The sequence below is a fragment of the Nyctibius grandis genome, chromosome 31 (genome assembly GCF_013368605.1).
Source record: "Nyctibius grandis isolate bNycGra1 chromosome 31, bNycGra1.pri, whole genome shotgun sequence".
Lineage (NCBI taxonomy): Eukaryota > Metazoa > Chordata > Aves > Nyctibiiformes > Nyctibiidae > Nyctibius > Nyctibius grandis.
The window spans coordinates 3,693,604-3,750,924 of NC_090688.1; the positions used below are offsets into that span (position 1 = coordinate 3,693,604).

At 40.8% G+C, this 57,321-nt stretch overlaps 1 protein-coding gene across 1 annotated transcript; it reads right to left on the reverse strand.

Moving 5' to 3' along the window:
• Positions 1–249: 249 nt before the first annotated feature.
• CPAMD8 (C3 and PZP like alpha-2-macroglobulin domain containing 8) lies at positions 250–57,008 on the reverse strand. The gene is made up of 43 exons (XM_068420707.1): positions 56,949–57,008; positions 48,071–48,222; positions 46,781–46,803; positions 44,868–45,033; positions 44,682–44,734; positions 44,179–44,196; positions 43,151–43,205; positions 42,904–43,017; positions 41,994–42,078; positions 41,591–41,699; positions 40,885–41,112; positions 40,560–40,730; positions 40,050–40,178; positions 37,617–37,806; positions 36,272–36,444; positions 36,013–36,162; positions 35,739–35,900; positions 34,194–34,336; positions 33,494–33,556; positions 30,292–30,523; positions 29,526–29,679; positions 28,774–28,916; positions 28,277–28,328; positions 27,297–27,595; positions 26,648–26,873; positions 25,917–26,093; positions 23,182–23,263; positions 21,475–21,631; positions 20,929–21,003; positions 18,793–18,958; positions 18,156–18,242; positions 17,082–17,218; positions 16,557–16,712; positions 16,092–16,154; positions 15,482–15,720; positions 12,980–13,067; positions 8,240–8,314; positions 7,425–7,530; positions 7,225–7,335; positions 6,331–6,543; positions 5,790–5,864; positions 924–1,092; positions 250–594 (listed from the first exon to the last, which is right to left on the reverse strand). Coding segments are annotated over exons 1-43 (5,469 nt in total). The 5' UTR covers positions 56,951–57,008; the 3' UTR covers positions 250–593.
• Between the last annotated feature and the right edge of the window lie 313 nt (positions 57,009–57,321).

A 57,321-nucleotide genomic window follows, 5' to 3' on the forward strand; every position in this document is an offset into this window, starting at 1 on the left:
AATGTCCCTCCCAACGACCTTCCTGAATGTGGAGTAAACTAGAGAAGTTTTTCCTCTTGTGGGACATTGTTGTGGGTGCAGTGGACTTATGGGCTCGGGAAGATGATTAGCCTCTTGCTATGTCATGATTAGCAAAACACACTGATTTTTATTGTTATAATTTGAAAGAAAACTTCTCAGCCATCTTTCCTCAAACAGCAGTTCAGCTAAGCACAAGGCCTGGACTTAGCTCCTAAATGTAGCTAGGAAATGGCATTTGCAGTATTCTGAGAGTAGAGAAAACACTTTGAAATGGTCTATAGGTTTGAACTCCAGCCCCTATTTTTCTCACCTAGAGGGCACAGCATATTGGTCTCCCATCCTTGGAAGTACTCCAAAGAGGATGCACAAAAGGCAGGAAAATTGACAGAAAAATAACGCTGAGTGTCCCCCTTAGCGCTCCAGATCCCCCCCACGGGGAAGCAAAGCCTACAGTTCTGAGTGCATCAGGAAGTAGTCATCGTTCAGTTTCTGGTCTGCAGCAGGTCGTCTGTAGGAACAAACTCATACAGGAGTTGATTCTGAGCCTCTTCTCTTTATTTAAATTATATATTTCTGTTGAAAAGAGAACATAATGAAGAAAAGTCACTTTCCCATTACCTGTCTTTCTGAAATATCACTGTGGCTGGGCAGAGAAAAGCTTAAAAGGTCACTTTTCATTGTGCTAGGGATAGAGACATTCAGCTCACAAAGACTTTTATATGCTGCCCTAGCAAGGTCTTGTTCCTGGGGATCCCTTGGTAAAAAGGTTAGCAAGTCAGTTGTAAGAATGCCCCTTTTGAGGAATTGAATACATTTGACCCAACTGTGACACCCAACACATGAGTTAGTACATTATGTGGTGACTCTCAAACCAGGTTTACGATCCCAGGCTCCCAGCTCACCATTCTACTGTGGTCACTACTTCCTGAATCTTGTCCACTTCTTTTAACGTGCTTGCTGTTGTCAGTTCTGCCACAATCTCAAAAACATCAGTTTCCGACACATACGGGTCTGGGTCGTATTCATAGGAGTAGTACGACAGATCTGTCTGTAGTGGAGGGCCTTCCTCTGCTGGAAAGGAAACCACAGAGCCTCAGGTTGTGCTTTAGCCAAAGAAACTGCAATTTCAGCATCATACGTTGCATCGCAGAGAAGGGGGATGACATGAAAGGAAAGGAATGTTAATCAGGGAGGCAAATCAGGGGCCAAATGAGTGCCTTACGTGAGTAAAGGAGGCTACACATGTCAATGGACCTGCACATGCCTGCTTAGATTCACATGCAAGGAGAAAAGCTGCTGTAAATCAGAATTTTCAATTTCCCAGTTTGACTTGGGCACTGGAAAAAAATGAAAGAAATCATAGGGAAGAGAAAAAGGCCACGTGATGTGAAAAAATCTCAAAGTTTCATTTTAAAATATCTAATTTTAGGCGTTAACTGAGGTGCTTAACTTAGGAACCGGTTGACACCAAGAGCTCTATACAGTAAGAAAAGAGTAAGAGGTATCTTTGGGAACACGGGATGTCACAGATGAGTTACTCTGCACCCTGAAAATACATCTCTCTCCTTTGACTAGGTCCAAGCCAAGTACCTCAGCTAAGGAGGGACCAATCCATACGAAGATGTGTAATGTGTGCCCTCTTTTAAGCACCGTTTTATAAAAACCAGTTACAAAGCTAAAGGGCAGGCTGTGTTAGAGCAGTTTACCTGGTGCATGTCATGAAAAAGATCAGTTTAAGCAGCTACATTTCTTTTCAGCCCAACCAGAATGAAGATTTTGGCACAACAGGCCAGGACCCTACATCAAAGCCATTTTCTTCTCCCTCAGCCTGAACTAGCAGGAGCTGAGATACATCTGCTTCAGCACAGTCACATACCACTGAGAAACTTCCATCGTTTGAGATAGGAACAAACACATCACAGGCAGAAACAGATATTTATCCTCCTTGCATTCATTCCACTCTACACTAAGACACTGGCAGGTCACTCACACAGTACATATCCCACCCAAAACAGGCTGTGCCCCTCTGTGGTGGATGATTGCTCACTGGCCAGAGGGTAAGACTGCAAGATAAAACTTCTAGGAATATCAGTAGGTCTCTGTTTTCTAAACCCTTCCTCGAGCCAGCTCAGCTGTCCATCTTTCCCCTTTGCTTTCTGTATACACTGCTCTAATCCAAACCAAAGCGATCACTGAAACATCGCTGTTGTAAGGAGGAAAAGTCCCCCCTTCTCCCCCCCTCGCAAAGTTGGCTTTTATTTAAGGAGAACACTCATCAAGGCCTTTGAAAACATTTGCTCTCTAGAAATAAAAGGCGGCTCTTCCCTGATGCCTCCCACATCCTCCCAGCAACAGGCTCAGCCCTGGGCAAGGGAACACTCGCCTGAAAGCAGAGTCAGCCTCTGTGTTCACTTCTTCTTGGCCTTCTCCATGTGAGAACCTGCCAGATCATGAGCTCGTTCTATGAATGGATGATTGCTGTCCACCAGGGACAGAATTAACATCACAGACCTCACTCTTCCCAGGAATGCAGCATTGGAGTCGAAGCAAAGACGAAAGGCCGACGTTTCCTGTTGCATACAAACCACTCCCCCATCTCCAAATGTTTGTGCCTAAGCCAATGTTTGCTGAACACCGATGGGGTGAAAGGAAAAATGGCCCATTGCCAGTTCCATCAATCCTAGAAGAACAGCGGTCCTGTGAATAACGTGCCTGCCAGGGAGTGTTGCGAGATGACTCCACCTGGAAGCAGAGTTCACTCCGATGTTCCTGTTAGGAGCTAGTGATGGGTGACGGCATTTAATTCTTTAAAAACCACCATCACCAAATAAAAGCATCATAATTCCACCTAGAACTTTCTTCCAGCTACTGGCCCTTCCAAATCCACCCATTATTTGTAGCCTAGTGTGACAATGATGTTAGGAAAGCCACAGACAGAGAAGCACTCAAGATACTGATACTCCAGATAGTATCTGACAAAAATCCTGCTCCAGGAGCTTTCAGTCCAAACAAATATGACTGGAACAGGCTGTGAAAGCAGACTAGAGCAGAGCTGCAATGCTTAGAGGCAGAGGTAGGTCCATGCTACTCATCAAAAAACTGTTCCATCCCTCCGAGTCTCAGTAATTCATCCATGAGAAAGAACAGCTGATGAAGAGGAGTCAGACGTGAGTTGTTTCAGTTGAGTCCTGTCACCCTGCACACTTCCCTCTCAATGAAGAGAATATTTCTAAAGATGCAAAGAGATCTACCCATCTGTACAAAAACAGGCTACAGTTTTAAGATCAAACCTCAGCCATTCTGCCTCACTTGCTGCAACATCTGCTGCGGACTTTTGAAAGGCATTTTAAAATGCTTTGACAATAGCCAGATGCTGCAAGAAGCGCTGCGTCCTGGTTTATCAGGACCATCTCTATATAGCTGCTTATCTTGATTAGCATAACTCAAAAGCTGTTGTTTATTCTAGCAAATTCAGTGGTGTATATGGAACTACACCGCAAGTCTGTGTTTGCCAGTGAGCCCCAACATGTTATGAAGTTCCCCACCGTTTGCTGGAAGGAAGCTGGCGCTCATTGTTTCCAGTGCTGGGGTAACAGAGACAAGAGCTGACAATGAAAGCATCAGTCAGGCCAAGCTGAGCCTGCACAAGTCATATGGCAAATACAGAAGGATTTCAGACAACATAAACACCACGCGGTTCTCCAACAAAATGGTATTTCCTGAAGATTAACACACTGAGGCAGTTTCACCAACCTGCCCTAAGCTTCATTTGGCTCCTGGAGTTTGGCATCCTTTTAGGAAATCTCAGATTTAGACATGGCTCATCAGAACTTTCACTAGAAACCCAGAGCACCTGAGCCAACTTAAACCAATCACATGCTTCAATGCTAACAAACCAGTGAGCCCAAATGAAACCCATGTAGAAGGAGGGATTCATTCATTTGTTAAACTTTGATTCATGTACCGTGTGGTTGACCTGAGAGGAGCCCAGAGGATTAAGGAAAATCACATGCTGGGCGCTTTTCCTGATGCAGGATTTAGTCAGTTTTATTTCTGAATGCTCACTCTGCCATGGCTGCTCAGACTGCTCAGGTCACAAGAGTATCTGCCTTCCAGGAGACTCTCAACCTGAACACCCACAGATCCTAGAACAAAGCCAGCTCTAAATGCTTGTGCTTTGACAAACATATCCTTATGGCATACAGGTTTGTTAATCTAACATTGTATAAAAATGCCACACACACAGACACAAAAAATCAGAATTTCCACTTTTGCTCTTGTTGGTAGCCTACTGAGCCAACATTGCTTTTGTCTGCTTAGAACAGAAACCAGAGGGTTATTTTTCTTAGATAAATACTTTAATAGAGATTATTTTAGAAACACTGTTCTGAAAATTTTTGGATTGTGGACTACCGTCAAGTTCCACAATTTTTTTCCCCAGGTAACCATATTTTTACGATCAAATTTTTATTTGAAAATAATGTAATTGCAGTCCCATTTTTGTAACACTTGGTGTGGCCTTGCATATCAGCAGTGCCCTACAGAGCAGTTTGGGAATGCTGAAAGGGTTCAGATCTCAAACAGAATTTCCATGCTGAGTACGTAGCATTTGCACAAAATAAAAAGCACCAAGCATTCATCTCATTTATTCTGACAGCAATCTTTTATATATATATATATTCACACAGTCCAGAAACAGAGGGAGGGAACAGGAGAGACATTAAACACTAAGATTGAATCACCTATAGAAAGAATCATAATGGAATATTCACTGTGCTGTTACACCTTAATAAGAAAACTGCCCATCACCTTCTGTAGAGCAGAGGAAGGGCAAAGAACAGGATGGTGTCTCTCATGTTGGACACATGCTAGTCTGAACTCGGGTACACAAGAAGGACATGAGAAGGCAGAGTCTTCTCTTGAAGAATTAACTTGTTTTACCAATTTGTTAGGAGAGTTAGAGGCTGGGGAAAATTAATGAGTGGAAAGCAGCCAGGAAAAATCTAGTCCAGTTTATTTACTAGAAACAGCATGAAACAAACCTATTGACCCTCCACTGCTTCTTGGTGAGATTTATTGTGAGCCATGAGCAAGTTCGACATGAGTCTTGGAAAAAAAGTGTATGAATATAAGCACCAAATAAAATGAGCAGCCAATTCCTGGCTACTCCATCTACTGACCTTAACATTTTTGCTCACTAAGGCCCTTTATTCCAAACAGCAGCTCTGAGAGAATCAAGACTGCCAGCTCAATTTTTGCACAGAATTGCTAGAGACAAAGTTAATCCACCTGGATTCTAGTTCTTGCAGTGGTTTGGTCTGTTGTCATGTCCTGTTCATTTTTTTGATGAAACACGTTACATCAGCCTGGTTTTAAATGTGATATTTCCAGCTTAATATTGAAGAAAAGATCACGGTGTGTGTGCTGTTCAAACATACCAAGGCTGAGAAAATAGGAGGGTCACTTGTCCACTCCTATGAGCAATTAGCTAAATCTTGCATGTGCACTGAATAGAGCAGGTATCATGCAAGATTTCCTGAAAAGGACTAGAACAGCTAGTCTGTTGTTGAATAGTTATCATCCTAAGTTTCCTTGACCTCTTCATTCTTTCTTATTTCTGAATGTTCTGTCTTTTCTAAAAGATGAAGAAATTCAGCATCTTTACTTAAATGTGCTTAAGAGCCATATATACTTTTATACAGCGATAGGATAAGCTTTAACCTTGCTAAAGAAAAAGGCCTTGGATAAATGCAAAGGTATGATACTACCTGCTGGAGTTTGTTGAACACTGGGTTGCTCAGCTGTGTGGGAGTGTGTCTCCCTTTCCTCTGGCAAATTCTTGGCTGTAAATAAAAAAAAAAAAAAAATGCATTGGTCATAAAATTTGTTAATGAATCTCTAGAAAACGTTTGCCTTTTTGGGGTGGCATATTCAGTTCACTGAGCTACTACACTGCACATCTTGAAAGCTCACACAGAACATCCAAAGAATGTTACATTTCACGGATGTCATTTTGATCTTGGATTATTCACTTCAGATAAAACAGTATCTCTAATTTTCTCTGAAGTTCATTCTGATTTGTAAAACACGTATTTGTGGTAACAGAGAACTACTTACTCTGAGCTAAGCAGGAAGGCAGCTGCTCTTAGAATTTAATCCCCTGTAGTATGAGTAGCAAAATAATACATAAGAGGTTTTGAATTCTCCTGTTTTCCCTACCACACATATGCAATTATAATTTGCTTAGAGGAGGATTCATAGTCTTCTGCAACTAAATCATAACAGAAAAGGGAATTGAAAGAAACCTACAAGCAGAACACTGAGACATGGGCATCTGTTCTATCCTTGTATTATTCCTGCATGACGCTACTTCCATCTGGCAATGGTTGGGGTAAATCTGTCCGTCTGATCCACACACAGGCTCCCCATCATAGCCACAGTCTCGCGAACACATGCACTGCTCAAAATACTCATCCTCCAAGCAGCCAAAAACGTTATTGCACGGTCCAGAGTGAACAAAGCCTGAAAAGTAGACAAAAACATCCAAAGCAATATTTTTTGCATAGCATGGGGAAGGGGAAGATGGAGTGGCAATTTTCTTCTGTTTCTCTGATGTAAGTTTTCCTGCTGAATTCCCTAAGATTTCTCATACGAATTTACAAACTTGGTAGAATAAAAAGCTCTGGGAATAAAGCTGTCTTTCTGAAAGAACCATATTGCAGCAGATTCCAGATACAGGATAAAGCAGCTATTTTGTATGATAGAGGACAGAAAGGAACATGTAGTTTCTAGGGAAAGTTATTCCTTTCACTGACATATTAAATTGTTCAATCTTCCTACAGTTAATTGTGGAACTCTATTGCAAGGTACTTTAGAGAGAGAAAAACAAATTGCATTTTAAAGAATTTTTACCTTTATGTTTATTAACACATCTCACCTTGCACAAGTTCTTCCAGAATTAGACATTATATCTTGCCTCTAAGCAAATAATAGTCACTTCGGCGACTGAAGAGCAGACTACGTTGATCTGTTTAGCTGTTGTAAGTTTAATCCTGCTATCCCATAAACCTTTGTAAAACCTCCACTAACATATAGAGTGAAATAGAGCATTTTTCTAAACGTAATTTTGAGTTCTGAACTCCTGGAAAGTATGTCTGTGGGCTCCATTTTCCAAAAAATCTGCTTGGTTTTGGTGCAACTTACCAACCCACTGGCTAGCTGAGCTTTCCACCTCATTGCATGTTGGCCCATCGCAGAGCTCCCGAGCCAAGGGACTGTTTTCACTCACGTTGTAGAAACGAGTTGCTTCAAAAGCTGCAGGCCAGCAAGAATGAGAAATCACAACCGAGCCTTATGCCTCGAGCTCTAATGCTGGCAAAAATCAAAGGAAAGCACGCACATACCTGGCTCGTAGTAATCATACACTTTGATAGGAACAGGAGCTGTTTTCCCAACTATATGCTCTCTGAAAGCTTGAAACTTTACACAGGTCATGCACTGGCTAGGAATCTGTATGAAATGATGGAAAAGACTCATTGTAACAAAACCTGCGCTTTATGTGAAGAGAGAGACAAATAAATGTAGCATGTAAGCCTGTGCTGGACACTTGGGGAAAATGAAGACACCTCCAATACTAGGGATAGAGACAAAGATAATGAATAAAAGCCAAACAGGATGAATTAAAATACATGATACTTTGCCAGCCTTTAAGGCACATACTTGCCATACAACAATGGCAAACCTGAAATTCAAGCTGTATTCTCTGGCTCACCTAACACCACTCCTGTCATCAGTCAGCTTGCTAATGCATCTATAGCTAACAATTTACTGCTGATGACCAAGCCAAGAGAGATCTCATCTTCCACACTCGGGTATGTGCTGTGAGATCTAAATTAGACTGTGTTTTTGCTCCGTCCTTTTAGCAACGCTAATTGTACCTGAAGGTGAGATTATTTTGAGGCAAAAAATAAGTGATATCTGCACAGAAATTCTACATGGGCTGAAGCTGATCACCTGCCTCTATTATGCTTTAGTTTCCAACCAAAACCACAACACCTACCTGCCTCAAAACAGACTCAAGCAACTGGCCAGTTAAAGCTACATGGTCATTCTCACCTGGGAGGGACCATCAACATCAATACACTGTACCTATGCCTGATCCACTGGTCATTTGCCTTTCATTGAAAAGCAACAGAATTATAAGAAACAAAGTCATTACCTCATCAAAATAAAAAAGGACTTTTCTTCCATCCACTTCATATCTTTTTAATCCAATTTGTTTGTTCATCAATAACTGGGAAAAAAAAAAATCAACAGGTTTAGTTTCTTCTCATTTTCTACAAAACAGGTTGAAATTTAAGAAGAAGAAAGATTTTAAACTGCTTAGAAAACTGATCAGACACTAAACCCCAGGGATTTCTTCTGCTGGAAACGGATGTTTTAGTAAGAGACAGGGGAGACGCAAAGAGGATTGCAGTTGCTGTCATACAACTGAGGAAAAAGCCATCTGTGTTCTTTTCCGTGCCCTGATGAGGAGTGCTCGCAAGGTGCCCAATGCTGAGTGTTCTTCCTGGTCCCTGGTGCGTTTATCTCCCTCAAACTATGCCTGACATATCATCCATAATCTAATTGAATAGTTCCCAGATTGTTTTCAGTACACCAAGGCTCAAGCAAGACCTCAGAGACCTCCAAACACTTGATAAAGTCTCTTATTTACACTCCAGACTGCCAGGGAATTACGCTGCTGGATCAACACTGGGTATTAAAGGTCCCCTTCTCCCACCAGCTGAAAGATCCCAAATATTCTTCTGCCAGGAAAATTAATCCTTACATTTGAAAAGAGCAGCCATTTGAAAGAGCCTTAGGCATCCTTCCTCTTGACGAATAGGGTCAGGCCAGGCCCCTGCTACTCATCTTCTCTCCCTCTGAGGCCCAGGGATTGTCATTTGCATCGTACCAGTCAGGCCCACAGACTACTTCTTCTTACGCTTTTTATTTATTGGGATATTCTGCATATCTAAGGAGTATCAGAGCACAATCTAAGAGTACTTCCCACATCTGGGGTGCTGCTGCCCCTAACTTACCCCAGCCATTTGTTCCTAAGTAATTTTGAGATCTTAGAATGAAAACTCTGTGGAAAGGAGACCAAAGCATTACTATTATTATTATGTGTTAAAAAGGATGACATGAAGCAAAAAGCATCTCTACTGAAATTTGCCCAAACCTGCTACCAACAGCTTTAACTGTGAATTTCTTCAGCGCAGTGCTTCTAGTTGTAAAACCCTGCACACAGCTTCCTGCTATTACTGTAACAAGCAAAGGAACATGTGTTTAAGTCCCACACAATATGGAAAGGGCCAATTTAATTTGTCCTTATAATTTTAGGGGCCTGATGGTGGCTGTTATTACTCAGCAGTAGATGGCTGCAGACAGTCCTTTTATGAGGGCTTGGAGAGGCTGGCGCCACCGGGAAATGCTCAGCTCAGCTAAAGTTGCATTTTTCTGGTGAAGCTTGATATATACCAGCCTGTGGTGACCTCCTGCCCTTGTCGACACCCAGCATTATTAGAAGGATTTGTGGCTGCACAGCCAGGGGGGCTGCCCTCAACGTGCAACAGAGCATTCATTAACCATCGCTGCCCCGGAGCTGCACGTGGGTCCGCTCTGCGCACACTGCTCCCTTGTGATGGCAAACAACAAACCAGGAAATCTGATTTACAGCCCTGCCCCTCCTCACCAGGAGGAGAGGCAAATGGCATGGGTAACAAGAAAACGCAGCAGTGAGAATGACAGGACTTGCCTCTGCTGAAGGTGGTGTCCAAAATACATAACAAAACTAGTGCTGGGTCTATTTCATTTTTGTCAGCATCATTTGGATACACATTTGATAGCCATGAATAAATCATAGGGGTGGTATCTGCATCTTCACTATATATATATCTGCTTGAGCTTTGTCCCTACATTTCATTTTTACAGATGCAAAGGGTTTCTGCAATAAGAAAGATGGAATTCAGCCCTTCAAGGGGAACATTCCCCCTTGAAGATGCAATATCCTTCCCAGTTTAGCAAAATCTCCTACTGCCCAAAGGAAGTAATTCCATTCTAGTTATGGAAATAACTGCCCACTAATGAATCCCAAGCACAGGATCCTCTCTCCAAATCGAGGCACCAACTACATAGTCTTTTCCCAAAGAACTTTAAAAACGGTGAGTCTTTAACCATCTTTTTTGTATCTTACAGGCACTGAAGAAGTATGCACTGCATGAATTACCTGACATACTTTGAGATCTGCAAGGACTTTACTCGGATCAGCTCTGTGCTGCAGGAGCTCAGCCTTACCAGTTAAGAAAGAGAATCATCTCCTTTTCTGGTTAAGACAAGGGCAGAAAGGAAAACAAACCACCTGCTATTCTATGCCCAGAGATCCCAACAGGTGGGGTTACACACTGGGACTCTGTTGCTTCTCTACCCGTAGAAGCAGGAACATGAGATTCAGACAGGCAACAAGATGCCACAAGGGAAAGCACAACCAACTGATCCGCTCAGTGCTAGAGAAAGCCTCATGTGCTGGAGAGCTCATTCAGCTTTGAGAAAATAACTCTTGTGCAGTAGCAGGGCAGCTTGCTTTTACTCTCTCACTGCTTCCATCCAGGCCAGCCTTGGGGATATGACAGAAGGGAGGAAGGGTATGAAGTGACACGTGATGTTTCCCAGACACTGATGGATCTATCTGACACACAAGCAGTGTGGGTAAGTCTCCCCGTTTCTCTGCTCCAGTTGCAATATGCCCAGTGTTGGTTTCTGATTTAGGAGTGCTGATCAGCACCTGCTCAAGGAACTAGCAGTGCTGAGGCACCAGCAAGATGGCACTGAATGTGACACGGATCTCTGAAGCCATGAGAAGCCAAACATCGGAGGAAGGCTGGTGTCGCAGAGCACAAGGAGACGAGAGAGAATAAGAGGTACTGCAAACAGAAGTGTTTTGAAACATTATACAGCTAGCTCATTTAGTAGTAACTAAATACAAAATAAGCATGTTTGGTTTACACGTCTTTATCTGGGACCAGCGTCTGGCCCAGCCACGTAAACAAGCCTCAGAGAGCACAGCTGCCTTGGCAAAAAGGACAAAACCTTCAGGGACTGCAGTGACAGGACCTATGCAGTCCCTTGTAACATGTGAGCGTATGGGACCTTCTCAGGACTCTCAGCCTGGAAACTCTTAACTCTGTCCCCTGCTGAAACCATTAAAGAAGATATTCACTCCGTACAGCCTGGACAATGGGAGCTCCTAGTTATGTAATTTCTTCTTAGCCTGTTACAGGAAAAATAAGGAGTACAGGGACTTGTTACTTAACCGAACAATTTTTCTGTTCTTCTGTAATGAAAACCCCTTTGCACTCTTTGTTTCAACTCTTTCACTCTGCTGATAAAACATTCCATGGTTTTAACACCATAAAGATAACCTGTTGTTCTCCTCCTGTCCTGTTTTGAGTTCTCTGGTCCTAAGCCAGGTTTCCATTCATATTTTTTCTGCCATTATTTATGTAAATTACTATGAAAGAGAACTTATTTGAAAGCAGTACAAATGCCTGTCACTCTACCACCTTCAGCAGGAGGAGATAAAACAGTAACCAAACCCACTACAGGCCCCTCACCTAATTTGCCTCCCTTCTCTTACCTACTGGTGCTCTTGCCTCATCTGAATAGCCATATTCAGTTTGCTGCACCATTTGTTGCATGTGAGAGAGAATATCAGGCTCAAAAGGTCAACAGACAAATAAAATTTGATACATTTTACATGCATGCATTTGAAAACAGGATTCTCGACACGCAGCTTGTGAACAGATATAAAATAGCTTTGATATTTCTCTTTACAGGAATAATTTCATACCTGATCAACATACATCTCTCTAAAAGTATTCCAGCATAGCTCCCTAATATTGTAAGGATGCAATTCTCTGCTCAGGGATTAACACACAAGTTTCTCTGGCTTCAGTGACAGCCCAGGAGACTATCTGACAGAAGATTTTGACATGGATTGTAAGCCCCTGAAGAGGAACATATTGGTCTCATTTTCTCCAATGAAATGCAAGGGTGTTTATATTATAAATCAGCCAAATCAAGTGAAAACCTGGAGAAGACAAAGCCACGTGCACTTTTCCTTGAATTAGGCTGTCAAATTAAACTGCCTGGTCTTTGCTACGATTCTACTTTAAAATTCTTTCCCCAAATCCTCCCTGTATAATGAAGATAAAGTTATTAATGGAAGAGATCTTTTGGAAGCAAAAGACTTTTTAGCTCTTTACCAGTTCTCAAGGATGCAAGGATTTGACACCTCTTTAGTTACATAGTCCTTAAAAACTCTCTTTGCAGCATAAAAACCACCAGTGAATACACTGTCATGCTTCCACGAAATATAAAGTAAAGCTAAAGATTACAGTTCATCTCCCCTAGAGGGCTGGCTGGGTAAGAGGCACATTCTGTCCACCTCACTTTGGCTTGCAATAAACATGATGTTCTCCCAGAATTAAAAAAAAAAAAAAAAAAAAGGCAAAAAATTCCAAGACACAGAGCCTCCAAAGAAATGAAATCCAGATGTTGGAGATAACACAGCCCACTAAGAAGCCATAAACAGCTCCTGTTAGAGCACATTTTCACTTCAGCATTTCCAAATGGGTCTCATTTAATTACCGTGCACTGTGCTCAGTAATAAACCTTCATTTGGCCATGTTCAGTACATTTGTTAATCTTGCTCAGAACATCTGTTTACTCATTTCACATATATATTTTTTGACAAGTGAAATCTCCTGCCCCCCCAATTTTAAGTGCGTCTTTTCAGACAGTGCTCCCACATTCAATGGCATTTGTTTCCTATTGCTCCCCAAAGGGAATCCCTGCCAATTAGAGAGCCAGGTCCTGGCCCAAGATCATGCCTTGCACCCTCATTGCAGCACCTTACCTGCTCTAGGCTCTCAATATCTGCACGAAACCCTGAGAACAATGGCACCTCCAAGACAGCCATGTTAGAAGATCCAGAGTGCAGCCATCTTCCCATGGGAACAAAAAGAGAGAAAGAATGAAAACAAACTCAGGATCCAATATCACAAATGGTACATGGACAACTCAGGATGGAGAACAACTGAAACAAACTTCAGAGGAAAAAAAAATTAAAAGGATCTACTTGTCTTTGAAGGACTTGTTGAAAGCCCCAGTCTACTTAGCTTTACAAAATCCTCTTTTCTGCTTTTATTCAACAAAAATTAAGCTCAACTCACAGAGGGCAGAGATGTAGGAGATGGCCAGACAAATGGAGGCAGAAAAGCAGAAGGAAGGATGTAGTCTGCCTGTGGGGCTGCTTGTCTCATTTTTTAATTAATCATTGAGAAAATGCACTTGGTAATAGGGAATAACCCCTTGGAGTAGAATAAACTTCTGTTCTTTCCTAAGTGGAGGGCTGTAAATGGGTTGTGGTGTAAGAGGAATGTCACTTCCCAATACCAGGCAGAGTCATTCAACCCTGGGGTTTTCTAAATGGTCATTTCCCCCAGCATCTAATTGACACAGAGAAAAGTATCTTTGCTAATGAGCTAGCAAACTCACTCTCTAGTTACTAGTGTTAAAGAATTCACTGCCTATATCATCCTCTATAACACCAACGAAGACTCCCAAAACCCAGTGAAATTCAGAGTTGTTACTGCTGAAATGTGCATTAAAAAAAAAAAATGTAAGGAGGAGTGGAGAGAAGTTTATTTGGGCCATTGCAAAAGCTTTCAATTTCTTGCAGCGTGGCAGAAGAGTCGACATCGTAACAAAGCAGCTCCTGCTAATTACAGAACAATACTCCTTTTCTCTGCATTCACATATAGTCAGCTCTAAACTATCCCTCCTTGGCAGCTTACCTGTTTGTTGTTTAGTTGCACCACAAAGACAATGAGCTTGGACCCAGGAGGGCTTATTAGCTCATGCCCAGCACTGGGAAAACACAGTACAGAGCTTCCAGGACCAAATCTGCCAGATCTGAACTGGTTCCTGCAGAGCTACTTGGAGGCCTCTCTATGGAGACCTGCACAGCCAGGGTGGGTGGGTGAGTTTGCTGAAGCACTGCACAGAGCCAGGCTGGGTGTAATGCCACAGCGCCAGGCTGGGTGTAATGCCACACCCAAGCTCACACGCCCACAGTAGCATGGGACAGTCCGAGGACAGATCCAGCTGCCTCTGTGTAAGACAGCTCAGGGCTGCCAGTCTCCCAGAGACATTAAGCCTCGTTAATCCCAATCTAACTCCTTAAAAAATCCTATAATATCCCTTTACACGTATTTTTCCCCGGTCTCTGTCATATATCACAGCCCTCTATTTCCCATACTGTTTTCTCCCTAACTCCTCAAAAGTGCCCCAAGGACCGCACTGAGCATGACAACACCTAAAACAATTACATTCTGAAGAACACTCCCAACTCAAAATATTTCAGTTGTCATCCTTAGATCACTCCTCTATTCGCATTGCCTAAATAAGATGATGAAGGAGTTAAAAGAGCATCATTACAGGAAGAAGGGGAGGAAAAGGAAGATTTCATTTGCTTTTCTTTTCTTTCCAAGCAATCAATCTCGTTGGACTGGGCTTCCTCTCAAGTTTCTGTCTTTGCTCCAGCAATTCCCAGGGCAGAAGTTTCAGAAATAACAACAGAAAGGTTGTGGTGATGCAGGGCAGCCTCCTTAGTTACACGCACCTTCAATGGACTGACAAGACTTTACAAGCCTACCTGCCCAGTACAAGCTGCAGTGCTTAGGCAGGGGGTTGAGAAAGTGGTATGGTGTTATATACAGCCAGACCAACCCCAGCAAACATTTGGGTGATGAGTTTGAGTTGCTCGTCACTGGCTGCTGTTTCTGGAGGGAGGAAGAACTCAAGGAGGCTGAAAAATGCCTGGCCCAGGATTTCACAGGCCAAGTCAATAATATTTCTAAAACTATCGACACATTTAAGATACTAGTTAACCAGTTGAAATTACCTAGCTCTTTATGCTTTTCAGGAAAGACCTAGAAAATAATGCAGAACTTTTTCTTTTCCTCCTGATGCAAGCAAATGACATTCAATTTGTCTTCTTCAGGGTTTGGAGAGGCAATAATGAAACTTAATGATAAAAACTCAAGGCGTTGCCCTCTTTGTAAATTTTGTTCTTGTTTCTCTACCTTTGACATATACTTAGCACTAAAATTATTAATGCCAGCAGACAATGCTCGTGTACGTCCATGCAATAACTCTGTCCTACAACCTACAATTAAGGTTGAAATTCTGCCTGTGAGGTGTTCTGTCTTACACTGTTTGAGATATGGACAGTGCAGCAAGAAAGATTTTGGTATTTTTCCTGTATCAGCGAACATATCAGTATAGATGTGCTGATCAGCAACCTAGATGGTCTCCAAGAAACAGGCAGGACATGATGCAGATTGGCATTTCCTACCTCGTGCATGTCTCCAGTATGACTTTGTATTCCCGATGGTCCTGATCTGAAGCTGGGTCATCATCATCCACCAGTGCCCTCTCTCTGTGCAAGGCTTCAGAGCGATTGTCATCTGGAGAGACAGACCGCAGGAGGTTTGGAGCCTGAAGATGCTGCTCTGACTTTGGCTCCTTCAGGTTAACCAGGAGCTGGAAAGCTGGTTTGGCAATAGGATCAGGTACATTGTAAGTGACATCAATCTGCAGCAGAAAGGGGGGAAAAACAAAACAAATCAGGGCAGTTTATTAGACCCCAACGTTTCGTGGCATCTATGAATGTTCCTGAAAGACCAGCATGAACACCAGATCTCTTCAGAGAGAGGTAATGGTGGGCACAGAGGCTTACACCACAGTTACATATAGGTAAAGTTGTACCAGGGCAGATTCACCCTGGTACAATCACATTTACTTCTATGAATTAAAGCAACACCACGTTATATAATTCCTTTGAGAGAAATTCAAAGTGTAACTCCTTCCTCATAGCAAACTGGGATTAAAAAAAGTAGCAAATAGACCACGAGTTTAGAGATCACCTGCTCACATACTTATCTCCAGCCCCATGGCAACTTTACCTGCATCAGACAGCAGCCTTCACCTTTGGCACTCACAAACAGCCCCGTTGGAATACTGGGGATCTGGGGAGAATCCACAGTTAAGACACAGACAAATCATGGCCCTCAGAAGGGAAATGAATATCAATTTTAGCATTATTCTGTACAAAATATCTTGCTGGTTATAAAGGATGCTGCAGAAGTGACATGAGCGTGACTTACTCTTTTTAGCCACCTGCATTTAACAATGGTAGAAACAAGCAGCAGCACAAAATAAGCATCAAGCATTAGTTACGTGAAAAATGCCTTTAACTTTGAGTGCTGCATCCTTCACATCAGAATCCAGCCATAAAACCCAAGAAAGTCCCAAGATCTCACTGTTCAACTTGTGCTTTTACCATTACCGATCTTATCTCAGTTATCCTTCAGAACCCAGCTCACATGGATTCTTTAAAAATTTGGCTACATGAACACAAAACTACCTACCACCGCAGTTTGGAGGACTTTTTTATTCATCTTGTTAAGCTCAAATGTCTCCTGGTAGTCTAGATTAGTAGAAGCCAAGGAAATGGTAAGGTTGACTCCTCCAACATAAGAAAGGATGGCATATTCAGCCAGAGCCTGCAGAGCTACACAGGTGTCCTAGGGATCAGAAGAGGTAGAGATCAGAATAGCGAAGAATACAGCAGCACAGTAAACTTACAAACAAGCACTGTACAGTCATCAGCTTCTGGTAGCAGAATCTTCCTTATTAATTCAGATGGCTAAAGAAATATCAGGTTTTGTTCACTTTTGCTGTCAAAGGCATCTGTAAGGACAAAGTCTAGGTTCCCTTCAAATTATCAGTCTGAGAAGGAAGCAGTAAAGAGCATTGGGAAGTTTTTCTTCTTACCAGGACACAGTTTCTGTCTAGACTCTAGACAAAAACTCTGCATTGACCATTCCTGAATCAATTGATTTCTACAATTGATTATGCACACATTGAAGCTACCTTCTTCAGAGGCAGCCCACCTGAGTAGATGAGAATCCTCCAAGTGCATTCCTTTGCTGTGAAAGCCATTTTACTACTGGGAGTGCAGAGGCCACATCTCCTAGGAGTGTGTATGTCAAAAGTGCATAAGATGTCATTTCCACTTCTGCAGAGACAACTGAAAGAGAAGAGGGGAAAAAAAAAAAAAAAAAAATCAAAGTACCATCTAGAAGTGAGAATCTGGGCAGGTCTAGAGATAGTTCTTTGAATATTCATTAACTGAAAGATATAAAAAAAGTTAAGAGTCTGTAGAAGTAAACACAGGAAGAGAAAAATGAAGTTAAAAGGTGTCCACACCCCAGATGCATCACCTTCCAAAGATATCTCTGCTTCCAACATAAGCTCTTTCCTTCACACAATAGATAACCTTCTTTCTACTTGATTGTATCCCATAAGTAATTTCTCTCCCACTCCAGTTCTACTTTGCTGCTGCCCATACTGTATTCCTGCCCTAGAGATTTTCCTACAATATCCAGTTAGATCCCCCTGAACACTGGTGCACCTACGTCATATTAGAAGAGTCAATGGCTTTAAGTGACTTGAAAATTACAGCATCATTCACTGTTGTTGTGGCTTTGATAGGTAAAGTCTAGGAAATCAGCTGAAATGCCAGTGACTGCCAGTAAAAGCTGGGTACACAATCCCTGGGTCCATTTGAAAATACAAAGCTAAACAGCTCTAAAATTAAATGCATTTGACTGCTCTCAGATTTCCATTTCAAATGATCCTCCCTGATGTATTCTCATATGGCTCTCACTCTTCTGTATCACTCACTGCCTTTATAAAACTGGACTGAAAAACGTTGAGATAGTTGGGGCTGAAGAGACAGGCCTGTCTTGAACACATCTAGCTCTGTTTCTCATTTGCTCTTAACCAGCTCTTTCAGCATAACACTGCCTGCCTTTTATGAACTCTCATTTCACCCAGACCCTGCCATTTTCAGATTGCCATTTTCAGATTACCTTGTATTATATAAACAATTCACTAAGATACATGCAGTCAGTGGCTTGCTGTTGCAGCCCATTCCCTTATCTCTGTCTTTGCAGTACAAGTACCTGACTGAGAGAGACCATCATTAAATCCCATGAAGGTATCTTCATCAGTAACAAGAGTTCCCGTCAAGCTCCAGTGTGTGAAGCCATCTAGAAAAACAGGGCAGTGGAATACGGATGTTATTACAGCAGGACTGCAGCTCAGCCTCTGTATATGGGAAGAATCAAATTCTACTTTTGTATTGACTCAAAGAACAGATTCATGCCCTGAACTGCACTGTCCCGCCTTTTAGACAAGCATCCCGTGGGCAAGAGGCTCCCTTTGAGATTACAAAGACGGCTCAACGTGACAAATTAGGTAATTCTTGGAGTTTGGATTAAAATACACCACCAGGGAATGTGACATTACAAGGCAAACTGTCATATTGACAGGAAAGGCACTGCAGAGCCTCTGGTACATTTACCTTCCTTCAGCCTCAGCTGCACACGTGGAACTAAGATACTCAGCCCTCTCTACAGAGAATCAGGAAAACTCTTGCTTTACAAAGTCAAGTTGTGCCATGAAGACGACCTCATCTCACAGGCTGTATCCTCTCCAGTAACTCAAATATATCACTCAAGTCACAAGGGCTATTTGCTTGTTCCTATAAGAGGATTGCCAGCTCAGGGACTCGCCAGGTTGCACCCAGGAGCACGGTACCTTGTGTAATAGCCATGCTGTTCATCTTCCGCAGCGTCACAGCAGCAGAGGGGCTGTGGAGCAGTGTCAGGGCGTACGCAATCAAGGCAGTAGTGTAGGGGTCTTCTGCTGAATACAAGTTGGACTCTAAGAAGTGTTTTGCTTTGTCAACAGCTGTTCTTTCTTCCTATATTCAAGGGAAAGAGCCAAGATATATTACCAGCCTCTATCTCAGAAGTTAGAATCACTTTATTTCTAATTACTTTGTGTTCATTTAAAAAAAACCAAAAACCTAGGAAAGATGCATTTTGTTCACTGCAGAATGACACTAACACTTTCCCTAAGAAAAGCCATGCATCACAAATTCAAAAAAAGGAGAAAATAGCATAGCAAGAGTGATCTAGACTAACACAGACATACTTATTCCCCCCTAAAGCTGAAGAAATTTCATACCCCTGCAAGGCAGCAGATGAACAGAGCAGAAGCGAGCTCTCTACTGTATGTTTGATTGTGTTCCTGACACTCTGGAGCGTCTAGCAGACGCCAGAGGATAATAAAGGCCAAGGTTCCCAGGGGTCCCTGCAGCCAACAAACATGTTTTATTAACTCCCTCAATGACCTCACCATGTAGGAACGTGGCTCTGATAATTTATAGAAACAATTTAATTGGACTTGATGTAATTTGGTTTCCTTTGATTTCCCTGTGGCACTAACCTTCCCCTTCCTCATTTCCTAACTAAGATCATTAGTAACACTTGCAAATCTCGTCTAGGAAAACCATTAGATCCACATAAACTGCACTTCTAGCAAATAAAAATGCTAGGGCTGTCTTGACACACAGCAGCCCCGAGGGAGCATCACATCACTTCTCAGAGGGAGGACACTGCTGACAGGGAGGCAGAAAGTTACTCTCTGAGCATTGGAGGATTTTCTAAATTTGTTTTTTTTTAAATTTTTAATAAGGTTGAGGGCCTTCCACTCCAACAAGAACTGAGGGCTAGAGGGTATCTGCTTACAACAGCAGCATGGCCTCACTCTTCAAGCTCTACAGAGATGCCATCAGAAGTGCTAAGTTTATCACAGCATTTCTGAACAGATCCTGCTCTTTGCACTGGCTGTTTCGAAGTCTCCATAAACTCACTGGGTTTTGCCTGAATGGGCAATCCTTTTGTCTGAGTACATATCAGCAAGACATGCTGCACCATGCACTACACCTCCTGGTTTAATCTTCCAGTTCTACCTGTACAGACCTACTCGCCCACCACCACTCTTTCCCTTGGCTGTTGAAGAGCAAGTGAAGAACTTCCTGACTTGCTCAGCACATCCTTGCAAGTGGACATTGTCATAGTTAGTGGGATTGTTTAATTACGATGTTATCTGAGCATCTCCATTCTAGTGAAATTGCGTGCAGGCAAAAATACAACAGAGGAGAGGAGCAGTGTTTTTACCATGAGTTTTAAGAAGAAATCTCTAAACTGCCAGTTGTACTGGAAGTGATTTTTTTTTTTCTGCTTCAAAAATTATGCAGCATAACTGCACGCTACTATGTAGCTATTCTTCTTTTTCTGTAGTGTTCCTGTTCTGTCTCATTACAAAGAGTCCTCAATCCAGCACATTACAGGAGTGCAGCTCTCCAAAGACACTGTAATCTAATAGCAGTAGCGTTTTGGCCACTGGAGCAAAGGCAGACTGCGAAAGTTTTCTGGATCACCAAAGCCTGTGTGGCCCTAGTTAAACTGCTGTTAGCCCTAAGGTGGCTAGTTAAAAGGTTTTTTAAGTATATATAGGCAAGGTACCAGTACCTGCATAGGCTGCAATCACACCTTGAAATTACAAGGCAGAAAACATTTTTTGCAGCCATTTCTGGGAGAGTTTGGGAGATGGGATTGCAGGGAAGAGTTTTGCTCTGGTAGAATAAACCTTGAGCTGATGGTTGAAAGATGGGAGATCACCTTGAATAACTTCAGAAGAGGTTCCTTACTTTAGAATAATCTCAAGGCTTTCAAACAGTCCTTGTTACCTGGATGCTATCATTCTAGTGAGCACAGAACCTTTGAAAGTGAACAGCAGTAAAATCAAGTTTAAAAAAAAAAATAAAAAGAGAGAATTTTTAGAATATGTAGAACACGAGAGCTATTTTAACTAAGTTTTTGTTACCTCAGAAGTTACACCTGTTTCCAGAAGGGATGCAACCACATAAGCTGTCAGGGAGATCTTACCATGGATTCCACCCTGGAGGGCAACAAACACAAACCACTGGATGAAAACTAGCCAAAAGGGCACTGGATAAAAAGACCCTTGAAGCAAGACAAAGAATATGTTATAACTAAAAGAAGCTGTGGCATTACAGAACTTCTCCTTTGCACATAAGGAGTACAGAATTTAGGAACCCAGCCCAACATTGTAGCTTCCTTCCCTAGCAATAGCCTGAGAACACACTCAACGCACATCACTTCATATTCCTAGACATGATTCTGAAGTGTTTAGCAAGACCTGACACCTTGCTTTCCTTTCTTATGGGACAGCACACAGATACATTCCAACAGACCTTTTTTTGACTGAAATTCTCCTGGTTCTTCATATACTATTCCAGCCTTTCAAGTGCAATATTCATATTAGGCATAAGGAAACTGCATCGCTTCATGCTTTGATAATAACTTTAAAAATGGACCTATTGCATCATTTTGAGTCTATAGTTTTTACCTGAATGTCCTTATTTAGTATCCTGCCCATAGCAGGAAAAGAACCATCTTCTTTCTGATGCTGGATGATCCAGTCTTTGGCAGCTGTTAGTTCTTTCGGGTCAATGAAAATAAACCCACGAGACTGTGCAAAGGACTTCAGGACAAAAGCCGTTAGCCTGTAAATATGAATTTATCATCTTTACTGAGAAAACAAATTCAGAATAATGTATCAGTAAAGGTAAAACAACATTCTTAGAAAGCACAAATTTTAAAAATCTTGTTTGGGAAACACTAAATATTGTTAAAAAAAATAATGGCACATAAAAGCACCTGAACATTGTCCAATCTTGTGGATAAGAGCAGAATTAAGGGTCAACAAATTAAATTGAAAAGTAAAACTGGAAGATATATTTGTCTTAGTTATGACACACTCTGAAATTCAGTACCCTTTTATAGGTGTTCATCTGCTACCCAAATTATTAAAGCTTTTAAATTAACAATCAATATCCTTATAAATAGGGAATTATTTGAAAGAGAGGAGTAAATTTTCCAACTGCGTTACTGTCTTAACTAAAAAAAAAAGAGAAGAAATCCAGACCCATTGCTAAAGTCTGAAGCTGTGTTAGACTTTATGCAGAATTAAGACTTAAGAAAAGCAACAGAAGTGTTTTTGGAATTCTAAACCTCTGACATGCAACAAGTGTGAACTCTGGCCAGCTTTGGGAGATTGAATCATTCATTTTACAAGCCTCTGAGGAATGGGAGGGTAGAAAGCATGCTGCCTGGCAGGGGATTTTTCAAGTGTTAAGTAATTCTGTGTCACCATATTTTACATCTAGGGACTGGGAGATGCCGGATCTGAGATAAAAGTTTACTATCTCAGAAACAGTGAGGCAGCAGCATCATAGAAGTGGTACTTCCCCTCAGATGAGTTCATGAAGAAAAAAGCAGTTTAAAGCAAAATACAGAGCAGATGGAGAAGCCAAATGACAGCACAAGCAGATGAATGAACACAAGAATCTACTACATCTGAGACACCATAGTCAGCTAACACGCTAACGTAACGTAACGTGCAACCTTAAAGGCCACAGTTTCCTAAGGGGGACGTTAGTGAGATGAGCTGATTTCTCAGTTTCATAATTTCTAGTTCTCGTATTATTCGACTCTGAAAGGTCCTGCACTTCAGTTCTCAGGGCATGAATCCATACCGCTCCATTTATATCCCCCTGAGTGGACATAAAATAAAGCACTTGGGAGAAAAACTTCTTTGGGTTTTTTTGAGTTGGTTTTGGTGTTTGTTTTTTTTTTTTTTCTACCCTGGTAGAAGCCTCTGCCACTTCTAGACACAGCAAGTTCCTCTGCTTCAGGTGAAGCTCCATTCCCTAGTGGAATTAGGTGCTTAAATGCCCCATACATTGCTACTCCAGTTCCAGTAGACCAAATATGATCCTTAACTATAGCTTCTATGCCTAAAGTCTGGACATGTTAGTAGATGTGACTATCTTAACTGCCCGAGTCTTGAAACGACTACAACACACCTACTAGTGCAGCATGAACACTCAGTAGCATTGAAACAGTAAGTCTGTAGTCAGTATTATTTCTGTTCTCCACTGTGTGTGATACCATGATGGAAGCTGGAAAATTACTTCTCTTTCCTCGCCAATTGTGTATTTTTCTCATTTAGTGATCACTGAATTTTCTAACTCTGTTTTAAATAGCAACTCACCACATACTCCCCGAGGAATCCCTCTCGCCAAAAGCACTGTATGAACCATCTTGTCTCTTGTAGGTCAGCTGGCGCTGGTAGCCTGGAAGTCACAAAAGAATTAGGGGAGTCCAAAATCCTCACACACAAGTATGTAAAGTGAATGAAGACTCAGCCCATCTGGCACTAGTGTAAAGGATTCTGCTGCCCGAGGCAACCTCTTATTTTGCTGTGAGTGATAGAGCCAGCTCTGTGTACGTATGCTGTACTTATTCAGAAATCCAGTCAGGCTAACATCTGTAAGACTACAACTCCTGCATTTTGGCCAGTAGAAACATTAAAAATTTGATACTCCTCTGAAAAGATGCAGTGTTAAAAGAAAGATTTTTACTTAAGCATACAGCCATTCTTCTTCCATTTTACTGAAAGCATCACGCAGATGAAATTTTTTTTTCCTTTAATCACAGAACTGGATTCAGACTTTTCTCCAAAGCTGTTGCTGGGGACAACTTAATATAACATGACAATAACAGCTGTGATCTTAACATATACGAACAATCCCCAGCTCCTAGGGCTGTCTCATAAGGCTTGTTTTAGACAACAGTTATTAACAAGCTGAATGCTGAAGATAAGAGCTCTCTACCAGAATGTCTTTGGAGATTGAAGACAGTGAAAATGCTTTTCCTGTTAGGAAAAGAATTTGCTTCTCAAACCTGTTTGTCTTATAACTGTGAACTGCTCATCCTAACAGAGCACTCTAATCCTCTGCACTGAGGAATACGACATGCACACTTTGACAAAGCCCCTTGGGATCAAACCCTTCAGAACAGGTATTTCTGAAACAGAGATATGCCAAACCTTCAAGAAGATCAGGTCAAAAACATTTAGTGCCTGCCTAATTCTCTGATACATGAATAAGGCGTTTTATTCCACACATTTTAATGGGAATGGATTACTTTTTCATTTCCAGAGGTGAAGTTTCTTTGTTGACCTCTCCAGATGCAGGCAGCTCCACAATCCCTGAGCAAGGGCTGCTCTTGTAGTAAAAACATCTTTGTCTGGGGGTTGTGGGATATATACAAGTACGTGGCAGAAAGCATAAGTAACAGTATTTTTTTTTCCTCCAAACAATAGGTGTTACATTAAATCGGATTGCTTTTCTTCTGCATAGGCCTCGGATACAATTTACTACTGAGTACTTTCTCCTTAAATTGTTCCTAAGCGTTCATTTCTGGTGTGTTAGATGGACAAATTCAGTACTCATCTATTTAGATCAGTCTTATAATTTTCTCTGTTCTTTTATTCAAATGTTCATTTTGAGTTGACTTATGCTTCATTGCTCTTATTTATTTTTCTTTGCTTGCCAGGTTGATAGTGGCACAGACTTTATGTCTTGCTTGCTCTTCTGAAATCTTCTGTTTTCTAAACACTCCTCTAGATGCTTGGACTCCCTGGAGAGCGTCAACCTTTCTAGTTTCCATCTGTTCATCTGCTTTTCTAGAACTGCATTGTGGGAAACTAGAAAAATTACTGACTAGTTTAGCTCAGGCCACTTCTAAAGATTAGGGAATATACAGCAATTGTTGGGTATCAGCACTTTCTGTGACGGATGAGTAAGGGATGAAAAAGTTTTCTGACTTGGTAAGTCACAAAAGCCTTCTAGAGCGAGCAAACAGACTTTCCCATCTAAACCTTCTGCTTGGCAGGGTTCCAATAAACACAGAAAAGCTTAAAACTCTTGAGGATTTCTTCTGTAAGGGTTAATTAGCAGGCAGAGTTTGGAGCCAAAAACCTGGAAGGTTTGCAGATTCATAAAAAGAAACAAAAGCAAACGATATTGCAAAGGAAACACTGAGCTGGACTATTAAAAAATTCCCTTTGTCTTACTGCTATCAGCAAGCACAAAAAATTACAAGTGAAACAACTATAGCCGGGCAAAGGAAGCAGCACTGGGCTTCTGCTGCTGAATACAAGAAATATATTACATACTACATTTTATATTTATATTTTCAGAGGAGAACCGCCTAATCCTGTCACCTCTGACTTCATGACATGACTATTGTCTTACTCATACACAAGACAGCTTTGTCCCTTTGGGTCATTCTTGTTTCTAATGACTCCAAATTCTTACTTGTCCTGAGAATTGTATTTAGGTATAAACTATTTTGCATGTGGCTCTTCCCAAACAAATGCTGAGAAAAACAATGCATAAAAAGATGGATTGCTTTAAGCTGTTTAGTGAGATAGGACAGGACAGTGAACAGAGAGATAAAAGCCTTCGTTATATGGCCCTAGGTTAAATACTTTGGATAGTAACTTTTGATTTTGGGTATACTGTTACCAAGAAAATACTGTTAAAAAAGAGAAAGTTCAGAGAAGAGCCATGTAGTGACTAAAGGACTGGAAAAACAATTTACAAATAATGCAAAAACCCTAAATATACAGATTTTATTAAATTTAATTTTCTTTGACTTTCTGAAATGTTTAAACATAGAAATAAGCTGCCTAAGGAAAAAAAAAGATTAAAGAATATAAATCAATAAGCATGTAAACTAGGAGTTACTGAAGGGAAACACAGGCTACGTATCAAGGAAAAACATCTCACCATCAAAATCTTAACCTGTGAGATTATCCTACAAGAAATGATGAATCCTCATCACTTGGGATACTCTTAATTAGAAAGTACAATGTGATACTAGTAAAACTCTCTTCTAACTTACAAGCCTTTTCTCCTATAAATTGTAAGTATGAGTTACCTTGAACAAGGTAATCAGTCGCTTCACTCTCCACCTCATGACTGAGTTGTTTGGTTTTCTGCAGGTATTTCAGGACAAAAACATTAGGAGCAAAATGGATCATGTTCTGCTCCCCACATCCAAACGGTAATCGCAAAAGATTGTCCAAGTTGTTCAATGTGGGACCCATCACATCTCCTGTTTGAAAAAGAGGCGGTATGTTCAGTATCAAGGAATTATGCTTTACCTCCTTTTCACACCTTATGATTAAAACCCACCTTACTACACTAATTTCTACTAGCTACACAGAGTCAGCTTAAATAAACTGTATCGTAAGTTGGAAGTCCTTCAAATGGTAAGTTTTAGCCCTTCAAGCTCTTGCTGGAATGAAGAAATTTCATGTTTCAGAGTTCAATCATCCACGACTCCCCAATTTAGACTACTAGTTTAGAACACAGCCCAATTTGTGATTATGATGATTATGAAGTGAATACTATGAATTCTAACAGACAGTGCCTCTGCAAAGCCCTCAGATGGTATCGACTTTAAGTCACTGTCAACTCAAAGAGGGTTCAAACAAGTGATGAAAAAAAAAAGTTGTCCCAGAATTAAGCAGCATATACTTTTCTAACTATCTGTGACTATCTTATCTGGTCTGTATTACTCAAATGCTGGTCAGAAGCAAGTAACAGCTGGAGTATCTCTTCATATTTGATAACTGGTACCTAGTGATACCTCCTCATAATTGATACCTATTATTGAAGCCGTAGCTCTTTCTGATCCTGGAATTATGTTGTGGGGAACTCCAAGAGTAAATGCTTCATTGTGATTTTCATCAGTCTCTTCTTTTCTCCAAATTTTAAACTCTCCCATTGACCCCCAGCCTGTGGAAAAGCCAATGTACTTCACCTCAAGCTGTTTGGGGACTGTCCACTCCACAATAATAGACTCATTTAGCACCCGAGTACCATGGCCAACCTGAAATGAACAAAAAACCATGCAGTTCCAAGAAGCCACACCTATGAAGTCAGTCTGCTATGCATACTTGGACCTAGTAACTTCTGTGTGCATCAGAGGACATTGTAGATGGACCAGTACCTTTCTCTTTCCCACCCACAAAACAATCCAAGGAAGTTTAATGAGAATTCCAGAGCCTTGACCTCCAAGGCTTGCAGCACACTTAGCAGTAAAAACATCAAAGTCTGAGGTCCTGAGAACATAATGTGGCAAGCAGATTTGTTCTGATTAAAACAGCCTGATCAAGGCTTAATATAGAAAAAGCAACAGGAACAAAGCTTTCGTCTTCTACAACAAGCCTACTGAAAATCTGCCTTACGTGTGTTCAAACTCTATTGAAGCAAGCAAGAGAATTCCAGAGCATTACATAGTTAAATTCACTACCTGGATAATTCCATTTTTCCAGCTGATCCAGAAGCTGCGGAATTCATCCCAGGAAAGGATACCAGCCGTGTCCCTGCTGACCACCGGCTCACCCATTTTGCTTATGGAAATCCATGTTTTAGTATTTTGATGTCCACCAATAACAATCTCAGTCATCTCTGCCATGTCATGTGGACCAGAGGACAAGGCCAGGTGAGCATCGTTGTGCGCTTTCACAGCAATGTCAAAGTGTGTCATCTGGGCAGGTTTCTGCATGTATTGGTACTCATATTTGTTAGGTGTAGAAATGTGTATTTTCTCTAGTCAGAAAAATAATGGAATGTTGTAAGAATCAGAGCCTAGCTCACATACTTCAAAAATAACCCATAGCTAACTACTAAAATTTAAACAAACAGACCTTTCCTAAGTACATGTTCTTTTTTCCAGCTTCTGTTAAACAAACTATAAAAATATGTGGATCTTTCTTCCCATCTTCTGTTTACACCCCCTTCCAGTATAGAAGATCCTTCAATTCAAACTGCTCAGCTGGATTCCTTATGAAGTCTGTCAGTGATTTTTCAGTTCTAATCTAGTGGTCAAAAGCATCTCTGTTTAGCTACTGGAGCCAACTTTGAGCTATCCAAATCTCAGGCAGAAAGGACATACTGATTCCAGAACTGAATTTTAAAACATCAGCTGAAAATATAGTACAGTCACAGTTACTGTCCACAGTGCTGAATACTTAAACTGTTTCATAAAGTAAAGGAATTTAATTGCCATTTCCAGAAATCACTTGGGCAGCTAGAGCAAATTCATAATTAGCCAGCCCAGGAAGAAAGGCTCTTTATCCAGAAGTTCCTCCTACACACCATAACTCATCAATCATAGACAAATGGAAACAAAAGGGGTTTTAATTTTTTTTTTCATGGGATGAAGCCACATGTTGCTATTTATAACTAAATTCAAACAAACTTAATATCTCATTCAAATCATAAGCTTACCATTTGGGCAGAAGAACACACTGTAGGTATATTCTCTGGACAGTCCCTCTGGCTGTATAAAGACAGAAATCCATACATGAAAATACAGTGCTTGGATTAGCAGTAACAACTATTCGGTTTTACTTAAAAAATACAGAAATAATATTCTGCTGCTGTACAGTGTTTTATATCCTTTATAGAAAAGTTATTACACTGTATTCTGTTAGCTATTCTGTTATTTCTTAGATGAACAGAGCAGGCTTATCCGATAACATTTCTCTCTCTTTTTCTTCTGAGCAGTACTGAAGATTCACTAGCATGAGCTCAGAACCAAATGGGCCCTTTCTGTACATGTACCACAAAAATGGATTATTTCCAATCATGTAAACATACAATAAATCAAATTGAAGATTCTTATAAACCTATTCATGTTTGATTAACTACCTAAAAACATTCATGATTTGCCCAAGCATTTATAATTATTTTTTCTGAATTATTACAAAGTTGTATTTTCTTACCTCGATAATAACACTACTGCGAACATAATCCACTCCCACTGGGGTCCTTTTGTCCATATAATTGTCCTCTGAGTGCTTGCCATTCTTTAAAGGCTGCATCCCATCCTGACAGCAATTAGTTCCACCATAAGCAAAAGCTTTTGCTAAGAAACAGATGGGAAAAGAAGCAGAGATTTTGCGATAGGAAGATCTTCGGGAGTTCAAGTGAAGATCTAAACTAACTAGATACAGTTGATTAACAATACATCAAGTGTTTTGTAATTACAGCTCTCACGTTGCCTTTATTCCATAAGTATTTGAACAGTTACATCTAAAGTTGGACAATATCTGGACAGTCCCAGGGCAACAGAGAAACTCTTTCCTAGTCTCCAGTGTGGCACAATTTTTACTGGGATTATTTACTTGAAAGATGTACAGAATTTGTTGTTATTCTCTATTTAAAAATTTCCACTGATCTCTTCAGGGAGATGTGACAGGTCCAAACCTTACATGACCACATATCACACAACAAGAAAACTGATGACCAGGGAACCTCCTGAAGTTTGTTCCTATAGACTCCCCAGTGCATTACAGATCTAGAATCTGTTGTTTCCAAGAAAAAAATGAGGTTGAAAAGCTAAGCTGGCAGCAAGTGGAATGAATGATTCCACTTTGGAGTACTAGGGAAATAAGAAATTCCTTCTGAAAAATGAATTAAAATAAACACTTGTAAAACTCCTTCAAGCAGCAAGCTAGTTTTATTTCTATACTACCAGTGATGTTGCTCAGTCCAAGCTCATTGAAGGACAAAACGATAGAGGTGGGTTTAGCTTCCCCAGGGGCAACACACTTCTTTCTTGTCAGATGGTGTTTCCCAGGATGCCCAACAAACTTTATGCCTTTTGGAACAGAAATCTTCACATGGACCTGTGAAAATTTTTGAATGCCATTTATTGCAAATTTCAGCTGCAAAACCAACTGATATACGTGAAAAATCTGAAAACCACAAAATGCTTAATAAAATCATAGTACAGATTATTCATTCTTCAAACCTTCTAGTAATGTATTTGACTGACAGCATTACATTCAGCTCAGCAATTCTACAAGCAGTTCAGAATGATACTACTGGAGCTAGACAGATAATGGGTTTGAGAAAAAACATCTAGGGAGACAGGATTTCTTGAAAAAAAATATTCTTTCAAGAAAAACTACTTTCAGCAGCTTTCTGATTACGAAGGAAATTCTTCTCTGTGGTTCAGCATAAGCTTCCTAATTGTCTTCCCTACATTTTTCAATCTGTTTCTGAAGTATTGCAAGACACTTCAGACTACTACAGTCGTTTCAAGCTACAAGTAAATAAAGAAATGACATTTATTCATATTGAAAAGCAATATTTTTATCTTGTTCAAAGTATTTATGCTGAGCTTATCACTACGTTATCACTACACCTTATCTACCATAACTCGTAGATCACTTAGGAAATTTTGATGATAAAACATAATTTAGTGACTTCACAACAGGAATAAAGAGGGTTGTTACCTCTACACAGACAGCTAAGTAATTGTAGACAGTCAACGGGATTTTGGTCTGTTCTCCCCGGATGACATGGTATGGCAAGGTGAAATCAATGAAGAAAGGTTTAAATGTCTTCATTTCTGTTTGACTGGCAATGCCCAAGCCCGTCTCTTCAGACAGACCCACGGCTTCAGTTATCCAGGTAGTGATGGAGTCTGGCACTTCCACATGAAGCTGTGCTTCTCCTGATATGTTACTACCAAAGAGAACAGGGAATAACTTGGGTTGATCACGTTAATGAAATGCTTTTGAATGAAGCTAAAGCACACAGGGGAATTCCCTCCCGATCCAGACTTACAACACAGCATCAGTGTCTGCTTTGAACAACAGCTTATAAAAGGCTCAATGTTTCCTATCAGGTTTTTTGAGACCTATGCACATTTAAAAGGAACAAGCAGTTGCTTTTGCAAAATACAGTCTAACATACAAATTCTTACTGGATTAAAAGCTTTACATGCATTTGCAGCCTCATTATAGAGTCACTTTTCTCAGAGGCAAATGTCTGCACTAACTCAAAAAAAATAAAAGAAAAGAAAGAATCCTAGGCTGAGGTCCTGGATAAAAACAGTTCAGCAATAATTTATTTCACAGCTAGTGAAATAAAAGTAATTTTTGTTGGAGCCTATCGTCCTTGTATACGTTGCCACATTGCAGACTCTGCTTGAACATAAGGGCAAGTGAGAAATTTTCCAGACACCAAGTTCAGCAACTGCTTGTCCAGGGCAGTGTATTTTGATTCAGAAACACTTTGGTTGGTTGGTTTTTGGAATGCCTGACTCAGAAAACTTCCAAAACTATAATTTTCTTCCAATAAGGATTGAAACTAATTATTAAAAATCAAATTTCTATTCTGAGTATTTAGCTTTACTGTGCATACCACAACGGGATATTATAAACCTAGTATCCTCTTCCATGCTTTATAATAATAAAAATTCAATTTTGTTCTGCAGACTTTGCTATTTCCCTCCTGCAAAGAAGCTTTGGCCTTGCCTGGAACAGAAAACATTTCCTCTAAAGCAAGAACAAAAGCTATTTCATGGCTCAACTGGCAGGATGATTGGTGCAGTTATGAGTACACCCTAAGGTTGTTTTCTCTCAAGTTCTTATTTATTCCCCAGAGCTTGATACACATGCTCTGTAATCTTTCGAGAGCAACGTGCATCTTAGTTGGCATGGAAAAGGAGAAAGCAAGAGCTTCAGAATAAGCTCTGCAAGTCTACAGCATAACACACTGTCTTTCAACGCTGCAACACCTGATTCGTATCCAGGACAAACTGAAGAACTGCGCTCTCACTGCTTTTCAGCTGAAGGTTATTCATATTTTAGGCACCAAAGAAGCACCTTTACTTTCATTGTCTAAAATCAACTGCTTGTAATTTGCAATGAGACTAAGCTATTGTAACTGTCACTGACTAGACAGCACATTATGTACTGGTCTGTGTAGGAAATATTACAGTAGGAAAAGGATTAAAACAAATAGATTGATAAAAAACTAGAGATCATGATGCCTTTGAACAGGCACGCCAGGTTCAGTCAGGCTCCGAGCGCTCTGGCCACTGAACGTGGTTCCCCAGCTCAAAGTACAGAGGGGAGAGCCTGGGAACGCACTTGGCTTGACCACACCAAGTTATTTTAACTTCTTTTAAGCACACGAGTTTCTTAGTATTTAGGTCTTCATCCTAACTGTAGTTAGGTAGCTGGTACCAGCAATAAACTTCAGCCCTGAAGAGTGAGCAGAAGGGTGTCCTAGCTCCAGAACTGGCAGTATTCCAGTCTGTTTAACCGGACAATTTGTTGCAGCTGATGTTCTTTCCACTGGGATTTCAGCCCATAACCAGCATTAACATTATTTTCACACATGAGGGCACTTACTCTTCTGGGCAGGGGGCCAAAGTACACACACATTTCCAGCCATTAGACCCTCCGGCCAGGCTCTAGGAATTTTTAGAACTGGTTTGGGAAGTTGACATTAAGGCTTTTGTTTCTTTTTTTTTGAGGATTGTATACTATAATTATAAATGGGAGAAGAAAAAAAAATTCTTCCTGTTCAAGAGAGTGGAAATCAAGGAATGCTCAATTCGGTTGTCTCTAATGAAATGAAGTGGAGAAAATGCAATCTGCAACTTTTTATTCCATGCTCTCCCACTTATAATTAACTGCCCCAGCTTGCTGAGGCCCAAACAGGCACTTCTGGAATTCTTTGTGTATTTCTACAAAGCATATTTCACGCTCAATTGAACAGATTTGAATACACTTGCTGCAAGTTCCTGTCAAATTTAATTTATAATCATTTATTGAGAATGAAGTTTACTTGCAAATCTGGAGAAGCCTTTTAATAATTGCTTCAGGTTATCCTAGATGTGCTGTTTCTGGGACAGATTAGTTATCTGTTTATTCATTTTTTTAGTTCCAGTTGTACCAGGTGAAAACCATGACTTATTGAGCAGTAAATTAAGGTTTGGGGAAGATGCTCTTGAATCAGATGAAAGAGAAAGAAGGGCTCTGTGCAATTTAAAAAGCGATCAATATAGAATACTCATTAGGGCATGGCTGGGCTATACCAGCATTTACAGAAGCAGCCATTCTGCCTCCATCTCCTCACACATGTTACTCTGGGATCATTTTCCCACTAAAGCAAACACAGCGATTGATGCTCGAATAGAGGTGGAAAGGAAAAGCACCAGCGCTTGCTGAAGCTGACCCAATTCATCCCCCACTGCAAAGGGAAACTGGCACTTCTGAGCGGCAGGACTTGCTTCTTGAGCGTGAACTCAGCAAGATTTCCCAACACCCTTCGCTCTCTTAAGTGGTATATAGAATTCTGGTTCATGCAAAGATTTTAGCATAGAGCTAGAAGTGCATCATCACTTTGTATCTTACAGTCCCTTTTTTATTGCAGGAGCAGTCTGACTTGCATTTATTGTGAGGCAGGTAGTTCCTCACAGAGGCTCATCACTGCAAACCGATGTCCTCACTTGCTTTTCAACAACAGATGAAATGTTACAGAGTATTGATTAAAGCAGAAATGAAGAAAAGCAACAACAACCAACAAAAAAAACCAGAGAATGCCCGTGTAACTCCAGATGGTTTTAAAGAGCTTTGTTTTCTGCAGTTGAAGAGGATACAACCCTCTGGATAGAATTATAAGGGAATTCCCTGTCAATACCTGACATTGAGGCAGTGCCAAATCCATGTTTCGGGAAAGAAGGTTCTTTTTCTCTTCTCTGCTCTGCTAGAACAAGAAATAAGTCCTTGGCAATTAATTCTTTTAATAAGACAGTTTTAACACTGTTTTATCAGTTACTGTTATCACCTGAATGCAGCTCCCACAACCAAACCAACCTCTAGCTAGCACAGAATCATGAAAAAGTGAATGGGTGTATCATTCATAACACAAATAACACAGTCATCCCATTGTGCACACACACATCAAACAATCTGGAGACATAAATAAGAATCTAAAAAAAATAGTATAAATAAGATAATCTTAAAAACTAGCATAAATAGTATAATCTAAAAAAAAATAAAGGTTCTATGATCCAAATTCTTTCACCAAATGAAATCAAAGGGAGCATGTAGAGCATGTGACTTCCCATGATATCATGATACGGCCTTACTAATAGCAGTTACTACAGTCACTACTTTATCTTCTCCTCTGTTTCTTCTCTTGGAATTGTCTTGATCTCTAATATTTTCATAATTTGTTCCATTTTTCTACACCTGTGATGCTTCATTATCTTTTTCCCCACCACCACCTTGTCTAAACCAAGCAATTTCCTGGGGGCGTGAAGGTGGAAAACAGCTGAGAACATAGGAAAAATAGCAAGAAGTATCACAGACAATATACATTACAACAAAAATGTTACCTCGGTGCTACTTTTGAGTGCATTGTAGCCACCAATGTCCCAGTATGTGGTTGAAAAGCTGGGACAGCCTCATCTGTGTACATGCCTCCATTCTGTCTGTGGTTTAAGCTGACTATATCAGTCATTACAACCAAGCCAGTTTCCTAGACAATAAAAACAAAGACCACAAAACAAAAACCAGCAAGAAAAAAAAAAAAAAGAATTAAACATGTACCAATAAAACTTTTCTGAATAGAATCCCCCAATCCTATTCCAACATTTATGGGGTAAATTTCAATTGAGGATTCTTTAAAACTTTTATATAAAAATAACTGTTAATGTGAAAATATGTAGGCACTTTACAGGCAGAGGTTTTACGAGAAAGCACTTGTTTGCTTGGAAAATGCATTTAAACCAATATCTAACATTACTGGGCATGTGTAACTGTCAGGCAGCTACAGGTGAAAAATTATTACACATTTTTTCCCCTAGAATATTACATTACAGCTTTTTACCCTTCCTAAAAGTTTCCAGTGTGTTCTGCTGCAGTTAGCAGGCAGCTCTCACATCAGACATCACCAGTTCTGCGCTACCAGGAATGCCAAGCAAAATGGAAAGTGTCCACACAGCTTCACAGTAGAAATACAGAGCTCACAAGAAAGCTGTCTGCCAGCTCTGTCCCCTAAATGCGCTTATTCATAAGAGATGGCTGTTGCCAGACACCAAAGGGAGTGTGAGCTTTGTTCTCTTTATATATACATCCAGCTATTACAGATCAGGTATACAGCAATGCATCCATACCAGCTATTAACATATGTATCTTTTCCCAAGGGTTTACACCTCTCAGTAAGAAAAAAAAGCATCAGAACAAAAACCCCAACAGACCACAGGGAGAGAAGAAGCAGCAACTCCTGCAGCAGTGGATAGTAATGAGGATTAGAGTTTATGATCAAGAGATTGAGGCATTAGGGGAATATGGGGAAGCCTATGGGGTTTAAGACAACACAATAGAACAACTTAGCTAAAACTGCAGAAAGGACGAAGAGTGAAGAGACAGAGGTTCAGGGTAACCTGATCAAGGATACAAAGAAAACATTACTGATCTTTCACAGAGATGGCCACAGAAGCTGGCAGAACCAGGGCAGGAAAGAAGTTTAAAGGATTTCCAAAGGGTAGTCTAAAAGGGCAAAGGCTATAAAGGAAAGACCTTATACAAAGTTCCACCTTCCTTCCCTGTCAAAGTAACTGCAGAAGAGATCTGCACGCTCACCCGTGCCTGGAGGAACCTTCTGGTCCCCTCTCTGATTCTCCAGAGCATCAGCATGAATTCCTTCACCCAATAAGATATCTGGCCCTCTCATCAACATTGGCCAAAATCAAAGCACGTTTCTCCAATACCTCTGCAGGAACAGTGTACTCTCTGTTCTTGGAAATTACTTTTCAGCCTACACCCTGGAGAAACAGCTCTGACGTGAAAAAAATAATGGCTTATGGAGCTGAAAATTATCCTGCAAACATGAAAGTAAAAAAGACACTCCATAGAGAAGTGAGGCTGATTCTTCCTACTGTAAACGCGAAGCGAGCATCCTTGGTGATGTCCCAGTGCCAGGGAAAGACAGAAGATCTACGGCGTCTACGTGAGGACATGCCTGGCCACCAGAAGTGCCCTTCTTCCTTTGGAGCTCCAAAGGCATCAGATACATCATATTCTGCAAGCTCTTGAAAAACCTGCAGGGAAAGGAAAGAGACTGCTGTCCTAAGTATAAAGGCTACTTACTAAAGGTAAAGTGCAGACAGCAGTATTAAGAAAAAGACATCAGTGCCTTAAGCTTCCTTTTACCTCACTGGCTGTCAGCTGAAAACCTGTCTTCAGCAAGTAGACACTCTTATCCACAGTGGCAATGCAGACACAGCTTGACTTTGCAGCTCTGACCTTGATGTTCACAACATCACCAGGTCTGGTCTCATTTGCTGAGAGTGCCACTGCAACCTAGGAATTTAACATGAAATCCCATTATCTCGACTCATAATCAGCAGACAAAACTACAAAGAGTAACAAGACGCCACCCCTTCCTCTCCACTAGCTACATTGCCAATACCTGATTTTCAAAGGAGGACTTCACAGTGAACTGCAGGCTGTCGGTGACCCCTTCTCCATTCTCCCTGACATAATACACCAGAAGCCGGCCCAAGGGAGCCATGTTGTGAACTACTGAGAAACGGAGGAATGTCATGCAGACTTCAACCTCTGCCGCAGGGGTAGTGGTAGGTGCTAAAAAGTAAATTGTAAAAAGGACAGTGTTATTTATCAAAATCACTCTTCCTGCCCCATCCAAATGCTGCGAGGCACAGAACTCTCCGCCCAGGACTTGCACCCTTCCCTTGTTCCTGTTGCACACATTCTTGAACTCAGAATATTTTCCCTTCCTTTTTTCTTTTCCTTATGTAAGCTGATAAGCAATTAGCACCCCTAACATAATGAGCAGCATGGAGAAGGAGGATAGAGAATGACTACCCAGTGTTTTTCCTGACATAAAATCAAGGAAATATATAATTAAGTTAGCAAGCCATTTAAAATAAACAAAAGAGGGTATTCTATTGCTGCAGAACACTGCTGAGAGAAAAAGTATAAATGGATTTGAAAAAGCACTATGCAGTTTATAGAGCATCATTTCACTAGCAGCAATTAAATACAATCATAGAATGGTTTGGGTTGGAAAGAACCTTTAAGGATCTTCTAGTTTCAACCCCCCTGCTGTGGGCAGGGACATCTTTCACTATATCAGGTTGCTCAAAGCCCCATTCAACCTGACCATGAGCACTTCCAACAGAGCAACCACAATGTCTCTGGGCAACCTGTAAATACAACAGCTCAGAACCAACCTTCAGTGCAGAAAGTTATTACAAATTCTTAAACCACTGATTACCAGAAGCTGGGTGGGTACATCTAGGGAAGTTCCCTGAATTCACCAGATTTGTACCTTTCTGTTATTTGTTGTACAAACGAGGAGTCCATACTTCACTTCCCTTCCCCATGCTAACTGCATGATCTTCTCCTTTAGCCTGATCCATGCTATCAGTCCATCTAATGTCCTCTTCCTAGTTCAAGCTCAACCAGCTTGGTAAATTCTCCCAGCCCCATCATGCACTTCCCCACCAGTCAGCTGATCCCAAGCCAAGCACATTAAGAAAAAACAGAGTTTTCTGAACAGAGAAAGACTACAGAAAGTCTAGAGGAAACTCTCCAAGAGTTTTCCCTCTTGAAGAAATTTATCTTTTTTCTACTTGACTATGTGTGTATTGGATATCACTATTTTTCTTGCATAAAATCTTTCTATGCCCTTTAAGGAGCATCAGATTCAAAAGAGAGGATACTACTTAGGTTTGCAGAAACATACTTTTCCCTGAAAACAGGTGCAAGTTTGCATTTCTGATGCTAACTACCTGTTGCTGGGAAGTGGGTGATATCAATGTTCTTCTCAAAGGGAAAGGTGGCTCTTTTGCTCCTCTGCTGGGTGATGTTACTGGGCTGCAGCCCTGACAGGACAATGTTGCCTCGCGATGCCACTTCATAATGTAGAGTGAAGTTGCAAGGACACGTGGACTTCACTGCAATCCAAGCCTCCTCTCCTACCTGCACCCAGAGACAGAAAAGCAAAAGGTCTGGTCTGTTACAATGCATGCTTTCTATTTATAAAGCACAGAAATCTGTTTGGGTTTCAGTCCACAAGAGATGTGACCCCTCTCCTCAGAAACATATGCATTGAAAAGTATATTCCATTAGCACTGTTTTCATGGACTTCCTTCACAATAAAAAGGGGCCTGTGTTCAGCTCTTCACTCCCTGCAAATCTAACAGGAGAATGGGCTGGGGGGTTGTATGCATTAATGAAAACAATAAAGGAATCTCTGGAATCCTGAAAGTTAAGCCTTTTGGCACAGAGCAGCTGTCAGAATTGGTTGAATTTTAGACACCCCTTCAGCAGTCCAGCCCCAAAAAGAAAGAGATGGGTTGGGGGTGGGAAGAGATGTGTGTTTGATAGTCTTTGCAGTTTAATTGAGGTTATACATGGTGATTACTTTCATATGGCAAATACTAATTCAAACATAACCAGTGTGGCATGAAATTACTGGGAATAGATTTGAGGGAAAATGCTTTCAAATTACACAAGTCTTGGTATTAATTTGCAAATCTGGCACTCAAAGAGCTGTCAAACACACAAATAAACGAGAAGAGAACTTCTTTTTTCTGGGTAAACTCATCCAACGCCTGCAATAGTCTTCAGAGCAGCATACCGACTTCCTGCACTTTTTGTGCAGTCCTATACCCAGAGGTACTCGCTAAGTACTGAATACCCCAGAGACAAAATCCCCCAAATACTGCCAATCCCAACAGAACAGGACTGGGTCATGTCTGGCTGAGTAACAAGCCTTCTGTGGAGCAGCCAACTTTCCTGGGAACACAAACTTCTTGATGCTGGGATATGAGGAGCAGCTAACCCTTCTGTTAAGTAGGATTTCTTCAGCCACGTCCACTCCTGATCCTCCTGCCATTTAAAGCATAGCAATGCCCAACTATGACTGTTAAGGCTGAATAGCAATGTTATATCCCAGTGAAATCTTTTGAAAAACCTTTCTTCACCCCTAACAGTGTTACCTTGCCAGAACATACCATTTTGGTTTGTACCATGTGTAAGGACTTGAATACAAGGAGCTGCTAATGGTTAAATACATCGAGAATGCCACAGAGTCCAAGAAGTGCCTCGTGACATTAAATATTTGAAGTATTAAGAATTCCCTAGTGCAAATGATGAAACAATTCATTAAAAAATGAATGTAGCTAATTGGAACACCCAGTAAGAGCTGGCAAAGCAGGGAAACAGTTCCCACATCAGCTGGTCATCCAACTCCTAGCTTTCCCACAGAAGAATTAGTTCTAATCAGGTTATAATAAGAACAATGTGTTCAGATTAGCAGTGTATAATCCCCTTTCCATACCTCAGGAAACTTGTAAAAGATTAATTAGCCATTAAACTACCACGAAATGCAATGATAAAAAAAATGCTCTTATTTGGATACAAAGAATCTGAAACCAACCTGACGGATCTGCTGATAATAGAAATCTAAGTGTGTATATTACCAAAACCCACATTTTTTTTCATAAAGCAATAGGCAGACCCTAGAGCATCTTCTTGGGTAGAGGACAAACCCTAAACAACTCTCAGTAAAGCAATATGCAACAGAAATCATGGTTAAATCAGATCTTTCCTTTAAGAGAGAGATCATGACAACTTTTATATGGAAGGACGACATTTTTAGAGAGGCTCCTACAAAAACTACAAAAGAAAACAAGATAAGATGTTCATAGTTTGATAACTGAAGACTAAACAGATCCAGCTGAGATTTAAACTGGAAGTTCTAGGGAGACTGCATAGCCCTAATTTAGATCTTTACTAATTAAGCCACTCCCACCAACTTTACTTCCAATCTTTCAGCATTTGTTGCCCTGCACTAAAGTATGTAATTTTTACCACACAATTCGTATGTGAACGTTACTGAAGGTGCACAGAACACACAGTCAAATATGAAAAACTTAAACGTTGTCAGTGCCTATATCCACCCTCTCTCCTCTGCCCTCACAACACAAAGGAGAATGAGATGCTGCGCAAAGCATCAAAGGCACTTTGCTTAGAAGCGTGTGCAGCCCACATCAAACAATTATTTGGTGGCTGAAGTGTAGCTACTTCAGCCTTTGTAGAGGAAACAATAACAGTCCAGGATCCCAGAAAAAGAAATGGCTAGAAATATTTAATTAGAATAAAATACTTTAAGCCAAGAAATGCAGTTGTTGCCATGATGGAAGATGAAGCCAACATACCTGGAAAGGTTTATCTGGTGCCTGGAGCTGGATGTGACACTTGCTGGGCGAGTACCAGCTACTGATGGACAGGTAGTTTGGCAGATATTGATCCCCAGACGGTTTCCCATCAATCGCTGTCACTTTGGTCTTAACAAAAGTTACATCTGAATGTTATGCATGCACAGAAAGCCTGATTTGTACTCTCTTCTCACCCTGTATCCCCATCTCCCATTTTATACTTCGTAGCTGTTCATCTCTCATCATCGTTACATACCAACAGTACTCGCCAAATGTTGGACCCTTACTACTATATGAAGCTGTATTTGAAGAAGCATCTTTTCATGATGGTTATCAACATCAGTTCTATTGGCAGCAAGAAACAAAGCAAGTGCTTCTTGCTGCCTTTAAATCAAGAAGTTGAAGCTAAAAGGTGCTGATTTCCTGTTTGTAGCACTGATTTATAAAGTGCAGGTTTGACAAGATTAGTTACATTAAAGCCCGCTAATCCCATAAAGAGCTTTCACCCACCTCCAGCCAGACATATTGGGCAGCTGTAGGGATGGAGGGGATTTCAAACTCCACCAGGCCATTTCTTGAGATCAGTTCACTTGTATAAACGTTGTCCTTTGGTGTGAGTTCAGCTTTAATTCGGATAGTGACTCCGTCAGCTGGACTTCCATCAGGGTAAGTGACTTCTACCTACACAGTGTTTCATTTATAGAACAATGGGTTTTACATTATAGGCAATTCCAGTCAATGACAGAAACAGCAGGTGGGAAAAACACACCCAAACATCCAAGGTCAGTATAACCTTACATCAGCCACATGTCAGTGTCTCTACTTTTAATCTTACCTTTCCTTTGTAAGGTAGTCCAGGTTTGAACTGTTTTCTGGTATCCTTGGAGTACTTGATATCAATCAGCTGTTTCTGAACCGGTGTTGAGTCGTCAAATGTAACCTGCTTGCTCCCATCAGAGCTGATCACTGTAGCCCAGATATTGACTGTGCCTCGAAAATGCTCCGGGACATCAGCTGGCATCATGTCTTTCACACACACATCAAAAACAGCAGAGCCATCAATCTACGAAGAGTGTTGGGGAATGGAAACGTAAGTTTGCATTCACATTCAGAAAAGGTCTAGAAGCCAAATCTAAAGTGTAGGCACTTGGTAGGAGTTTGTTGCAGTACTTTTAAAGGATGTGGAGAGGAGGGAATTAATTTAGGCGTGGGGGAAGGAAGGAGGAAAGAAAGCAAGTTTTCATTTCCCTCCCTCATCCGTAGTCTGGACTAGCTCTGTCACAGTCCCTCATTCTCAAGTTCTCCCTCAGCCTCATGTGCTCTAAAAAGAGATTAATACTATGCCAACAAATTCTCATCCCCCCAAATCATAAACATACCATGTAAAAATATGTGATATTTTTATTATGCTGGATGCAATTATCCTATTTATTCATTTATTTTCTGATCTCCCATCAGTAACACAAAACAGAGCTGTGGTATTAACTTCACAGAGTACAGATCAGGCATTTTATCCCAGCTGACTCAATGGCCTCCCTCACCTGGGTGGTCTTGAGGACAGGGTGTCCCACTTCATGCCTGTAGTACCCTACACCATTTATAGTCATATTGACAATTAACTTTCCTGTCACTGGTTTTCCAAATGTATATCTGAAATGGAAAGAAGATAATGAATAACTTTCAGCTTTTTTCTGTTTTCCTGATTATATCAAGGCTAATACCATGTGACCTGCACATCTAGAAAACAAACAAATCAGAGAAGGTTTTCCACCTTGTTATTGTCAACATGTTTTATGAAGGCTCTTACATAGGAAAGCTTCTGATGATGACCAGAAATCATCTGAAACGTCTGCAGCAGATGAGATCCAAGCTCCAGTGACTGCACCATCCTGTGGCTATACTACAATCTATAGTAATGAAAGGTTATTTGGGACATGTTCCTACCTGGCATGGACAGTTCCTTTTTCACACAGTGAAAGGTCACGAATGTAGCGAGGGGGGTCAATCAGCAGCTCAAACTTCGGTAATACTACAATGAGAAGAAATAAACCAGAATTTTTTCAAGGACATCTTAGTGTCCAGATTATAGCAAAAGCATACACAGCTCTGACAAGATCACTGCTCCCTGTCGGATGAGGGCAGTGTAGCTAACATTAGGCAGGACAGCACTCAGCAGAGAATGAATCAACTAAAGCAGCAAACCAAGACCATCTTGGCAAGATGACCTCAGCAACACACCCTTAGATTTTTCCTTCTTTTCAGAGGGATCCGTGTTCCAGAATTTGAGCCCAAGCTTTTTGTCTTAGATACACAGCAAAGAGGACAACTTGCTACTGACTCCTCTACAACGTGTTGGGAATACAGCTGAGACATCAGCAGTTGTCAGGGTCTATAAAAGCTCATGTGATCAGGTCAGATGTGATAGATGGGGTGCTGGGTGTAACGGTGCCCACCTTTCAACAACCAGAGGGACTCTGAGACTAAAAAGGGGGGATAGCAAAACATTAATTCAGAATTCCGAGGAGAGCTTTGGGAAAGGAAGGAAAGCCCTGACAGACTGAAAGCATCTTTAAAAGTTTTCCAAAGCAAAATTAAATCTTTGTTAGATGAATAGATCGTGTAATATGACACTCCATTTCAGGTCCTTTATGAAGTGTGGGGACAGGAACAAAGGGCTTGGTTAAGCTGCAAGTGTCTATATCCCTGAAGTACATAGCCTCTAAAGAATTTTTCCTGGTGACATTTTAAATGCATTATTTCTCAGGTGTTTCATCTTTGGTAAAAACATTTCATAATGTTTTGTTCTTCCAAATGTGCTTGGGTTATATTCAAAGCTGATTTGGATACAACTCACCGTATTTCTGGACTTCAAAGGATTTGTTGTATGTGTGCCCCTGCATTTCAGCAAAGATGAGCCATTCTCCAAACACTGGCTGATCAGACAAAGGAAAACTCATATTTACAATACCTGAAAAAGGAAACAACATACTGTGAACTCTGTGTCACTCATCAGCCTTGTCAAGGCTTATTCAACACAACTCAGTATAAGCAGAAGCAAAGGCAAATAACAATACACTGAGAAAAAAAAATCTGAAACTTACCACAACAAAATGGCTTCAAATTGCTCCACTCTATCATACGAGAGCCCCGAGGATCCTGCATAGTGGTTTAGGAATGAGAAACATCACAGTGAAAATGAATATCACTAATACTTTTAACTCAGTTTGCAACAAAGAACTTCATTTTGTAATACATACAATTCACTAACAGCTTAAATGTAACTAACATCTGTTGAAAATCTTCTGAAGATACTTTACCAGGGGTTATTTCTTTTCTAAAATTCAATACTCATTTAAGGACACTGCTTCTATAGCCAACGCACACAAGCACTGTCAAGTGGCAGATCTTCCACCTATCTTAAGACACCTATTTTGGATGGGATGGACAGGCCTCCGAAGATGCTTTCTTTCTATTCACACAGGGAGCTGTACAACTAGCAAGACAATTTTTAGATGACAAAGTCAGATGAAATTAATCCCACTGTTTTTGTCAGCATTAAATCTGTGACTGAATGCAAACAAGAGAAGAGGGTGAATTCTTCTGCTTGCTGACAGCTAAAGAAAACACATGGTTAAAAAAAAAAAAAAGACTAGACACAGAAGGAACCTCTCATTCACCTCATAAGGAAGAAGACAGGAGCACCCTTTCCTTGCCATGAATTTCTATTGTCCACTATCATAATGTTTGGGTGCAGAGATGAGATTGGCCCTGCTATATCAGCCCAGCCAGATGAAGGATAGGAGTGTGTCTGCATTGAAAAGAAGGGAGAAATTGAGTGGGACTGTTACATTTATAAACCCCAGTGAAACTAGCCAATTCTTAGGCAGAAAAATGGGAATGGATTTCTGAAACTGAAGTAGGAAACAAATATATTTGTTGGTGATAACAAAAAAAGCAAGACACAAAGATCAGTTAAGACACCGGGACAGAGATAATCGCATAGGTTACAGTTGGGAATGGCCATAATGGACTTAAAAAGGTACAGACATGTGACTTGTTCCTCTTAAGGCTACAAGAATCTTGTGCCTCTACGGGATACATGCTAGATGATTGGCAGGCAGATACTCACCACCACATAAGCTTCAATCTGAAAGAAAAAAAAAAAAGAATAAAAGGCTTTATGAAAGAAAGCTACTTTTCTGCTTCTTGTGATGAGCTGCTGAGTCGACATAAGCAAGGTATGATGCACAAAGTGACAAAGTTTAAAAACATCTTCTTTGGTAAGAGTAGCCTGAGAAACATACATTCAGTCACACATCTAACTGGAAAAGGACTTCTTTGCTTATCTGTGCATTACCTAAATACAGCGCAAGTCTCTGAAAAATTATTCTAACTGCTTTGGCGGAGTTACCATTGTATTTGCTAGCACTACAAAAGTGTGTATTCTCCTTTGACAGTAATGAGACCTAATAAAAAACCCTAAATTGTAAATAACAACAAGCAATGACAAGATTTGCTTAAATAGGTTAAAAAATCCAATTATATTTCTGCGTAAATGTACATTAGAATAAAATACAGGATGCCAAGTATTTGATCATATTTTACAGCGTGAAAGAAAACAGTTTTCTTTACCCTGTCATTGACTGGTCTCAAGTCAGAAGTCACCATAAAGAGGTTTATCAACACTAAAAAAAGGAAAAGAGGAAATTTATTAGTCATCACAGCTGACGCTGAACAGTGTGTCTCATCCTAGAATCTACCCTTGAAAAAAAGTTTTGCTTGACAGCAACTCTGGCAAGTTCTCCAAGGTCACTTTACCTTTCTGCTTGGGTTTATAGACAGGTTTATCAGTCTGGATGAACACTGATGATCCCTTACTATCAATGGTTACTGTGGTATAGTTGTGAAAAATGTAGCCTTCCTCTGCTAGATGCCGGTTTCCCCAGACTTTTAGATGTGCTTGTCCACGAAGTCCTGAAGGCACCTAGAAAACAGACCATGAGGTGAGGAAGACACAGAAAAGCCTTTGAGCTTTCTGAGGAATATAATTGACATTGAAGTGAGCAAAGAGCAGCCACCTGCTGCATTTCAGTGTAACTATGTGTTAGTAATAAAAAGAAAATGAAGAACATACTACATCTTTTACAATGCATAAACTTCAAAGGAGGCAAAGTCATGCTAAAAACATGGCAGGAAATTCTCTTCTACCCTTTCTTTATCACTCAAGCAAAGTGATATTTGATCTACATGTGCAGCTTCCACTAAAGAAGGTGTGTGACATGGGGAAATCAACCATGCTATGGGAGACACAGCTCTACCGACAGGGAAAAAGCACACACACAAAAAACCCCAAACCAAAACATGCATGCTTGCACCTTTTCAACCAGTTGCTCAGAGAAATAAGACTTTAAACATGATGTTAGAGTAAAAACTACAAAGTTAAAAAATCTGATAATACAGAAATACTATAATTTGAGAGTGAAAAAAAAAAAATAAAACCAAAATCAGCAAAGACGCTGCAGATTTTATTCAACAGTGAGTTAGTCCTCGGATAAAGAAAGGTATAGTATTTGGTATAAATGCTGATGTTTCCTGTTACATATACAAATATGTATATATTGTATATATTATCAACATCAGCCACATAGTAATTGCAGAGAAGGCCAAGAAAACTCTTGGGTATGCCACCAAGGCAGAGGAGATCCATTCAGTCATGACAGACCATCACCAAGTTAGTTAGACTTCTGTAAATCAAAGGCTTTAATGGTCCTGTACTACCATGGAAGCACAGCCAAATTATCTCACAGAAACCATGAAAACAGCTTCATTTTCCTCTGTATGGTATCACTTAGTCCTACATACAGCATAAACTGAATTACTTCTTTCAACGAACAGTGAACTCTGAACTGGCAGCATTTAGCTCACTCCTCGGCATGAGGAAGGACAACTCACACAAGGTGCAAAGCAGGGGAGATCTTTCACAGGATGTCTTTCTGCTGTAAGAATGACTACCTTTCACTGCACCCCAGATCTCCAGTATCCTAGGGATTCAAATAAAGCCAGATATTGCTTTAAAAAGTGTGATTTCCTAAGGTAAGCATATGTAATTTCTTGTTAATGGCTACTGGCACTCTCTGCCAGAATTGCATTTAAATTCCTCCTCATTTCACTCCACTACAAACCCTCTTTGGAAATAAAAAGTTGTTCTCGTTCCCTCAATCTCTTTATTATGGGTAAGCTTCGTTTTATCAACTATGCTGATGGCAAAAATATTACTAATGTCAAAGGCTAAAACGTAGACAAAACTGGGGAAAGCCCGTGGTTTTTATATAACACAGTAGTACCAGAATAACTAGCAGAGACACCACGTTCAATAATCTGCCATTTCTATGGACTTCTGTGGTCTGTCCAATGCTCCGTGTCACTTACATAGCAGCATGTACTGCCATTCTTATAAAATAATCACAGCATAGAACTTTGTGTTGAGCAATGAGCCACAGATTCAGCCATCAGTTTTCTTCAGTGGTGTAAGGGCCTGACAGATGAGCTGGGATGGATTAAGCTCTGTTCTTTTCACTCTCCACTGTTCCTCTTGCAAAGGTTGCTTCCTCCGTAGTGTATGCACCAGAATGTGACTTGTATTGTGCTGCAGCTGCTCAGAGAGCAATGCCTGCTGTTGTTGAAGTCCCTCATGTTTTCACCAAAAACATCTTAAAATAATTGACACTCACCTTCAGTTTAATCGTTCCTTTATCTAAAACGAGAGAGACAAAGTGTTATTCTTCTCAAACTAAGGTACTAATGTTTTAGACGTTTGAGGTTGCATGAAAGGAGACTTCATGTCACAGAGCTACTAACTGCAATACTCCTTCACCATGATTTTACCTGAAGTAATTTTCCTGCATCAAGTAAAACAACCTGCAGGGTGAGCAAGTCGGACCTAGCAGAGTTCTCCAAAATACACTTGGTCCACATTTATTTGCAGTTTACCTTGGGCAAAAATTGTAAAGTGCTCTACGGTTAGAGATTACCACCAAGGCTGAGGTTTCAGCACAGGACATCCTGTGCTTACAGAAGTATTTTGCTGTAAAAAGGACCTGGCCTCTTTTGGGACTTGAATAATTCTCAAAACAAACAGTCATAGAATCTATTTTGATTGCTGGATACAGCCATACCTAAGATTTGTCTTTAGCATATGTTGTCCACATGTGTAAGCATCACTCTCTTTGAATTACTTAGCAATTGTCAGCCAATTTCAAAGACTACAAGGGAAGGATAAAACCAGAGACAATCTGTTCCAAGAAAGGAAACGGCTTTTATATAACTCCCAGTTTTTACATACAGAAGGGTTAAAACACGATGGTTAAAGAGCCTGATTGCCTGAGCCTTGTCTACATTACAGCTTACACCACTACTGGCAGTGGTAGAACAGTGCTACTGGACTTCATTTTCACTAATGTAAGTTCATTCAGTATTAAGTTGGACATAATCAAAACACTTTTTGTCTTTACACACAGGACAGAGGTATCTGTCTTGGATTTTAAAGACTTATTCAATTGCACAAATATTACCACCCCTCTCAGCAATACTCAGTCCTGAAGAGGAGATTGCATTTCCAGCACTCATTTTAAAATAAGCACAGAAAATGATGATGATGTTGTAGATTTTACATTTTTCTTTAAAGTCAACTTGTCTTATTCCTTATACAGCTCCCAAGTGTCAAACATTCAGGTTTCAAATGGAAAGATATTCACTATAAAACTCTTGAATATCAATTATCCAGGTTGTCTGTATGTCTTGGTGTCGCAAAATTATCAGCCTTGGATGTTTGAAATCATATACATCAAAACCACATCAGCACAATCAACTGAGAAAGTTCAGCAGTAGTCAATGAATGAAATAGTAGCTTGGTTCCAGTTCTGTTATCGTTTGAAGCAATTCTCTGAGAGATATTGATGTGCTCCCACAGCACCTCAACTTACAAACTAGTTCTTCTCAAGTTCAGAACAACAGGAACTTACCCAGAACTGTTCCATGGCCTCGTGACACAGGTTCTCCTTTGACCACTAACTGAATCTGGACTGTTGTCTCCTTGACAGAGTTAAAGATGGTTACGCTTATAGCTTCCTCGACACCAGAGCGGAAAACAGAAGGTGCCGCAATCAAATAGCCCCTGAGGAGCAAAATTGGAAGTGGATGGTCAAGAACAGCAACAAGAGTGTGATCTTTATTTGTAAGCCACTTTATGTACAACAAAAGGAAAATAACAGATGACTACGTAACTTATTTGCCCCTGTAGGGTCACATTTGTGACCACCAACACTCTAGGCCTATATCTAAAATGCATAAAATGAACACAGAATGTACACAGAAATGAACAGAGCCTAAATAGCTTACAAATCCTCAGTATTTAAATAAAGACAGTAATATTGATGTTTATTGCATATATATTATATATAAATGTATTGATATATTATATATAAACAAACAAAATACACAGCTAGCTAATCACCAAAAAGCTGAAGTTCCTGAAAGAATAAGGAGGTACCTGAACCTTTAGTAGAGTTTTGTAGATAATGCTTTGTTTTGAAACAAGTTAGATACTTCTGATGTTTTTTTTGCCTCAATTATTTTTCATGGCTCCACTTTCATAGTTCAACTTGATATATAAAAAAAGAAGTGACTCTCAGTGCTGATAGTCAGCCCTTTCTGAACGGCAGACTCGCACACATGTAATGAGTCTAAGCTTCCAATTTGTACAGAAGCAGCCCAAAAACTGCAGTTTAAAGACTGGGCTCAAATTCTCAGTTCTGCTACCACTTTTTTGCTTGAGCAATTTTACCCTGCAAGTTTAAAAACCCCAACAAAAAGGAATTACTTTAGCAGGCACACACACAATTTTACAGCCACCCTAGACGACCTCCCGTACGTCCTACAGTCCTTGTGTTTCCGAATGCAATCTGTACCATTCCTCTGTGCTGAATGGCACCATGCCATGAACTTGTCAGCTAAAAGCATTACAGGCTCTGAGCTCTTTGATGCGTTGGGCTGTAAGCAACACATTTATGTTCTTTTCATGACACACCTTTCTGGGTTTTTTTCTACCCAAAAGGATTTTTTTAAATGAGGCAATTCCTCACATGACTCTTTAAGCCCAATTTCTCAGCCCGTGCCTTTCTACAGTTCCATGAGCCAATTTGCTTTAGTTCATGATTAATTATCACTTTGGGATGAGGATGATGGTGTTTTACAGCCCCCAAGTCATCTTTTATCAAATTCCAACCCCATGTTTCTCTCTCAGCAGGCCTCATTGCCATGGAGATCCCATTACCCCCAAAGGAAGTTCAGATCTCTGTGGCATTTGAGTTAAATTGCACGGGATGCTTGCAGATTCAAAACCTTATGGTTGCCAGGTTTGAAAATTCATCAGAGCAATAATAAATAACAATAAAAAGTTACTACTTAGCCTGCAAATTCTTGGTAAGAAAGATAGAGCCGATCTAGCTGCAGAGGGAGAAAGAGTACCATCTGCATCCAGTATGAAATGATTAGATTCAAACTGTCACATAAGCGCAGTGCTACAGTGCCATATGTGAAGCACATGTATCCACATTGTTCTAAACTGCTGCAACGCTCTCTGAAGTATCAGTTCATTGAAACAGCTATTGAAATCACTTAATAAGTGGCATTTGAATATTAAATATTTAACTTGGCAATTAAACAGTTAATTTGACAGTGACTGGACAGATCCTTGAAGCACATTTGACTAACAGCTCTGTCAGGTTACACCAAAACTTGGCAGGACGTGAAATATTTTCTAGTAAGCAAGTGAAAATAAGTTCTCCATGGCACTCAGTTAATGCAGCTATTCACGATGTTGACGGGCTATAATAAGCTAGCGATAAAGAACAAAGCAAACCTTAATCAAAGTTAAACCTAAACACACTGAAACGAGCTGTGGGTTCAATTTCTAAAAGCCAGAGAACTTTCCCCGCAGTGAAATGTTTCTCCCCGGAGGATTTGCCCCACAAGAATGCTTCCCATGCTCTTCAGGAGCAACCAACGTTACCTTCAACCATCCCAAGCACAACAGCAGCCCCTGCGCAACACCCTGGATTCCTTAAATAATTGTTCGCAGATAAAAGCTTTGCAGCCGCTCGCTGGAGGAGCTAGAGGCAGGTATTTCTAAGGAGGCTTTCTTTTTTTTTTCCCTTTCCCTGCGCTATGCACTTTTGCACCGGCGAGTACAAACGTGCCGCTCGGCTCGGGAACCGCCGCAGCTCGCCTCCCCGACCCCAGCCCCTCGAGGGCACTTTTCACAAGGCTTTGTTAAGTGGCTGGTGCAGCCACCCCCGGAGCCCCTGGCAGAGCAGAGGGGTTCGTCCCCCCTCGCAACCCTTCACGGCGAGGTTGCCCGCGGGTCGGCGAGGCTCGCCGCCCGGTGCGCGACCTCCTCCCGGTACTTACTGCCTCTCCCGGGGCTGGGCTGCGCTCAGGCTGCAGAGGGCGAGCAGGACCCCCCAGGCGCAGCCGGGCTGCTGGCGGGGCATGGTGCCGCGGAGCCCCCAGGCCACGGCGCTCTCCGCGGGCAGGAGGAGCCTTTTGTTCCCGGCGAGCGCAGCCCGAGCTTCCCCGCCGCCCCGCTCCCGGGCTCGGCTCCCCGGTGCCTCTGGCCGCCGCCCCCGCCGCGTCCCCGCCCCCGGGCCGCCCCCTCCTGGCCCCGGTGCCCGCTCGGCTCCGGCCCCGGCTCTTTGTCTGCGGCTCCCGACAGCGTGCACCGGGGGAGGGGGCCGGGCCCCGCACCTCCGCCTCTCGGCCCCGGGCCGCAGCCGGCCCCCGCCCGGTCCCAGGTGCGCTGCCTGCCCGGAGTCAGGCCCCGGCCCCGGCGGGCTCCCGGCTCCAGGCACCGCTCCTCACCTTCCCCATCCTCTCTGCAGCCCTGACAGCCCAGCCTGGCCGGCCTGCTTCCCCGAGGGCTGCTATGGCATGGGCTCCTCTCTGCCGAGCCACCCCGGGAGAGCACCTGCCCGAGCTCCTCGGGTCCCTGAAGATGCAAGAGCTGCACAAGCTGAGGTTCCTCAAGGTCCCGACAACCTGGACCAGGACACAGCACCCGCTCCGTGCTCCGCTCCCTTTATCTGAGCCTTTGTACTCCCAGGCACTCCACTGAGCACTGCCAAAGAATTGCTTTCCGACTCAAACTCCAGTGCCAGGACTGATGGTACTCCATCCTCCTCCATCCCTAGGCCCTAATCTATCCATCTCCATCCCTCTGTCCTAGCCCCCGGTTACCGGGGCTTGAGACAGGAGGGGGAGCTCTCACTACACCAGTCTGAAGAAGAGGGTGCAGCAAAGAGCAGAGCTTACACAAACCAGGGAAAAGCAGATCCACAGCAACAGCAGGGATTCACGGTGACAGAATAAATGCCATGTCTCACAGTGATGGAATAAATGCTGCACATAGATACCAAGGAATGATTTCTCCAACCCTTGCTGGAGACAACCCAGGCAAGCCAGGATCCCAGATGTGCTTCGGAGCTGAACTCTCCCCCCAGGAATAAATGAAAAACCTCAATGTAGGTAGGTTGAATCATATTTTTTGCCCAACACTAGACACCTGGCTTAAGGTAAACTACTAGGAAAACAGAAAAAAAAATATATATATAAAATACTTTTTTTTTCCCTAGGTTAGTTCTGTTATTTGAACCTCAGTTCTATTTCTTCTAAAAGTCACTGATATGGAGCCCAGCATTTTATTTAGCAAAAATACAGGTTTGTATCCAAAAAGTCAACTCGATAGTTTACCAAAGGCCCTTTCTTCTAGCTTCTGACAAGAAAAACAGCAAATCAAGTTGCTAAAGCTGCTAAACTTTTAAAATTGTTTTTCTTCCTCTTAAAATTATTCCAATCACCATATATTTTAGCAGTATCATTACTAGCCAACACATTTTTTGCAAGTCAGTCCATTCCCTAAAAACACAAAGCCATCAAAAGGAGTGAGGTTTCCCTGTCTACTTCAGCAATAGGACTTCAGAGGCTCATCAGTCCATAGCCAGGAGAGCAACAAAACGGTGCCTGAATTTTCATCTTGTTTGAAACTTACACTAATTTTTATATGACTTCTCTACAAAAAAAAAAAAAAATATATATATAAAAAAAAATCATTAACTCAGTAGCTTTTTGGTAAGTTCAAATTATTTTCAGTAATGGCCAACACTGGTAGATGTGGTGACATTTTCCTACTTAAACCTATCTTAAAATAGCATTGTCTTACTTGTGGAGAAGCATAGCAAGTCTAGAAGAAGAGGAAACAAATTTTGTCAAAACAAAACAAAAAAAAAAAAAGAAAAAAGAAAAGCTAGGCTAGGGTTTTAAAAAGTATCTCTCACCAGAAAATTCCTTATACCAGACAACTTAAACAGTCTCAAATCAAACGGACTATGTATTTCACAAGGCTCATTATGGTTTTTAGGATGGGACATGACAGTTAAAATCATAGCCAAGCAAGTTTGGAAGGTTTAAAAGAAATCATCTATTTAAACCACTCTTATTACATCAACAATCCTTGACTAATGTTTGTCTACAGATCCAGTTTTAAGACTTGCCCTAATTGTCAAGACCAGGGCAAAGAATTCAAGGAATTTTATTCCTTTTAATATTCTGTAAGCTGAATCCATTTTGCTTGCTGCTGTGCTATTTAAGCACAACTGCTCCTCTCTTGCTCACTTCACTGCTCATGTATCTTCACATGACAAAACAACGCTATGAGAGCTACCAGGGGACTCTTTTGTTTGCCCAAAATTGAAGACACGTGCAAGAAAGCATGAAGTCAAGAAGAGGCCGTTCTAACACATCTTATCTCTCCATCTTTAAAGTTTTTCCTCTGATCTCCCATTCCTCAGAAATGTACAACTGTACTCAAATGGTACTATTCTTGTACTAGGAGTTGTACAAGCTATGATGGTCAAGGATAGAAGTGAGGCAGTATCTGTAAGAGTAGGTAATGTATCTTGTTAATTAAGTTAATTAGTTTAAGACATGAACACTCTCCACAAACCCTACACTAGTAGTCTTTGGGGTGATGTCAGTTCAATTGACATTACATTCGATTTATCTTTTCCATACTAAATGCAACTATGGCACAGTCGAGACCAACATTAACTTGCAACACCTCTGTCAAACCTAGGTCACACCTCAAACAATTTACAATACTCTTAATAACTTTGTTTTATAACACAGCCTGGCCTTTGCAACTTAACTAGAAATGGAAAGAGCTGGACTGTCTAAATTTAAGAGTGGATTCTTCCTTACTGCTGCATTCTCCTTCAGTTTATTCAAACTCATTCAAACTCCAGAACCAGAGAGATCATTTCCCAAGCAAACCAGCTAAGCTTTATGAGAAGCAACTTACTAGAAAGTACATTAAGGTGGGATTTTTTTTTTTTTTTGAGACAAACCGAATCATGCAAAGATAAAGCAGAATCTGGTAATTCCAAATTCTTTTTCAGCTTCATCATTTTCTCAGATATATCCACAGAACTCTGTATGCCTCAATTTTTTCCTGTCTGCAAAGCAGAAGCACTAATGTTAGCCTCCCTCCTAAGGGTAACACTTAATAGCATGGTGGAATCCTTTGATTAAAGGCAATAAGGAGGCAAAATGAAAATGAAGCACCTCTGCTGTTCTCATGGTACAGCAGCCTATAACTGATGTACAATACCTCACCAATCAACACAACGATTTTAATAATAGTCCTGCAGAGATCAGGTATGTTTTGGGTGAAACAGCATCACGCTTTCAAAAAAATAATTCTCTCTACACTTAACCACCACAAAGAGCAAACCCACAAAGGGCTCCTTAAAGACTCACGCCTGAGATCTATGGGGTACGTACCAAAAAACCCACAAAGTGCCACTAAACATCCACCCACATTTTATCTTTGAAAAAGCTCTGGGTATGGACTTTGAACGAGCAACATAATTCAGCAATGAATTGATGAATGCAGCAGAGTACACTTCTAAAACGGAGCTCCATCATCTTCAGCATAATGCTATAATATTTTTGAACAGAAAACCGTGTATTTCTACATTTCAGAAATCACAGCTAGCAATCATCATTATGTGGAGTTTAGCCCTTTTAAATAACTGTGAACTTTTTTTAAAGGATAGATTTCTTCCAAATTGAAGATTTTCTATTTGATATTTACTGACTACAAGAAATATCAGGCAACTACAGTCTCTAAAGACTGCAAACCATCTTCTAATTATGAAAGTATGTGCAATCTTGTAAATAAGGCTAGAATCAACTTGGTCTGAAAAAAAAAGGACGCTTTAGCTATCATTTCAAACTATTTAGTTACTGAAATGGAATTTTCTGTGCCTGCCAAAATGAATCCTATTCCGTGTGATGCAACAGGTGTTGGAATTCCAGCAGCCGCCTGCAACCCACATCTGGTAACAGTTAGGAGTTTAAAGGAAGTTCTGTAAGAACTGCTTATATATAAAACCGATTCATCAGTCAGATCTATGGGCCATATTCACCCACCGCTTGCACTGTGCATAGTTCAGATTTTTATTTCGTTTACAAAACCACGTAATTCTGCTCCTCATGACATTTTAGGAATCTCAGGCGCTTGGCCAGATTGAAAGTGTGCAGGGGATTGGTATGGCTACGCTGGTGTGTCAGAAAGGTGAGGGAGGGACTGCAGTTTATAGAAGGTGTGAATACATCTGTATTGGTTCTGACTAGATCTAATTTACATCCCGACCACTTGTACATTCTCATCATTGCTCTGCAGAAGAAAGAATTTCCCCCCCTCATGTCCCATCTACCTAGTAAATAAACTATGTGCAACCTTAAAATTATTAGACAGGTATTTGTCAAACAAAAAATAGAGCTAACACTAAGCTCTAAATAATACTAACTCTTGAGTACTGCTACTCTCAGCTGTGCCTCCTTTTGCTTTCCCCCCCCCTCAATTGCAAAATTCAAATCAGTAAGACTACTCACAAGAATCAAGTGGTAGGATCACGCCATTAATAATTAGCCTTGTTAACTGCCTCAGCATAAGTGTTATCACTAACTTGTTACACATGACCAGACCTAAAAGCACAGGAGGTAATACTCATTTAAAGATTCTGCGAATACATGCATAAATTCTGCACATAAAAGATGATGCAGTAAAAATAAGGCTATTAATTATTTAGTTTTGCATTAAGTCCTGTATGCACTAGATTTCAGTAGAAGGTGGGTGAAAAATAAAAAACAATGGACAAGTCATCAGCTTGAGGGAAGCCAGAACCATTTGTCCCCCTTTCCCCATGGAAAAACATTTGAGTCGGTCATTACATACCACCAAGAAAAAGGGCTTAGTTAATTTTTACAGTATTATATTCATGGCAAAAAAGCCACACCCATTTCTTTAACTCCCAGTTTTGTTGTCCCTTTGTGTTTCTGTGACAGCCTCCTTTCTGTTAGCCAAACATAGATATCTAAGGGAGAAACTGATAACTGCAAAACAAGTGTCCTACTGGCTTTGCTGTACTACTGCAAGCTTACCAGCAATGAGGATAATGTCTTTTTACAGAAACTACACCAGTCCAGATACAGAGTGGTAGAAACAAGACTGATCCTGCCTCCCAGGAATACATGCATCTCTGGAACAAAATTACAAGGAAAGGATAATTAAAGAGCACATTCAAAATAAGAATGTAATCTGAGTAGCATATAACAACAGAATAATGATACTGAGAATATAATTATTAAATAGTTCTGTCAAAAATGCTTATTAATCACCTACAGGAGAGGCTGATCTCTCACAGCAGTATAACATTTTAATTCCTGACAAAATGACTGAAATAGTACTAAGACATCATTCATATGGGCAGATGCTGATTTAGAACAGGAATAGAGCACTGTGCTTAATCAGAAGTGGCTGTCATTAAGACACTTAGTACGAAATTACTTCCCAGTGTTCTACTCAGCCTCTACATATGACTGATGTAATGTAAGTTGGTGCATAGTCTAGTGTTTGGTGGAAGTTTTATACATAAATAAAGTACCTAGAGAGGTTGTGAAGTCTCTACACTTAACTAACTAAAAATTCAGCTGGACACCTTTATAACTAGAAACAGGTAGACGTGTCCTTTTATCATACAAATCATTAATTTGAGAAATTTGATTTTGTTCAGTTAGGTGAAGATAAATTTCTCAAGATAAAGAAGGCAGCAAGAAAGGGTTAAGGGCTCTTGACATCTTTGGGTACTGCCTATACAGATGTTATACTTACCCTGTCCATAATAGTTGTCTAAGTGTACTCATGGCTCTATAGTCAAGCTAAGGAGCTTCACCCTGGTTCAGCTGGGGATCAGTGCTCCACTCCTATAGCTGCTTGTTTACCATTTCACTTACTGAAATACTATCCAAAAAGTTCTGAAGAGATACACAAAGCCTGACTGCTGAAAGGATTAAGTGCCACAGACAGAATATCTTTTTGGGTAGTAGTCCTGAAAACTCTACTGTTCCATCAGCTGTTTAACTCCCCCCCCTCACCTACCCTCATATGCAGCAGATATTAAAAGAAGGAATTAAGTTTTGATATCCTGCAGGCCATCTCCAAACACACATTATCTATATAAACAAAAAATTAGTTATGTCTTAAGAGGCAAACTACATTTGCTTATCTAATATATGAAATTTAAGATCTTGAAATAGCAGGAAACTGGAGAGGTCTTGCATATATGTTATCACAGAAATAGTTTAAAAGAAACTGATCAGAGGCATTTGAGACTACTCTGCAAACCTCATCCTCCATCCTTGTGCTTGCTTTACAGACCACACACAAATGCAGCGGAAGAAACAACCTAAAATAATTTCTGTGAGTTGAACAGGAATGCTCACATAATCACTGGAAATGCTCTTAATTGGTGTGGCTCAGTGGTGCATTTCAGAGCTGTTGGATCCTCTGCTGCTGTGGAACTCTTTTCATGTCCTGGCAATCACAGTCCAGCCAGCAGTTTGTTTATCATATTCAGTATGAGTTTCCGGATCTCCAACAAAGTGGTATTTACTCCGAGGCAGGGAAGACTGCAGTAATCCAGTAAGTTCTCATTAGCCTAAAATGCAGAAGCTGGGGTCATGAGCTGCTTACTTGCTGATGAGCAAAGAATCTGCTCCATTTGAAGCTAGTGTGAACAAAGAATTGTAGGGTTGGGGGGTGGTGGTGAAGAGACAAACGGGCATCGATTATCTCCTGGGCTGCAGCTCCACTACA

What these genes read in the sequence shown, in the direction of transcription:
- CPAMD8 (XM_068420707.1), bottom strand. An exon ending in TGATGGTCTCTCTCAGTCAG is followed by an intron (nt 17,219 to 18,155) that starts GTACTTGTACTG and finishes CTTCTCTTTCAG; the next exon opens with TTGTCTCTGCAGAAGTGGAA. An exon ending in GAGGATTCTCATCTACTCAG is followed by an intron (nt 16,713 to 17,081) that starts GTGGGCTGCCTC and finishes TCTGATCCCTAG; the next exon opens with GACACCTGTGTAGCTCTGCA.